Below are 72,089 nucleotides of genomic sequence, written 5' to 3' on the forward strand. Positions count from 1 at the left end.
ATCATCCCAATAATAGAACTTTACTTGTGAAAAGAATTGGTTCTTGTCTTGAGTTGACCAATCATCAGAAATTCGTCCTATGGCAAGGTAATTTACTATGTTTGCAAACCATGGCGTTTTTATTCTTTGTACCTCAAATAATTGTTCATCTTGAAAAGAATCGTGTAAGGGTGAGGTATTTTTAGAGGGCTCAAGAAGAATCCTAGATAAGTGATCTGCTACGACATTTGCAGTTCCTTTCTTATCATGAATTTCTAGGTCAAATTCTTGTAGTAAAAGAATCCATCGAATCAGACGGGGTTTGGTGTCTTTCTTCGCAAGAAGGTGTCGAAGGGCAGCATGATCAGTGAATACGGTAACCTTGGATCCTAAAAGGTAAGATCGAAACTTGTCTAGCGCGAATACTACAGCTAGCAATTCTTTCTCAGTGGTAGTGTAGTTCAATTGTGCGTCTTAGAGTGTTTTACTAGCGTAGTAGATGACATGAGGTACCTTCTCTAGCCGTTGCCCTAAAACTGCCCTAATGGCATAGTCGGATGCGTCACATATCAGTTCAAATGGAAGGGTCCAATTTGGGGGCCGTATTATAGGTGCATTGGTTAATTTCAAGCGAAGATTTTCAAATGCCTCCTCGCATGCTTTATCAAAGGCAAAGGGAGTGTCCTTGGCAAGAAGATTGCACAAGGGTTTGGAAATCTTACTGAAGTCCTGAATGAAGCGACGGAAGAAACCAGCATGGCCAAGGAATGATCGGATTTGTTTCACAGTTTTGGGTGGAGGGAGATTGGAAATAAGATCGACTTTGGCTTTATCTACTTCAATGCCCCTCTTGGACATGACGTGTCCCAAAACTATGCCTTCTTGAACCATGAAATGGCTCTTTTCCCAACTTAACACTAGGTTGGCCTTCTTACATCTTTTCAAAACTAAGGTCAAATTATCCAGACAATCGTCAAAAGATAGGCCAAAAATTGAGAAATCATCAATGAACACTTCTAGAAAGTTTTCCACCATATCTGAAAAAATGGCCATCATGCATCGTTGAAAAGTTGCGGGTGCATTGCATAGTCCAAAAGGTATCCTCCTATATGCAAATGTCCCAAATGGGCAAGTAAAAGTGGTTTTCTCTTGATCGTCCAGGTAAACAGGTACTTGATTATATCCAGAATAACCATCTAAGAAGCAGTAGAAACCTTGACCAGCCAACCGTTCCAAAATTTGATCTATAAAAGGTAGAGAAAAATGGTCCTTCCTAGTCATTGAATTAAGTTTCCTATAGTCAATGCACACGCGCCAACCCGTGGTTGTGCGTGTTTGTATCAATTCTCCTTCCGTATTTTCAACCACAGTGATACCTTATTTCTTGGGTACCACTTGTGTCGGACTCACCCACTTACTATCAGAAATTGAATAAATGATTCCGGCATCTAATAACTTCACCACTTCTTTCTTGACTACCTCCTTCATGTTAGGATTGAGTCTTCTTTGCATTTCTCGGGTGGGCTTTGCATCATCTTCGAGATGAATTCGATGCATGCAAACAGAGGGGTCAACCCCTTTCAAATCGGCTACAGACCATCCTATGGCATGTTTATTCTCTTCTAGCACCCTTAAAAGTTTACCCTCCTGTTCAGTAGATAAGTTGGCTGCGATGATTACAGGGAGGCTATCTTCTGGTCCTAAAAAGGCATACTTAAGATTTGTTGGAAGTGGCTTCAACTCAAGTTTAGGTGGAGAATCAATGGAAGGACAAAGTGGTGTGCTAGCAATGGAGGGAAGATGTTCAGGTCGGATCTTCCAAGGAAGGAAACTCATGGGAGATTGATTGTCGAGTAAGTGATAAGTGCTAAATAATGCATAAATTAATATCTTATTCATAGCACTTATCATTATTTTAATTCACATATTTTATAAATTTAACCAAAAAAAAATGTGTTACCTTCATAATTGCATTTTAATAAATTATTAAAAATAATTCGAGTTTGCCTGATTTTATTGGTCGAGTCTAATGTGTGCAGGTCGCGTTTGCAGATGAACCCATGTCCACGTCATTTTTTTTAGTGCTTAGAGATCAAGCTTCCATGTCCTTCCCTGCTCCGTGTCCTAGCCAGAACCAAGCCGTTCCCCATATCCAATTTCCTCCCAGCATCCCACCTTTCATGATTCCTCCCGAGCTTCCCAGCCGCATGAACCTCTTCCCAGCCAAATTGTCTCGAATGGATATGTTCCCAGTCGAGTGGACATGTTCCCAGCCAACCGCAAATCAGAGCCTCTCTTATCCCTTCTTCGGAACAAATCCCAGCATTCCATCATCCGTGATTCATCTTCACCTCATGTCAAAGCTCCTCCCAAATCTCTTGCATTCCACGACATTCACCCAGCACAAAGTCGAGATCAACTTCTAAACAAATCCCCTGTTTCACGCGTCTTCATCTCAACCAAATCCAACATCCCAAACCTCCCAGCCATCAAATCTTATCTCCCAGATTAGATCACCTCCCAAGGATTGCATCTCAAACCTTATCCCATCCTGTTTCTTCCACGCCGAATCTCCCAACGTCTTCCTTCTTTCGATCAAATCCCCTATTCTGCATCCAAAAAAATCCTCTGCTTCCTTTCTTAGTTCAGCCTCATTTCGGTCGTGATTCACCTTCATCCCGCATTGTTCTCGATTCGACTTTATCTTCCCAGGATTCACAGCATCCAAACTTCTTCCCTTCCGTATCTTCATTTCCAAAAACCTCCACGGATCACGTCCACAAATAGAATCCCCTGTTTCAAAATTCCATCCTCTTCCAGCTTTCCGTGAGCCAATCCACATCATCCCAGCTCCCGTATCATATTTCTTCCCAACCAAAACCAAATCGGAACAGAGTATCCCAACCTCCTTCCGGATTCGCCATCTCAGCGGTTCTCTGTGATTTATCCAAATCCCCTGCTTCCAGCTGCTTCATCCTCTCAAACGCCCGCGTCTTGCATCCGAATCCCCTATTTCACGGTCAGCCATCGTCCGGATTAATCCCAGCATATCCATGGATAAACTCCGAACTGATTTACCTCCCAGATTTCATCTGCATCACCCAAAGATCTCTTCCCATCCCGTGAGCATCAAAGGATCTCGTTTCAGCCGATTCCCAGACTTCATCCTCCCGAGTCCCGAGCTTCACGGCAACCAAATGTGTCTTCCCCTGTTTCGGAAACAGAACACGGGCATCTTTCCACTCCGTGGATCACTCCCTTCCAAGTTCATCGCAGCGTCCGTGAGTATCTCCTAGAGTCTTCGGATCCAGCTCTAACTTCTACCGCGTCCGGATCTTCCGCGGCCAACAAATCCCATCTCCATCCAGCCGCTTTCATCCTTATCCCCTGCTTCAAAGATAGAGTTCATCTTCCCGCATCCAGCTGTCCACCAAGGTTCCAGATTGATTCCAAAGGGGGGCGGGTGAAGGCTATAAAAGGGAAGCAATGCATGAAGATGAGGGCATTCGGAAGGAGGGAGCCGGCTGGTCCCAAGCTCTCACAGGCCAAATCCCACGGGAAGAAAGAAACAAAGAAGGGAGAGAAGATTTTTGGTTATTTTGGGAATGACTTCCCATAAGAGTTAAAAAGGAGCCGCAAGGGAATCGCAAGAGGGAGAGATGGGAGCCCGCTGCTGTGCTGCTGCTGCCGTCTCCAACTCCATGTAGGGCTGATCTCCTCACTAGGGCTGGATGTAGCCCTAACAAAGGGCCAAGGGTTTTATATTTTTGAAATCAAACAATCACCCCAACAAGATAAGAACTGGATTTCATCACCAGATTCTTGCCCAAATTAGGTGAATCAATTCTCACATAGTTTTCACCTTAATTAAAATCAATTAGACGTTGGCCCCTAGGGACATTCGAGCTCAATAGGACGAAGATCACCGAAAGTTGCACCAATTTCGCTCTGTGGCTCAGTTGATGTCTAGGCAAGCTTTGTCCCTTTAAGGGAGACAGTTCATCTGTTCGAGGCAAGTGGTTTTTAAGTAGGACCTTTGCAACGCATCATGACCCCCCCACTTACCTGGGAGCTTACCTGGTCAGCTCAGTCATTAGACCGGATTGGAGGCTTAGGTGCCCTCTTCAAACCAGTTAGGAGCTGTCTAGTGATTTTAGGGTAAACTTAAGGAATTGATGTGTTTTTCTTTTTAGTGCATGCTTGACTGTACTTGACTAATCAGAGGAGTCTTAGTGTATGCTAGGGTGTCGTTCTAAATCTCCCGAATTAGTACCTTTTGACTCTGAAATAGAGCGTTCTATTAGGGCCCTTCGAGCTAAAATCCGCACCTATATAACCATAGGATCTGCTCCACTTATAGAGATGGCTGAAGAACAACCCAAACTCCTAAAGGAGTACTTCACTCCTTCCATTTATACCTCTCCATCTTGTATTCGACTACCTGATACCACCGCTGCTGCACATTTTGAAATTAAGTCTAGTGTCATCCAAATGCTTCCCTCTTTTTATGGACTTAATAATGAAGACCCATATAAATATTTGGATGAGTTCCTTGAGATCTGCACTACTGTCAAAATTCAGAACTTCACTGATGATGCTCTGAAACTTAGGCTGTTTCCTTTTTCCCTTAAGGATAGAGCTAAACAATGGCTCCATTCATTAGAAGCCAATTCTATTCTCTCTTGGGCTCAAATGCAACATGAATTTCTAAAGAAATATTTTCCCATAGGAAGAACAAACCAATTTAGGCGTGCTATCACGAGCTTCTCCCAATCTGACGGGGAAGAATTTCATGAAATGTGGGAGAAATTTAGAGATTTACTCCGAAAATGCCCGCATCATCAAATATCCAAATGGCAATTAGTGCAATGTTTTTATGACGGATTGTCTGAACGAAACCGTCAAATGGTTGACGCCTCTTGTGGGGGTACTTTCATGCTTAAAAGTGAACATGAGGCATGGCAATTATTTGAGAACCTTAATGAAAATTCCCTCCACCATGCCTCTTCCGCTCGTCAAGCACCCCCGAGTTCTCAAAGAAAAGGAACCATATATGAAGTTAGCCAGTCCATAGGTCTATCCGAGAAAGTAGATGCACTGTCCCGCAAATTGGACCAGCTAATGTCTAGAGAACAGCTTCCAAACTTTCACCAAGCACAAGTATGTACTCTCTGTTCTAGTCCATCTCATACTGTCTTTGAGTGTCCTTCGGCAGCACAATTCTCCGAATTTGTGCAAGAACAAGTAAATGCTGCCCAAACACAATTCCAACCGGGTAATGACCCATTTTCCAATACTTATAATCCGGGGTGGCGCAACCATCCAAACTTCTCCTGGAAGCAGCAGACTCCCAATACTTCCCAACCTTATTCCCGAAACTTCCAACCATTCCAGAATGTTTATCCGAACCGCCCTCCTACTCACTATTCACAATTTCAACATGTCCCTCCTCCAGCACCCCCAAAAAACACAGCTTTTGAGGAAAAAGTGTTGAACTCCCTTCAAGGTTTGGAAACTATTACACAATTGGTGCACTCTCACACGCAATCCATCGCCAAGCTAGAATCCCAGATGGGGCAATTAGCTAATGCAGTGAACAAGCGAGAGGAAAGAAAGCTTCCAAGCCAACCAGTGAGTAATCCTAGGGGACAATACATGGCTCAAGAAAATCAACTAAATACAATTCATCATGAACAAGCCAATGCTTTGACTACCCTAAGGAGTGGACGTGTAGTAGACAATAAGATTGGGGAGGATAACAATAAGGAAAGTGAAGAAGATGATAGAAATGTGTCAAATAAAAATCTAAAACCTTCTTCTTCTTCTTCAGCTAGTCTACCTTCTGCCAAAACTCACATTCCAAAGGCCCCATTTCCTGAAGCACTTAATGCACCCACTCTCTTTGGCAAGAAAGAAACTTCACTAGAGGAGATGATGGAAATTTTCAAACAAGTAAAAATTAACCTTCCGCTTCTTGATGCTATTCGACAAGTTCCCTCCTATGCCAAATTTCTCAAAGATCTTTGTACCCAAAAGCGAAAATCTAGAACACATGTGCCTAAAAAGATCTTCCTAACTGAGCAAGTGAGTTCTATTCTCCAACACAACACCCCTCCGAAATTCAAAGATCCTGGTGCTCCCACCATCTCCTGTATCTTAGGAAATAATTTCATTGATCGAGCACTCTTAGATCTTAGGGCAAGTGTCAACCTTTTACCTTACTCAGTTTATGAGAAACTTGGGTTAGGTGAGTTAAAACCAACTTCGGTGTCCTTGCAATTGGCTAATCGATCTGTTAAAATACCACGAGGAACAATTGAAGACGTCCTAGTCAAGGTAGACAAATTCTATTTTCCAGTCGATTTTATCGTCCTTGATATGGAACCGGTGCCAAACTTTAAGAAACAGATCCCTATGATTCTAGGTCATCCCTTTCTAGCTACAGCCAATGCGAGTATAAATTGTAGAACTGGGGTGATGAATATATCTTTTGGAAATATGAAGGTCAGGTTAAATATATTTCGTGCCTCTGATCAACCTGCAAAGGAAGTTGAGTGCTTCCTAATAGACAAAATGGACGATCTTGTAGAAGAAACCCTTTCCCTATATTTTGGCAGATAATCCTCTGAAAATATACTTGGCCTATTTTGACTTTGATATAGACAATGCCATAAAAGCAGTCAACTTCCTGCCCAACAATCAGTCTTCCACAAATATTCTTCCTTGGAGAACCCCGCATGAACCCGGTATGATTTAATAAGGATGCACTGCGTCTGGCTGAAGACGTTAAACTTAGCGCTTGTTGGGAGGCAACCCAATTCTCGTAGGTTATTTTTGCATATTTTCTTGTCGCATTTTTTTAACAGGATCCCTCATATTACTGATGCAACTACGGTAAAATGCTTCTATCCTCCATATGCATCATATTTTCATCCAAAATAAAAAAATATATTAAACAATAAAAATAATAACATAATATTCAAAAAAAAACATTGAGGACAATGTCTGATCTAGGTTGGGGGGTATAGGATTCGAATTTTTAAAGGAATTTTTTGCATTTTCACATTTTTAAGTGAATTTCAAAAAAAAAGTGAATTTTAAAAAAAAAATCTAATTTCTATGCCTTAGTGCTGAAATGATAATCACACAAAGTATATAAAATCTAAAAAGCCCAATGATTAGTCAGGAATAAGTCAATTTGAGTTCTTTTCATTAAAAATTCTTTTAGCGAGTTGTAAGATAATTTTTACTTTGAAATTTCACAACACGTATGGCCTGCACTTCTAAGGGTTAGGTTTAACATGATGTTGTTAAGTCTGGTAGCAACCTTGAGTCCTGATGAATCATACCTATCTAATTCGCTATTTAAAAAAAAAAGAAGCGAATTTAGTCAGGTACATTGAAAAGGGCTACCTATTGTCAAAGGTCAGCGGGCTTGCAATGATAAATCCGAGCATAGGTCCGTAGGGGAGTCTTGATGCCTAACACCTTATGCCATCTGGTGTGGGAGTGTTGTCTGAATGCTCGTTACATGGAGGAATCATTACAAGAGTAAAAGTGCGTAATAAATATAAAATAAAAAAAATAATAAAAAAATATAAAAAAAAGAGAAAAAGAGAAAATAATATTGACCTTGAAAAAGACGATAGTGTGAAAGCCGTCGTTGTAAAAATTCGAGTAAACTGGAATATTACAGATAAAGCCCATGAGGTATTAAAGTAAACATCCACAACTCTCGAAATCCTGCAAGGTAGGATGATTTTGAATCAGTGATTAGGTCTTATCTGACCAATTCTGGAAACTACTAGTTTTAGCAGTATTCTGGAGAATCTAAAGCCTTAGCTTGTGTATGGTCCAAATATCACCGAGCACCCAAGTATAAATTAGCCTTACAACTCTCTAACAGAAACTTAATGACTTCAACTTAAGTTGCATACTGACCTTGGATTTGGGCTGACTTAGTAATTAAAACTTTGTGTGCTTTTGAAATTCTTGGCCTTAATGCATTTGAAATTAGATTTTATAAAACAATAAAATAAATTCTTTCGACAGCAGTTTGTGGGTATCTGAACCGGAAACCCTCACGAGACAAAACTCGTCCACTAGGGCCACCTAGGGGTTTAAAGCCTTATTGCATACGGTAAATGCAATCGCGATTCCTGCGAAAGTGAGTTAGTTTTTTATTTTATTTTGCTTGAGGACTAGCAAAATGTAAGTTGGGGGGTGTGATAAGTGCTAAATAATGCATAAATTAATATCTTATTCATAGCACTTATCATTATTTTAATTCACATATTTTATAAATTTAACCAAAAAAAATGTGTTACCTTCATAATTGCATTTTAATAAATTATTAAAAATAATTCGAGTTTGCCTGATTTTATTGATCGAGTCTAATGTGTGCAGGTCGCGTTTGCAGATGAACCCATGTCCACGTCATTTTTTTTAGTGCTTAGAGATCAAGCTTCCATGTCCTTCCCTGCTCCGTGTCCTAGCCAGAACCAAGCCGTTCCCCATATCCAATTTCCTCCCAGCATCCCACCTTTCATGATTCCTCCCGAGCTTCCCAGCCGCATGAACCTCTTCCCAGCCAAATTGTCTCGAATGGATATGTTCCCAGTCGAGTGGACATGTTCCCAGCCAACCGCAAATCAGAGCCTCTCTTATCCCTTCTTCGGAACAAATCCCAGCATTCCATCATCCGTGATTCATCTTCACCTCATGTCAAAGCTCCTCCCAAATCTCTTGCATTCCACGACATTCACCCAGCACAAAGTCGAGATCAACTTCTAAACAAATCCCCTGTTTCACGCGTCTTCATCTCAACCAAATCCAACATCCCAAACCTCCCAGCCATCAAATCTTATCTCCCAGATTAGATCACCTCCCAAGGATTGCATCTCAAACCTTATCCCATCCTGTTTCTTCCACGCCGAATCTCCCAACGTCTTCCTTCTTTCGATCAAATCCCCTATTCTGCATCCAAAAAAATCCTCTGCTTCCTTTCTTAGTTCAGCCTCATTTCGGTCGTGATTCACCTTCATCCCGCATTGTTCTCGATTCGACTTTATCTTCCCAGGATTCACAGCATCCAAACTTCTTCCCTTCCGTATCTTCATTTCCAAAAACCTCCACGGATCACGTCCACAAATAGAATCCCCTGTTTCAAAATTCCATCCTCTTCCAGCTTTCCGTGAGCCAATCCACATCATCCCAGCTCCCGTATCATATTTCTTCCCAACCAAAACCAAATCGGAACAGAGTATCCCAACCTCCTTCCGGATTCGCCATCTCAGCGGTTCTCTGTGATTTATCCAAATCCCCTGCTTCCAGCTGCTTCATCCTCTCAAACGCCCGCGTCTTGCATCCGAATCCCCTATTTCACGGTCAGCCATCGTCCGGATTAATCCCAGCATATCCATGGATAAACTCCGAACTGATTTACCTCCCAGATTTCATCTGCATCACCCAAAGATCTCTTCCCATCCCGTGAGCATCAAAGGATCTCGTTTCAGCCGATTCCCAGACTTCATCCTCCCGAGTCCCGAGCTTCACGGCAACCAAATGTGTCTTCCCCTGTTTCGGAAACAGAACACGGGCATCTTTCCACTCCGTGGATCACTCCCTTCCAAGTTCATCGCAGCGTCCGTGAGTATCTCCTAGAGTCTTCGGATCCAGCTCTAACTTCTACCGCGTCCGGATCTTCCGCGGCCAACAAATCCCATCTCCATCCAGCCGCTTTCATCCTTATCCCCTGCTTCAAAGATAGAGTTCATCTTCCCGCATCCAGCTGTCCACCAAGGTTCCAGATTGATTCCAAAGCGGGGCGGGTGAAGGCTATAAAAGGGAAGCAATGCATGAAGATGAGGGCATTCGGAAGGAGGGAGCCGGCTGGTCCCAAGCTCTCACAGGCCAAATCCCACGGGAAGAAAGAAACAAAGAAGGGAGAGAAGATTTTTGGTTATTTTGGAAATGACTTCCCATAAGAGTTAAAAAGGAGCCGCAAGGGAATCGCAAGAGGGAGAGATGGGAGCCCACTGCTGTGCTGCTGCTGCCGTCTCCAACTCCATGCAGGGCTGATCTCCTCACTAGGGCTGGATGTAGCCCTAACAAAGGGCCAAGGGTTTTATATTTTTGATTTCTATTCTTGGAGTTGTATAAACTTTATTTTGTTCTTAATGAATATTTTATTTCATCTCATATTTAATTTCTGTGATTTTAAGTATGATGTCTATACAACTGCTTTTCATGATCACTAAGTAAATATAAGATAGTCCATGCTTAGGGAAGATGCGATGTGCTGCCACCTTAGATTAGGGTAGACATTTCATGCCTACTGAAGATGGATTATGCCCAAATTACTTTTGTGAATTTTTATTTAAATGCTTATTAGGCTTGTAGCCAATTTGCATGTTAATCCAAGAACGAAATAAAATATAAATAATCCTTGTTCCGATGTTAGTGGTGAATTCCTTGCCCTAGGTTCTCTTAAACTGATATCCTTTTAATTGCATTTTCTTTTATTAAATTGCTTAGTTTAATAGTCTTCACAAATTCATCCTTTTAAATATTTTTATTTTTAAGAAAAACAACTATACCCCAATCCCTGTGGATCGATACCCGTAATCACTATCCTACTAGATACGTGCTATTGCGTGGTCTTTAAAGTTGACTATCAGTAAGATGTTGACATCTTCTATGGCCTTGTCTATGTCAAAGTTGTCAATGTCAAAATGGGCCAAGCATGCCTCTATGGGGTCATCCGCCAAGATATAGGAAAGGGCTTCATCTACAAAATCATCCATTTCATCAATTAGGCAACACTCGTCTTCCCTCACATGTTGGTCAGCGACATGAAACACATTCAACTTAATTTTTATTTTTTCAAATAATATATCCATTGCCCCAGTTCTACAGTTGATACATGCATTGGCTGTCGCTAAAAAGGGACGACCAAGAATCACAGGGATTTGTTTTTTTAGGTTGGGCACATGTTCCATGTCAAGGACGATAAAATCTACTGGAAAATAGAATTTATCTACCTTGACAAGAACGTGGAGTGATTGATTATAACCCTATTTGATTTTGATGAGCTCAAAGCATTTGAGTATATCTTATGTTTACTAATAAATTCAATCTAGTGTTTCAGTGAAATTCTTGTAAATTTATGGTTAAGTGTCTCTAGATTTGGTTCAAGACATTTTGGATAAGTTAAGAAGTCAATTTGAACCAAAGTCTGAGACTCGAGTCGACTCCGGAAGATTACGAGTCGACTCCAAGCGTATCAGAAGCACTGGCACAGGCTCGAGTCGACTCCTGTACATTACGAGTCGACTCCGACTGAGAACAGACAGACGAACAGAAAGATCCAACTCAAAACCTGTCAACGAGTCGACTCCTGAAGAACGCGAGTCGACTCCAGGGTAGTACGAGTCGACTCCAGGGAGTTACAGATAGAAAGACAGAGAAGTTATTTTGGACCCTGAGAGCCGAGTCGACTCCTGAGGAACTCGAGTCGACTCTGATGGTTGGCAGGTCGACTCCAAAGGAAGCGAGAGTCGAATCCCAGTGTGATACAAGGCAAAAGTCAGAGAGCAACTTTCGGACACTGAGAGCCGAGTCGACTCCCGCAAAGTCCGAGTCGACTCCAAGACAGCGCGACCCCAAAAAGACAGAAGACAATATTTTCGTCTCTGAGAGGCGAGTCGACTCCAAGACAGTTCGAGTCGACTCCAAGACAGCGCTACCCCAAAAAGACAGAAGACTGTTTTTCGGATACTGAGAGCCGAGTCAACTCCAAAATAGTTCGAGTCGACTCTAGGACGGCACGAGTCAAAAGACAGAAGATCGGAAGTTCGGACTCTGAGCGCCGAGTCGACTCCCAGAATTTCCGAGTCGACTCGAGTGAGCAAAGTTGAAGAATACATCTATGGATTCCTTGGAATGAGTCGACTCCAAAAGTGCCAGGTCAGCTCCAGTCTTTGGGTAGTCGACTCCGGGTTAAGTCGAGTCGACTCCCAGTCGAGAAGAGCACTTTAATTCAAATCCGGAACAGTTGCCGAGCCGACTCCTGAAAAGCATGAGTCGACTCCTGCTGCAGCCGAGTCGACTCCAGATCGCGCGAGTCGACTCCGATCCCAACGGAAATATTGTCAGGATGTGCAGAATGTGCAGAACGGCTAGAAGATTGTGTCTAACGGCTAGTTTCCGTGGAGAATGGCTTAAATAGCCACAGAGAACTGTAGCAAGGTAGAAAAGCGACATTCCATTCAAAGAAAACAACAAATCTTCATCTACCAAAGGATTTCAAAGAAAAAGAAGGAAGAGGGCCATTAACTCCATCCAACCAACTCTTCCCAGCATTAAAGAAGTCTCCTTCAGTCTTCAAGTCTTCAAGACATTCAAGAGGAGACCCTGAGTTCGAGAAGCCCTCCTCTACATCTTCATAAATTTGTTTGAGGGCTCTTAACTTCTCTCTTATTTATATCGCTGAATATCTGCTTGTTTAGAAGCTGTATTTTTCTGTTTGTTTTTCAATTCATTTGTTCCTTACTTGATTCAATCAGGGGATTGAATCAAGGGTGTAAAGGTTTGTTGGTGAGCCTAGGTTGAAACCAACGTGTAAGGGTTTGATTGTGATTCCGGGAAAACAATCGGGTGGTTCTAGTCGGTGAGCCTGGGAAAACCGACCGAGTTCGTTGTGATCTCGTAAAACAACAAGTTAGGTTGTGAGCTTGTAAAACAACCGGCTGTAATCCGAGGGGTTATAGTGAATTCCCAAGTGAGGCTTGAGGAGTGGACGTAGGAGCAAGGGTTAGCTCCGAACCACTATAAATTTTCTTGTGTTTGTGATTGTCTTGTTGTCTCTTACTTTCATTTCATACACTGCACATAGCATCTAATTAATCCACTTGCAAAAAGCATTAATTAGTTATTCACAAACCTTTTAATTGCTATAATTATTTTAAGACCCAATTCACCCCCCTCTTGGGTTGTCTATCTGGGCAACAAGTGGTATCAGAGCCGGAACTCTATTACCCAAAGAGTAAAAGATCAAAATGACAACCCCATTTGGATCTTCTCACATTGAGGGCCAGTCCACCCATAGACCTCCATATTTTAATGGATCCGACTACTCATATTGGAAGGCTTGGATGAGAATATTTATCCAAGCCCAAGACTATGAGATGTGGACCACCATACTAAATAGACCATACATCCCATCCATTTATGTAGAGGGTGTCACTGTACCCAAGCTTGAAAAGGATTGGGATGATAATGACATAAGGAAGGCACAACTAAATGCCAAAGCCATTAATGTGCTTTATTGTGCTTTAGATAGAAATGAATTCAATAGAGTCTCTACTTGCATTTCTGCAAAAGAGATTTGGGATAGACTTGAAGTGACCCACGAGGGCACAAATCAAGTAAAAGAATCCAAAATAAATATATTAGTTCATAAGTATGAATTATTTAAAATGGATTCTAATGAAACAATCACTTGCATGTTCACTAGATTTACTGGCATTGTCAATGGCCTAAAAAGCCTTGGCAAAAATTATACTAACAGTGAGCTTGTCAGGAAGATTCTTCGTTGTCTACCATGGTCATGGGAAGCCAAGGTGATGGCAATCCAAGAAGCCAAGGACTTAAACAAGCTGCCACTCGAGGAGCTACTTGGATTCCTCATGACGCATGAGCTAATAATGAAACAACACAATGAAGAAGAGTCCTCTCACAAGAAAAAGGTAATAGCACTAAAATCTGTTTCCACGAACAAAGATTTGTCTTGCAGCAGTAGCAGTGAAGAGGAAGACAATGAGGGAGATGATGATGAGGCTCTCCTTGTAAGAAAATTCTGTAGATTCATCAACCGGAAGAAGTCCTCTCATCAAAGGAGAGGCCCCTCAAGCTCCTATCACAAGGATAAAGGTAAGGAAAAGGAAAATGAGGGGATCAGATGTTATGAGTGTAAGAAGCCGGGGCATTTCAGAGCTGAGTGTCCTTTGCTGAAGAAGGGGAGCAAGTACAAGAAAAAGAAAGTCCTCGTCTCCACCCTATCGGACTCCGATACATCATCATCATCATCGGATGAGGAACAAGAAGAAAAGGCCAACCTATGTTTTATGGCTAACGACAATGAGGTAACATCCGAAACACATTTAGACTTTACCTTTGATGAATTATATGATGCTTTCAATGAATTAATGGACGAGTATAAGATAATAAACCTTAAGAACAAAGAGTTGAAACTAACTAACCAAACTCACCTCCGTAAGTACGATACATTAATTAAGGATAAAGATGTTATCATTAAAGAAAATTCAGAACTTAAGACAAGCAACCAAATGTTAATTCAAAAGACTAATGCCTTAATTAAAGATAACGAAAGACTAACCAAAGAAATATTAGAACTTAAAAACAATAAACAAATCATAAAAGAGAGTCTCACAAAAGACCTAAATGGACTAAAAACAGAAAAACAAAAATTGGCACTAGAACTTGAAAAGTACAAGCCTTTTGTAGAAAAATTTACATATAGCTCAGAAAAATTAGAAATGATACTTAATAGTCAACGAGTTGTGTTCAATAGAGCTGGTTTAGGGTATAAACCTAAAAATAAGCAAAAGCTCCTTAGTAATTTTTTTGTAAAAGCAGGAAAAAGCAAAACTAAGAAAATAACATGTTTTTGCTGTGGAACATTAGGACATAAAGCAAATGTGTGTGATTATAGAAAAAAAAAACTAAGAGAAAAATTAAAAGGGTCTGGATTCCAAAAAGAACCAACATTACTAACCATGAAGGACCCAAGAAAACTTGGGTACCTAAAATTGTATGATTTGCTTGTGCAGGAGTGTCTTGCAGCCAAGGTCGACAAAAATTGTTGGTACTTGGATAGTGGCTGCTCAAGACACATAACGGGTGACAAAGACTAATTCTTCACCCTTGAGCCTAAGAAGGGAGGTGCTGTGACATTTGGAGACAATAACCAAGGTCACATCATTAGTATAGGTAAAGTACAAATCACCCCTTCAACCTTTATTGATAATGTTAGATATGTTGATGGTCTTAAGCATAATCTACTTAGCATTAGTCAATTGTGTGATAGAGGTTTTGATGTTTTGTTCAAACCATCTTTATGCATCATAACCAACTCAAATGACAACAGTTTAGTTTTTAAAGGAATAAGACGTGGGAATGTGTATGTAGTAGACCTTGAGGATCTTGCCAAACATAACCCATGTTTAGTTGTTAATGAAACTAAGGATAATGATGCTAGTTGGTTATGGCACCGTAAGTTGGGTCATGCAAGTATTGATAAGTGCTGAATAATTTATAATTTAGTTATCTTTTTATAGCACTTATCAATGTTCTTAAACTGATAAATACATATTTTACCATGAAATTGAATAAACAATGAAATAAATTTAAATTATGGTAAGAGATAAATAATACTTTTCTTAAAACAGACTCTGAATTTGCCTCTCTTCTGGTTGAGATCTTTCATAAAAATATATAAGGAGGAGATTGTGTTGACCCGATTTATTAACCTGATGGAGTTGTAATCAAGCTAAGGGTATAATTAAATGGGCTTTGGTCCTAGTTAGATTGAAAGTTATAATTGTATGGAAAATATTTGATTAACCCTTTTATTAAGTCACAGTCTGATCTGGTTGAGTTCAATCTGAAGCGGTTTAGTAAAAATTAAATGTCATTGGGCTCAAGAACAAGTTCAAGCAAATCAACAATCATGACCCACCTCAAACCCAAAGTCAATTCCCAACCAATGCCTTGCGTGCCTTCATATAAAATTTATAATTTTAAAACAAAATAATAATAATAATAAAATAATAAAATAAATAAAAATAATTTTGGGAAGAATTACTGGATTCACTGTTCATATGAACAGTATCCCGTGAAAACACTGTTCATATGAACAGTGTTTTTACAAATATATATTTATGTATATATAAATCAAATAATAAATAAATTAATTAATAAATAATATATATATAAGTTCATTGTTTATCTTCTTCTTCTTCCACTGTTTATCTTCTTTCCCCTCCCCGTTACCTATCCTTTCCAGCTTCCCAACCGCGTGCCACTGCATCCATGCTGTCTTCATCCAAATCCAAATCCCCAGCAGCGGAGATCAAGCTCCTCCGCCATCAACCGCGTGCGGCATCTCCTCTCCCGAACTTCCGACTCCACGCTGTGATCAACACCTCCCACGCATCGCGCCCCAGCCGCTCGTGAAACCTTCCGCATCAGCCCTCTTCCTCCTCTCCCGCAACTCCTTTCCGTTTACAGCCGCAGCATCCCGGACCGGTCGCTCGTCCCAGCACGTTCACAGATCTCCACTGTTCATCTTCTTCCTCTCGCAGCGGATCACGGCCGAGATTCGAGTCGCCACCCGTCGATTCCCCCATTCCAGCCACGAGTCCCACGTGGTGCAGCCAGCAACCAGATCCTTCGCCGCTTCTGCCGCCCGTGACGCCCTCGGATCAGCGCCTCCATCCCGCGGTCAGCTTCCGATCCCATGGATTCCGCCCAACAATCAAGCATGCGTTTTTCCTCCTCTTCGCACGAAATCAAGGATCCATCGCTGGCTAATCCTTAGTGGGGAGCTATAAAAGGAGGAAGAATCATGAGGCAGAGGGGGAGCTCGGTTCAACAGAAAAAAACAGGGGAGACCCCCTGTTTCAGTGAAAAGAAGAAGAAAGCCGAGAGGAAGATGAAGAAATAAAATAAAAAAAGAGAGAAGAGAGAGAGGCTGGGAGCGGAAGGGAGTGAAGAGCATTTTTTTATGAAGATGGGAGGACTTCCGGCCACCATGAGCAGCTAAGCCTCGGTTTAGGGGTTTGATGAAGCCATAGAGGAGTATTCGTTTCATTTTTATTGATTTGAGTTTGTATTGTAAGATGGTTGCATGATGAAGAATTTATCAATTGATTTTATGATTTACCCAATTTATGTGAATCATTTATCTTGCATAAAATATTTTACATAGATTGATCTATTTCATCGAATCCAACACCTGTGGTTTGGAGGAGATATTCATGTGACATCGATTTCATGTTTAATGACTTAATGATCAGATGCATCATGCTAGGTTAGACAGGTCATGCTTATCGTTAGAGTAGATGGTTTGTGCTAGACTTAGATGATTCATGCTGGGAATTAGTTATAATTTTCTTTTGTGATTGCTTTGGCTTGTAGTCGGAAGCAATCAAGTCTTACATACAACTCAATCATTGAAAAGCGTCACGGATATAAATCTATCGGTGGAATCTAGCCCTAAACACCTCTCTCCATAGATAATTCATGCTACTACACCCATATTAATTCTTAGTTTTTATCATTTACTCTAGCTTATCCCCTTTGAAGTAATTATTTAATTAGGAAAAATAACTTGTCTCCAATCCCTGTGGACCGACATCCGTAATCACTATCCTACAGGATACGTGCTATTGCATGGTTTATTTTTGAAATTGAAAAGAACCGATCAATTTTTGGCGCCGTTGCCGGGGATTGCTAGCATAGTTATTTTTCTTATTAAAAAAAATTATTTAAAAATTAAAAAAAAATTTAAAAAAAATTCTATTATTGTTACTTTTCTTATCTTCTTTTTCTCCCTTACTAATTTTTATTTATTTTTTTATATATATTATTTGATCAGGAATCGAGGAAAAAATCTGGGATGATCAAAAGGAGAACTGCTGGAAAAGAAATGCTGTAGAGGTTTAAAAAAAAAAATAAATTGCTGGGAAAATTTTCTTTGGTAACCTCTAAACTTTTTTTATTTAAATTAATTATTGGCTTAAAATTTTGTGGTGATTGTTTGATTTTAATTATAGCAAAATTGTGAATGCATGCCTGATACACATACACAAATCAATCTGCACATAGTAAGGGCAATCACCCCAACAAGATAAGAGCCGGATTTCATCACCGGACTTTTGCCCAACTTAGGTGAACTCAATCTCACATAGTGTCATCTTTAATTAAAATCAATTAGACGTTGGCTCCTAGGGACATTCGAGCTCAATAGGACGAAGATCACCGAAAGTTGCACCAATTTCGCTCTGTGGCTTAGTTGATGTCTAGGCAAGCTTTGTCCCTATAAGGGAGACAGTTCATCTGTTCGAGGCAAGTGGGTTTTAAGTGGGACATTTGCGAACGCATCGTGACCCCTCCACTTACCTGGGAGCTTACCTGGTCAACTCGGTTCATTAGACCGGATTGGAGACTTAGGTGCCCTCTTCAAACCAGTTAGGAGCTGTCTAGTGATTTTAGGACAAAGACTAGGATTGATATATTTTTCTCTTTTATTGCATGCTTAATTGATCGAGTACTAGTGTATGCACGGTAGTCGTTCTAGAGTACAAAACCTATTACCTTTTGACCCTGAAATAGAACGAACCCTTAGGAACATTCGAGCTAAGATCAAAACATTAGGATCATCCCCACCTCTTAAGATGGCTGAAGAACAACCCAAACTCCTGAGGGAATACTTTACTCCCACTATTTACACTTCCCCATCTTGCATTCGATTACCTGAGGTAGCAGCTGTACAATATGAAATAAAGTCTAGTGTGATCCAAATGCTTCCATCTTTTTATGAGCTCACCAATGAAGATCCATATAAACACCTAGATGAATTCTTTGAAATTTGCACCACTGTCAAGATTCAGAATTTCACTGATGATGCTCTGAAACTTAGATTATTCCCCTTCTCCCTTAAAGATAGAGCCAAACAATGGCTGAATTCTTTAGAAGCTAACTCAATTCGTTCTTGGGATCAAATGCAACAAAAATTTCTTAAAAAATACTTTCCCATAGGAAGAACGAACCAGTTTAGACGTGCCATTACAAGCTTCTCCCAAACTGAGGGAGAAGAATTTCATGAAACTTGGGAGAGATTTAGGGACCTAATCCGTAAATGCCCTCATCATCAAATACCTAAGTGGCAACTAGTGCAATATTTTTATGACGGATTGACAGAACGAAACCGTCAGATGATCGATGCTGCATGCGGGGGCACTTTTATGCTTCAAAATGAGCATGAAGCATGAAAATTATTTGAAAATCTTAATGAAAACTCCCTCCACCATGCTTCATGTTCTCGTCAAGCACCCCCGAGTTCTCAAAGAAAAGGGACAATTTGTGAAATAAGTCATTCTATGGACCTGTCTAGCAAGGTAGATGCATTGTCCCATAAGATTGACCAACTGATGATAGGTGGGCATTACATGAACTCTTCCCAAGCACAAGTGTGTACTATTTGTTCTAGCCCATCCCACCCTATTCATGAGTGCCCTTCAGCGCCCCAATTCCCCGAACTCGTGCAAGAACACATCAATGCTGCTCAAACACTGCCTAGACCGGGTAATGACCCATTTTCCAATACATATAATCCGGGATGGCAAAATCATCCAAACTTTTCTTGGAAGCAGCAAGCTTCGAATACTGCCCAACCTTATTTCCAAAACTTTCCAAACCCTCAGAATTTTCAAACCCCACAAAATATTCATCCCTACCGTCCCTCGACTCAATTTCAACACACTCCTCCTCCACCCCAAAGAAACACAGCCTTTGAGGAGAAAGTGTTGAACGCCCTTCAAGGTTTGGAAACCATTACACAATTGGTGCACTCTCACATGCAATCAATCGCCAAGCTAGAATCCCAGATGGGGCAACTAGCTAATGCACTGAACAAGCGAGAGGAAGGAAAGCTTCCAAGCCAACCACTAAGTAATCCTAGGGGACAATACATGGCTCAAGAAAATCAATTAAATACAATTCATCATGAACAAGCCAATGCTTTGACTACCCTAAGGAGTGGACGTATAATAGACAATAAGATTGGGGAGGATAACAATAAGGAAGGTGAAGAAGAGGATAGAAATGTGTCAAATAAAAATCTAAAACCTTCTTCTTCTTCTTCAGCTAGTCCATCTTCTGCCAAAACTCACATCCCAAAGGCCCCATTTTCTGAAGCTCTTACTTCACCCTCACCATTTGGCAAAAAGGGAACTTCATTAGAAGAGATGATAGAGGTCTTCAAACAAGTTAAAATCAACCTCCCACTCCTTGATGCCATCAGACAAGTTCCCTCCTATGCCAAATTTCTAAAAGACCTTTGTACACAAAAGCGAAAATCTAGGACACATGTGCCTAAGAAGGTCTTCCTGACTGAGCAAATGAGTTCTATTCTCCAACACAACACCCCTCCAAAATTCAAAGATCCTGGTGCTCCCACGATCTCCTGTGTCTTAGGAAATAATTTCATTGATCGAGCACTCTTAGATCTAGGGGCAAGTGTCAACCTTTTACCTTATTCAGTTTATGAGAAACTTGGGTTAGGTGAGTTAAAACCAACCTCGGTATCCCTTCAATCGGCTGATCGATCTGTAAAAACACCACGTGGGATAATTGAAGATGTTCTTGTCAAGGTAGACAAATTCTATTTTCCAGTAGATTTCATTGTCCTTGATATGGAACATGAACCTAATCCAAAGAAACAAATCCCCGTTATCCTTGGGCGGCCCTTTTTAGCAACAGCCAATGCGTGCATCAATTGTAGAACAGGGGTAATGAACATATCATTTGGGAATATGAAGGTAAAATTAAATGTGTTCAATACGGCCGACCAACCCGTAAGGGAAATTGAGTGTTTTATGATAGACAAAATAGATGACCTCATAGAAGGAGATGCAAAAACTATCTCACTATGTCTGGCTGAAGACAATAAACTTAGCGCTTGTTGGGAGGCAACCCAATTCTCTTAGATTATTTCTTAACATTGAGGACAATGTTAGGTTTAGGTTTGGGGGTATTCATCTTGATTTTCATCAAAAAAAAAGTTAAAAAAATTAATAAAAAAAAATCATCATCTTTTAAAAAATAAAAAATTAAAAATATTTTTTTTTAAAAAAATGTGTTTATTTTCATAAAATAATAATAAAAAAAAGTTATTAAAAAAAAGTTTTTGTTAAAAAAAAATCCCTAATTTATATACATTTATGCGAGAATGATAAACACACAAGGTATATAAAATCTAAAAAGCCCAATGACTAGTGGGAAGTAATACAAATTTAAGTTCTTTTTATTAAGTCTCTCTTAGGGAGTTGTAAGCTAATTAATACTTTGGAATTTCACTACACACTGGCCGACTCTTCTAAGGTCTAGGCTCGACATTATGTTGAGAGTATGGTAGCAACCTTGGACCCTGATGAATCATACTTATCTAATCCAAAAAAAAAAAAACATCAATAAAAATAGATTTAGTCAGGAACATCGAAAAGGGCTACCTATTGTCAAAGATCAAGTGGGCTTGTGATGAGGACTCCGAGCATAAGTCCGTAGGGGAGTCTTGATGCCCGACACCTTATACCAACTGGTGTGAGAGTTGTCGACTGATTGCTCGTTACACGGAGAAATCACCACAAGAGTAAAAGTGCACAATTTATATATCTTTCTTTAAAAAAAAAAGAAAAAAAAATTGTTGTATTGACCGAAAAGACAATAGTGTGAAAGCCGTCGTTGTAAAAATTCGAGTAAACTGGAATATTACAGATAAAGCCCGTGAGGTACTAAAGTAAACATCCACAACTCTCGAAATCCTGCAGATAAGATGATTTTGAATCAGTGAGTAGGTCTTTTCGACCAATCCTTAGAAACTACTAGTATTAACAATATTTTGGAGATCCGAACCCTTAGCTTGTGTATGGTCCAGATTTCACCGAGCACTCCAGTATAAATAAGTCTTACAACTCCCTAAACGGAAACTTAATGACTTTAACTTAGATTGCATACTAATCTAGAATTTGGGCTGACTTAGTAAATAAAACCGTGTGTGCTTTGAAATTCTTATCATTTATGTATCTTAAATTAGATTTTAATTTAAAAAAAAGTTTTTTTTTCTAGCTAGTATGCACTTGGACTTTGAAGTTTCATCAATCGAATTAAAAAAAAAAAAACAACAACAACAACAACAACAAATTAATCATAATAATAAATGATATTGAAGTTTGTGGGTATCTTTACTGGAAACCCTCACGAGACTATAACTCGTCCACTAGGGTAACCTAGGGGTTTAAAGCCTTGTTGCATATGGTAAATGCAATCGCGATGCCTGCGAAAGTGAGTTAGAGCTTTTCTTTAATTTCATTTTGCTCGAGGACTAGCAAAACATAGGTTTGGGGGTGTGATAAGTGCTGAATAATTTATAATTTAGTTATCTTTTCATAGCACTTATCAATGTTCTTAAACTGATAAACACATATTTTACCATGAAATTGAATAAACAATGAAATAAATTTAAATTATGGTAAGAGATAAATAATACTTTTCTTAAAACAGACTCTGAATTTGCCTCTCTTCTGGTTGAGATCTTTCATAAAAATATATAAGGAGGAGATTGTGTTGACCCGATTTATTAACCTGATGGAGTTGTAATCAAGCTAAGGGTATAATTAAATGGGCTTTGGTCCTGGTTAGATTGAAAGTTATAATTGTACGGAAAATATTTGATTAACCCTTTTATTAAGTCACAGTCTGATCTGGTTGAGTTCAATCTGAAGCGATTTAGTAAAAATTAAATGTCATTGGGCTCAAGAACAAGTTCAAGCAAATCAACAATCATGACCCACCTCAAATCCAAAGTCAATTCCCAACCAATGCCTTGCGTGCCTTCATATAAAATTTATAATTTTAAAACAAAAAAATAATAATAATAAAATAATAAAATAAATAAAAATAATTTTGGGAAGAATTACTGGATTCACTGTTCATATGAACAGTATCCCGTGAAAACACTGTTCATATGAACAGTGTTTTTACAAATATATATTTATGTATATATAAATCAAATAATAAATAAATTAATTAATAAATAATATATATATAAGTTCATTGTTTATCTTCTTCTTCTTCCACTGTTTATCTTCTTTCCCCTCCCCGTTACCTATCCTTTCCAGCTTCCCAACCGCATGCCACCGCATCCATGCTGTCTTCATCCAAATCCAAATCCCCAGCAGCGGAGATCAAGCTCCTCCGCCATCAACCGCGTGCGGCATCTCCTCTCCCGGACTTCCGACTCCACGCCGTGATCAACACCTCCCACGCATCGCGCCCTAGCCGCTCGTGAAACCTTCCGCATCAGCCCTCTTCCTCCTCTCCCGCAACTCCTTTCCGTTTACAGCCGCAGCATCCCGGACCGGCCGCTCGTCCCAGCACGTTCACAGATCTCCACTGTTCATCTTCTTCCTCTCGCAGCGGATCACGGCCGAGATTCGAGTCGCCACCCGTCGATTCCCCCGTTCCAGCCACGAGTCCCACGTGGTGCAGCCAGCAACCAGATCCTTCGCCGCTTCTGCCGCCCGTGACGCCCTCGGATCAGCGCCTCCATCCCGCGGTCAGCTTCCGATCCCATGGATTCCGCCCAACAATCAAGCATGCGTTTTTCCTCCTCTTCACACGAAATCAAGTATCCACCGCTGGCTAATCCTTAGTGGGGAGCTATAAAAGGAGGAAGAATCATGAGGCAGAGGGGGAGCTCGGTTCAACAGAAAAAAACAGGGGAGACCCCCTGTTTCAGTGAAAAGAAGAAGAAAGCCGAGAGGGAGATGAAGAAATAAAATAAAAAAAGAGAGAAGAGAGAGAGGCTGGGAGCGGAAGGGAGTGAAGAGCATTTTTTTATGAAGATGGGAGGACTTCCGGCCACCATGAGCAGCTAAGCCTCGGTTTAGGGGTTTGATGAAGCCATAGAGGAGTATTCGTTTCATTTTTATTGATTTGAGTTTGTATTGTAAGATGGTTGCATGATGAAGAATTTATCAATTGATTTTATGATTTACCCAATTTATGTGAATCATTTATCTTGCATAAAATATTTTACATAGATTGATCTATTTCATCGAATCCAACACCTGTGGTTTGGAGGAGATATTCATGTGACATCGATTTCATGTTTAATGACTTAATGATCAGATGCATCATGCTAGGTTAGACAGGTCATGCTTATCGTTAGAGTAGATGGTTTGTGCTAGACTTAGATGATTCATGCTGGGAATTAGTTATAATTTTTTTTTGTGATTGCTTTGGCTTGTAGTCGGAAGCAATCAAGTCTTACATACAACTCAATCATTGAAAAGCATCACGGATATAAATCTATCGGTGGAATCTAGCCCTACTCTCTCCATAGATAATTCATACTACTACACCCATATTAATTCTTAGTTTTTATCATTTACTCTAGCTTATCCCCTTTGAAGTAATTATTTAATTAGGAAAAATAACTTGTCTCCAATCCCTGTGGACCGACACCCGTAATCACTATCCTACAGGATACGTGCTATTGCGTGGTTTATTTTTGAAATTGAAATAACCGATCAAGTATGGACACAATATCAAAACTAGTTAAAAGAGATTCCGTGATAGGTTTGCCAAAACTAAAGTTTGAGAAGAATAAAATATGTGAAGCTTGTCAATATGGCAAACAATCAAGGAACTCATTTAAATCCATAAATTGTGTCTCTACCTCTAGACCTCTCGAACTACTACACATGGATCTATTCGGACCAACTAGAACCACAAGTCTAGGTGGAAATAAATATGGTCTAGTTATTGTAGATGATTTTTCTAGATATACTTGGGTCATGTTCTTAGCTCATAAAGATCAAGCATTTTCAGTATTTAAGAAATTTCATAAGGAAGTAACAAATGCTAGAGATACTTCAGTCATAGCTATTAGAAGTGATCATGGAACGGAATTTGAAAAATCATCTATTTGATGAATTTTACAATAAAAAGGGAATAACTCATAATTTTTCTGCACCTAGAACACCACAACAAAATAGAGTTGTAGAAAGGAAAAATAGAATTCTAGAGGAAATGGCTAGAACCATGCTATGTGAAAGTAACCTCCCTAAGTACTTTTGGGGAGAAGCCATTAATACCTCATGTCATATATTAAATAGAGTTTTATTGAGACCCATTATAAAGAAAACACCTTATGAACTTTGGAAAAATAGAAAACCAAAAGTAAACTATTTTCATGTCTTTGGATGTAGGTGTTTTGTTCATAATAATGGGAAAGATAATCTAGGTAAATTTGACTCTAAATCTGATGAGGGTATATTTTTGGGGTATTCTACAACTAGTAAAGCCTATAGAGTTTTTAATAAAAGAATCCTTGTTATTGAAGAATCTATACATGTTGTTTTTGATGATTCTAGTGATATCTCTTCTAGCAAGAGAGTTGATCTTGATGATGATGCTGAAATTCTTGAAGAAAAGATTGATGGGATGACATTACAAGAAGATGAACAAAAATTAATTGGAAATGCATCATCAAGCCAAGAGGCTATTGTGGATCATGGGCTGACTAAGGCTTGGAGGTATGCTCATGGGCATCCTAAGAAATTAATTTTAGATGATCCATCTCAACCTGTTAGGACTGAGCATCTCTTAGGAACTTAAATAATCATCTAGCTTTTGTCTCACATTTTGAACCCAAACACATAGAAGAAGCTGAAAAAGATGTAAATTGGATAAATGCAATGCAAGAAGAACTAAACCAATTTACTAGAAACAAGGTATGGAACCTAGTTGAACGACCCTCTGAATATTCAATTATAGGTACCAAATGGATATATAAAAATAAACTTGATGAAAATGGAATTATAATTAGGAATAAGGCTAGACTAGTAGCAAAGGGCTATAATCAAGAAGAAGGTATAGATTTTGATGAAACCTTTGCTCCTATAGCTAGACTTGAGGCAATTAGATTATTACTAGCATTCGCATGCTCTAAGGATTTCAAATTATTTCAAATGGATGTAAAAAGTGCATTTTTGAATGGGTATATTATAAGGAGGTGTATGTAGAACAACCTCCTGGTTTTGAAAATCATCAATACCCTAATCATGTGTATAAATTGAACAAAGCACTTTATGGTTTGAAACAAGCACCTAGAGCATGGTATGAAAGACTTAGCAAATTTCTACTAGATCATGAGTTCTCTAGGGAAAATGTAGATACAACACTGTTTTTAAAGAAGAAAAACAAAGAAATGTTAGTAGTGCAGATTTATGTTGATGATATTATTTTCGGTGCTACTAACAATCGCCTCTGCGAAGAATTTGCTGACTTGATGCAGAGTGAGTTTGAAATGAGCATGGTGGGAGAGCTGAACTATTTTCTCGGGCTTCAAATCAAACAATCTGAAGAAGGGATCTTCATCAATCAAGCTAAATACATCAAGGAGATGCTTAAGAAGTTTGATATGGAGGGAAACAAGTCAATCAGCACACCCATGAGCTCATCATGCAAACTAGACCAAGATGAATCAGGTAAATCTGTAGATCAAAAGATGTATAGAGGTATGATAGAATCTTTATTGTATCTCACTGCAAGTAGACCTGATATCATGTTTAGTGTATGCATGTGTGCTAGATATCAGTCTAATCCTAAGGAATCTCATCTAATTGCAGTCAAGAGAATCTTTAAATACCTAATAGGAACAAAAAATATAGGTTTATGGTATTCTAAAGAATCTAGCCTGAACTTAATAGGATACACAGATTCAGACTTTGTTGGTTGTAAACTTGATAGAAAAAGCACCAGCGGGTCATGTCAATTCTTAGGAAAAAATTTAATCTCATGGTTTAGCAAGAAACAAAACTCGGTTGCATTATCTACTGCTGAAGTTGAATATGTTGCTGCCGGGAGTTGTTGTGCTCAAATCATGTGGATCAAACAACAACTGGAAGATTATGGAATTAAACAAGATAAAATTCCCATTAATTGTGACAATACAAGTGCTATTAACTTAACTAAGAATCCAATTCAGCACTTAAGAACCAAACACATTGAAATAAGACATCACTTCATAAGAGATCATGTACTGAATGGTGATGTTACACTTCAATTTATTTGCACTGATGATCAACTAGCTGACATCTTTACAAAATCCTTGAGTGAAGAGAGATTTAGTGTGCTTAGGAGAGGATTAGGAGTGATTGATCCATCCTAGTGATGTTCTCTTCTAGTTTATTGATTTTGATGATTAGGTTGTGTTAAATATAGAGTCTCTCATCGATGATTATCAAATCAGATCATAAACTTAGTGATTATCCCTTGTTTGGCACAAAAATAGCATGATTTTTAGGTGCGTGCCAGAGTTCGAGTCGACTCGGATACATTTCAGAGTCGGCTCATGAGGGGGAGTCGACTCGCACACAGATGGGAGTCGACTCGAGGTCGATGGCAACATATGGGGAGTCGACTCACGCATATTTTGGAGTCGACTCGAGGTCGAGTCGACTCGCGACTTACTGGAGTCGACTCGCGGTCGGGAATCCGATGTTTTAACCCTAATCGAAGCGTTTAATCAACACTTCTATTCACCGCCTCCATTGTTCACAAACCCTAGAGCCGTCTCCGACCTCCATTAGGGCTTTTCCGTCGAGCTTCTTCCGACCATTAGGACTTTTCCCCCTCTCTAGGTCTACTATGCCTCGTAAGGTAGTTGTCCCGAGCCGGAAGAGGCCTCAATCCGCGAGCGGTGCCGAGCGACGGTCCAAGGCTTGAAATGAACCCGTGAGGCCACAACCTCCGGTTCCTTCCCCGCCGAGGCCGGTTCCCTCGCGTCCGTGCGCCGGGAAGGCGGTCTCCACCGGGAGATATGTCAACTTCGACTATCTCTCCCAGGAAGGCTTCACAATAGGGCATAGGTTGAGGGCCCAAGGATTAGAGTTGCTTTGCTCCCTGGATCTCCCTACTTACCCGAGGCTAGTTAGGAAGTTTTATGGGACAGTTTCTAGGGGTAATGGTGGGATACAGGGAACCGTAGCCGGTGTCCCTTTATTCATTTCAGAGGATTTTATAGCACAAATCCTACATCTTCTCCAAGTAGGGGTGTTTCCCACTCACCCGGCCGATAGGACTGAGGCCCTTACGGCCATATTAGGGAGTCCACCCCAGTCCCCACTAGATGAGGTGTCCGCTAGTCAGCTTTCAGTTGAAATGCGGCTCCTCCTGAGTATTATATCTAGGACCCTTTTTCCCAAGACCGGCCGCTTTGACTTTGTATCCGAGAGGGACCTAGCCCTAATGTACTATATTCTCCAAGATACCCCAATTAACTTCCCTAAGCTGATCTACAAATACCTATGTGAGCCACTAGACAAACCTAGGCTCACCCTTTCATATGGGATGTTGTATACCCTGATTTTTAGGGAGTCCGAGGTCCCCATTCCTGAGGGGGAACCCTCTCGCGCACTGCGATACACAGATCACATGGGTGAGGGAACCCTTCACAGGATGGGATTTGATAAGGTTGAGGGAGTTTGGGTCAGGAAATCATCCTCTTCCACACCTACTACTCGACACTCCCACAGCCCTGATCATGATTCTGACTTTTCCACCTATCCCTCCACCTCAGCACCATCCACTTCAGCCGGACCCTCCTCTTCAGCACCTCCTACTCAGCCACTAGAGGTCCGGATCTCTCCTGAGCAGCTCCGGGAGCTGCGGCAGGAGATCGTGCGGGATCTTCGGGACGACCTACTGAGGGAGCTCCGAGGTCCAGCCACTGCCCCCTCTTCTGCATTGGTTCCCTCATTGTCAGCCGTGACCGAGATGACGGCTCATCTGAGGGAAGAGATTTACAACGTCAGAAGCCTTATACAAGCCCAGTTCTCAAATATGAGTGATGTCACAAGCAACACAAGAAAGATGCGAGATGACATCCGACACGACTTGGGCAGCCAGAGTCAGGGGGCCGAGCGTCTGGCGAATGTGTTGATCTCCAAGTTGGATACCCTTCAGGAGAGTCTGACTGAGCTCTCCTCGATCCACAGTAGGGCCACCTCGGCGATCATCACGCAGCTAGGGAACGTCACAGATGGGGTCAGTCTACTTATGGAACAATCAAGACTGAGCAAGGGAGCCACATCCTCCTCAAAGAAGCCCTAGCTTGCTTTTTCATTTTGACATGTACTTACTGCTTTACTCTTTGTATCTACAAGTGTACCTACATATACAATCAATACAATGAGTAGACAATTTTCTTCAATACTGTGCAAATTTAATCTCTAATTGCTGGTGTGATGTGCTTTCTTCCTTTTTGCTATGATGATAAAAAGGGGGAGAAAATATATTGAATAGACATGTAAAGGGAACCAATGAAAATCAATAAAAAGCAAACTTTTAAAACACACAATAATTTGCTCTTAGTGGATTCGATACCTCGAGGCTCATTATCTCTCTGTTGGAGCTCCTAACGGAGTAATCTCCAGAATCTATTCAAGAAATATTCGGAGATTAGTTGAATCATACTCAAGAACAAATTGGCAGATTTTCCCTCTAAAAACCGAAAATTTAAGTTCAAAAGCTTCAATACACTAAAAGAAATTTCAGAGAATCAAAACAAAGTTGAATGCATGTGTTGAGGGGGAGAATCTGAATTTTTAAGAAAGCAAACTCATTAAATATATATAAGCCAAACAATTGATTGCATGACATGAAGGCTTATATAATTCCAAATGAAAGGGGGAGCTTTAACTTCAAAATTTACTGTTTCACACCTTTCAGTTTTGGATAAATTAAAATAACTAGACACTTGAATTCATTTTAAAATTTTACTATGAATCTCCTTGTTTGTTGAGCAATTCACTTTACATATACTCAATGTTTTGTCATCATCAAAAAGGGGAAGATTGTGGAGTGATTGATTATAACCCTATTTGATTTTGATGAGCTCAAAGCATTTGAGTATATCTTATGTTTACTAATGAATTCAATCTAGTGTTTCAGTGAAATTCTTGTAAATTTATGGTTAAGTGTCTCTAGATTTGGTTCAAGACATTTTGGATAAGTTAAGAAGTCAATTTGAACCAAAGTCTGAGATTCGAGTCGACTCCGGAAGATTACGAGTCGACTCCAAGCGTAACAGAAGCACTGGCACAGGCTCGAGTCGACTCCTGTACATTACGAGTCGACTCCGACTGAGAATAGATAGAGAAACAGAAAGATCCAACTCAAAACCTGTCAACGAGTCGACTCCTGAAGAACGCGAGTCGACTCCGATACTGCCGAGTCGACTCCAGGGTAGTACGAGTCGACTCCAGGGAGTTACAGACAGAAAGACAGAGAAGTTATTTTGGACCCTGAGAGCTGAGTCGACTCCTGAGGAACTCGAATCGACTCCGATGGTTGGCAGGTCAACTCCAAAGGAAGCGAGAGTCGACTCCCAGTGTGATACAAGGCAAAAGTCAGAGAGCAACTTTTGGACACTGAGAGCCGAGTCGACTCCCGCAAAGTTCGAGTCGACTCCAAGACAGCGCGACCCCAAAAAGACAGAAGACAGTATTTTCGTCTCTGAGAGGCGAGTCGACTCCAAGACAGTTCGAGTCGACTCCAAGACAGCGCTACCCTAAAAAGACAGAAGGCTGTTTTTCGGATACTGAGAGCCGAGTCGACTCCGAAACAGTTCGAGTCGACTCCAGGACGGCACGAGTCAAAAGACAGAAGATCGGGAGTTCAGACTCTGAGCGCCGAGTCGACTCCCAGAATTTTCGAGTCGACTCGAGTGAGCAAAGTTGAAGAATACATCTATGGATTCGTTGGAATGAGTCGACTCCAAAAGTACCAGGTCAGCTCCAAACTTTGGGGAGTCGACTCCGGGTTAAGTCGAGTCGACTCCCAGTCGAGAAGAGCACTTTAATTCAAATCTGGAACAGTTGCCGAGCCGACTCCTGAAAAGCATGAGTCGACTCCTGCTGCAGCCGAGTTGACTCCAGATTGCGCGAGTCGACTCCGATCCCAACGGAAATATTGTCAAGATGTGCAGAATGTGCAGAACGGCTAGAAGATTGTGTCTAACGGCTAGTTTCAGTGGGGAATGGCTTAAATAGCCACAGAGAACTGTAGTAAGATAGAAAAGCGACATTCCATTCAAAGAAAACAACAAATCTTCATCTACCAAAGGATTTCAAAGAAAAAGAAGGAAGAGGGCCATTAACTCCATCCAACCAACTCTTCCCAGCATTAAAGAAGTCTCCTTCAGTCTTCAAGTCTTCAAGACATTCAAGAGGAGACCCTGAATTCGAGAAGCCCTCCTCTACATCTTCATAAATTCGTTTGAGGGCTCTTAACTTCTCTCTTATTTATATCTCTGAATATCTGCTTGTTTAGAAGCTGTATTTTTCTGTTTGTTTTTCAATCCATTTGTTCCTTACTTGATTCAATCAGGAGATTGAATCAAGGGTGTAAAGGTTTGTTGGTGAGTCTAGGTTGAAACCAACGTGTAAGGGTTTGATTGTGATCCCGGAAAAATAATCGGGTGGTTCTAGTCGGTGAGCATGGGAAAACCGACCGAATTCGTTGTGATCTCGTAAAACAACAAGTTAGGTTGTGAGCTTGTAAAACAACCGGCTGTAATCCGAGGGGTTATAGTGAATTCCCAAGTGAGGCTTGGGGAGTGGACGTAGGAGCAAGGGTTAGCTCCGAACCACTATAAATTTCCTTGTGTTTGTGATTGTCTTGTTGTCTCTTACTTTCATTTCATACACTGCACATAGCATCTAATTAATCCACTTGCAAAAAGCATTAATTAGTTATTCACAAACCTTTTAATTGCTATAATTATTTTAAGACCCAATTCACCCCCCCCTCTTGGGTTGTCTATCTGGGCAACAAGAACATCTTCAATCATCCCCCGTGGTATCTTTACAGATCGATCAGCCAATTGTAAGGATACCGAGGTAGGTTTTAATTCACCTAACTCAAATTTTTCATAGACTGAATAGGGTAGAATATTCACACTTGCCCCTAGATCTAAGAGTGCTCGGTCGATGGAGTTATTTCCTATGACACAGGAAATAGTGGGAGCACCAGGATCTTTGAACTTTGGAGGGATGTTGTGTTGGAGAATGGAACTTACCTGCTCAGTTAGAAAGACCTTTTTAGGCACATGTGTCCTAGATTTCCGCTTTTGGGTGCAAAGGTCTTTGAGAAATTTGGCACAGGAGGGAACTTTTTTGATGGCATCAAGGAGTGGGAGGTTGATTTTAACTTGTTTGAAGACCTCCATCATCTTTTCTAATGAAGTTCCCTTCTTGCCAAAGGGAGAGGGTGCATTAAGTGCTTCAGGGAATGGAGCCTTTGGAATGTGGGTTGTGGCAGATGGTGGACTAGCTGAAGAAGGTTTTGGGTTTTCATGTGATACATTCCTCTCCTCTTCTTCACCTTCCTTATTGTTACCCTCCCCAACCTTATTATCTATTATACGTCCACTCCTTAGGGTAGTCAAAGCATTGGCTTGCTCATGATTCAGTCGAGTTTCTTGAGCCACGTATTGTCCCCTAGGATTACTCATTGGTTGACTTGAAAGCTTACCTTCCTCTCGCCTGTTTAATGCATTGGCTAGTTGACCTATTTGGGATTCTAGCTTAGCAATTGATTGCATGTGAGAGTGCAATAGTTGTGTGTTTGCCTCCAAACCTTGAAGGGCAGTCAACACTTTCTCCTCAAAAGCTGTATTTCTTTGGGTTGGAGGAGGAGGGTGTTAAAATTGAGTTGAGGGATGGTAGAGATGAAAATTTTGAGGGTTTTGAAAATTTTGGAAGTAGCGTTGGGCAGTATTCGAAGCTTGCTGCCTCCAGGAAAAATTTGGATGATTCCTCCATCCCGAGTTATATGTATTAGAAAATGGGTCATTACCCAGTCTGGGCTGTGTTTGGGCAGCATTGATGTGTTCTTGCATGAGTTCGGAAAATTGGGGTGCTGAGGGGCACTCATGAATAGGGTGCGATGGGCTAGAACAGATAGCACACACTTGTGCTTGGGAAGAGCTAACGATATGTCCTCCTATCATCAACTGATCAATCTTATGGGACAATGCATCTACCTTGCTGACAGGTCCATGGAATGACTTATTTCACAAATGGTCCCTTTTCTTTGAGAACTCAGGGGTGCTTGACGAGAACAGGAAGCATGGTGGAGGAAGTTTTTATTAAGATTTTCAAATAATTGCCATGCTTCATGCTCATTTTGAAGCATGAAAGACCCCCCGCATGCAGCATCAATCATCTGACGGTTTCATTCAGTCAATCCGTCATAGAAACATTGCACTAGCTGCTACTTAGGTATTTGATGATGAGGGCATTTACGGATTAGGTCCCGAAATCTCTCTCAAGTTTCATGAAATTCTTCTCCCTCAGTTTAGGAGAAGCTTGTAATGGCACGTCTAAACTGGTTCGTTCTTCCTATGGAAAAGTATTTTTTAAGAAATTCTTGTTGCATTTGATCCCAAGAACGAATCGAGTTGGCTTCTAAAGAATTCAGCCATTATTTGGCTCTATCTTTAAGGGAGAAGGAGAATAATCTAAGTTTCAGAGCATCATCAGTGAAGTTCTAAATCTTGACAGTGGTGCAAATCTTAAGAAATTCATCTAGGTGTTTATATGGGTCTTCATTGGTGAGCCCATAAAAAGATGGGAGCATTTGGATCACACTAGACTTTATTTCATATTGTACCGCTGCTAGCTCAGGTAATCGAATGCAAGATGGGAAAGTGTAAATGGTGGGAGCAAAGTACTCTCTCAGAAGTTTGGATTGTTCTTCAGCCATCTCAGGAGGTGGGGATGATTCTAATGTTCTGATCTTAGCTCGAATATTCTTAAGGGTCCGTTCTATTTCAGGGTCAAAAGGTAATAGGTCACGTACTCTAGAACGACTCCCTTGCATACACTAGTACTTGATCAGTCAAGCATGCAATAAAAGATAAACACATCAATCCTTGTATTTGTCCTAAAATCACTAGACAGCTCCTAACTGATTTGAAGAGGGCACCTAAGCCTCCAATCCGGTCTAATGAACCGAGTTGACCAGGTAAGCTCCCAGGTAAGTGGAGGGGTCACGATGCGTTCGCAAAGGTCCCACTTAAAACCCACTTGCCTTGAGCAGATGAACTGTCTTCCTTATAGAGACAAAGCTTGCCTAGACATCAACTAAGCCACAGAGCGAAATTGGTGCAACTTTCGGTGATCTTCGTCCTATTGAGCTCGAATATCCCTAGGAGCCAACATCTAATTGATTTTAATTAAAGTGACACTATGTGAGATTGAGTTCACTTAAGTTGGGCAAGAATCCGGTGATGAAATCCGGCTCTTATCTTGTTGGGATGATTGCCCTTACTATGTGCGGATTAATTTGTGTATGTGTATGCATTCACACTTTTGCTGAAATTAAAATCAAACAATCACCACAAAATTTCAAGCTAATAATTAATTTAAATTACAAAGGTTTAGAGGTTACCAAAGAAAATTTTTCCAGCAATTTAAATTTTTTTAGGCAAACCTTTACAGCATTCCTTTTCCAGCTATTCTCCTTTTGATCATCCCAAATTTTTTCTTCGATTCCTGATCAAATAGGACCAAAAGAAAAATTAAAAAAAATAGTAGAAGAGAAAAAGGAGATAAGAAAAGTAACAATAATAGAAAATAATTTTTTATTTTATTTTAGATATATATATATTTTTTTGAAAGTTTTTTTAATTAATTAATTTTTTTTAATGATGGGAAAAATAACTGTGCTAGCAATCTCCGGTAACGACGCCAAAAATTGATCGGTTCTTTCAATTTCAAAAATAAACCACGCAATAGTACGTATTCTGTAGGATAGTGATTACGGATGTCGGTCCACAGGGATTGAAGAATAAGTTATTTTTTTTTAAAAAAAATAAGTCAAGAAGAAGAATTTGCTAACTTGATTTAACTAAATTAAACTATGAGTGCGAATTGAAATTTATTAGAGTAGATAGTTCTAGGGTTTCGAATCCACCACATAGCATTGCATCAGGGACTGTGTTCTTACTTTTTGTCTTTTGGAGAGGCATGCAATTTGGCTACAAGCCTTTTAAAATAAAAATCTAAAGAGTTTTAGGAAGATCCATCTTCGGTATAGCATGAAGTGTCTACCTAAGTATGCTAATCTAGGGTGCAGCACACCTCATCTTCCTAGGCATGGATCATCTTAGACTACTTTAGCAAACATGAATAGTAAATGGCATGCTCAAGGTTTAAACATCATAAAAGAAATATTTTATTGAAGATAAGAATTTAAACAAGCTCCAAAATAATAAAGAAAATAAGAACTACAATGCCTTGATACATTGCTAGGGCTTCATCCAGCCCTAGACTAGACGTTTAGCCGAGCATGGCTTTCGGACAACCTCCCATCTTCAAATAAAATTGATCACCTCCCATTATTCCCAAAATATCCAAAACTATTCTCTTCCCCCTCCTTTCTCTCTCTTTTTTTTTTTTCTCTTCTTCCCTCTCGGCTTTCTTCTTCTTTTCACCGAAACAGGGGGTCTCCCCTGTTTTCTCCCCGAGCTCCCCCCTCCTCTCTTTGCTTGTCCTTCTTTTATAGATCGCCGAGGACCCAGCGATGGATCCCTAGCGAGGAGGAGGGCATGATGCTGGGAATGATCTCGGGCTTGATTCCTGTTGCACGCGAGATCGCTGGAGAAGGGCGTGATGCTGGGAATGATCTCGGGCTTGATTGCAGAGACTGGTGAATGCGGAAGGGAGAAGAGTCAGAGGCAGGGTCATCCGGGATTTGGGGATCTTGAATTCGGAGGAGATGCAGACGGTGAGATCGTCGGTGGATTTGGCTGCTGGTAATGTATCCGGATGAAGACGGAGGAGCTGGATGCGGTGGGCACGTGGTTGATGCGGCTGGAACGGGCTGATGGCGCTGGTGCACTGCATGGAGCACGGAGGAGATTGATCTTCTACTCGGTTGCTGGCTGCACGCATGGAGGATTCCGTGGGTCTCGTGGCTGGAACGGGCTGATCGGAGGAAGTGAGTCTCGGCGGTTGGAGCGGCTCGTTGATTGCAGCGAAGGAGTGGTCGCTGGCGGAACATCCGAGGATGAAGACGATGCCACAGTTGGATGCGGAAGACGCCCGGCTAATTTCCCTCTTGGGTTTAAAAAAGGCACGCGGCTGAGGGAGGATCGGGTTGCTTTGATGGGGGAAAATTCGAATCATCGACATGAGTTTTCCTGGTTCAGCGTTGTGAATAAAAAATTCTGTTGGATGGCTGTTGATATGGGAAGGATAGGGTAGTTGGCTTTGGATGGTTGTTGATTTATCCTCGAGTCCAATGTCATTTAATTCTTACTAAACCGCTTCAGATTGAACTCAACCAGATAAAATAAATAAGACCGTGACTTAATAAAAGGGTTAATCAAATTGATGACCCAAAGATTGATTCATAGATTGATTTTGATGATCACAAAACCTTGAAGTATAGATACTAATGTTTATGTTGCAAGGAGAAAGATATTTATTTTGCAAGGAACATAGCAAGTTGGAAGAACACAAGAAGGCCTCCAAAAGCTCTCAAGAAAAGTTAGAAGAAAGCTACAATTCATTGGCCCAAGTTTAAAGTTCAAAAGGTTCAAATTGGAGGAGTAAAATCAAAGGAAAAATTCAAAAGAATAGTCTTCGAGTCGACTCCTGAGGAATTCGAGTCGACTCCAATGTTTACCGAGTCGACTCCGGGGAAGTATGAGTCGACTCCTAGGAGTCACAGGCAGAAAAGTCAGAGAGCAGTTTTCGGGTCTGAGATTCGAGTCGACTCCAGTGGAACGCGAGTCGACTCCGATGGTTGGTAGGTCGACTCCAAAGAAAGCAAGAGTCGACTCTCAGCGGAACACAAAGAAAAAGTCAGAGAGCATTTTTGGGACTCTGAGATTCGAGTCGACTCCCGCATTGCACGAGTCGACTCCGAGACTCCGCGACCATCAACAGACAGAAAAACCAAGTTACTGCCTCTGAGATTCGAGTCGACTCCCAGACAGCTCGAGTCGACTCCAAGGCAGCGCTACACCAAGATGGCAGAAGGCTGTGTTTCGCAAACTGAGAGCCGAGTCGACTCCAAGGAGGTTCGAGTCGACTCCAAGACTGGATGAGCCAAACGACAGAGAATCGAGAGTTCGGGCTCTGAGATTCGAGTCGACTCCCAGGACAGTCGAGTCGACTCGAGAGGACAAAATTCAAAATTGGATCCACGGACTTCAGTGGATGAGCCGACTCCGAAATTGCCAAGTCAGCTCCAGAAGTTGGCGAGTCGACTCCAGGTTAAGACGAGTCGACTCCCAGTCGAGGCAAGCACATTAATTCAAATTTGGAACAGTGGGCGAGTCGTCTCCGGTAAAACACGAGCCGACTCCTGCAACAGGCGAGCCGACTCCTGATCGCGCGAGTCGACTCCGATCCCAACGGTCATATTGTCAGGAGGTGCAGACTGGTTCCAACGGCTCTATTTTTGTCTCTAACGGCTATATTCTTGTTTCCACGTTATCAAAAGCTATAAAAATAAGAAGAGAGCTAGGAGAGAACTTATGGAAGTGGGAGAGATCATCTAGGAAAGAGATCTCAAAGAGATTACAAAGGAAATCTCCCACAAGCACAAAAGGGCCATCCAAAACGAAATAGAGAGAAGAAGAGCATCCAAGTGAATCCGAAAGCTTCCTCTCCATCCGTGTGCTGCCTCGGGGATCCTCTACTTCATGCCAAATCAGAGGAGGATCAAGTAAAGAAGAAGCCGAGCTCCTCCATCTTCAAAACTCGTTTGAGGGTTTCTCTTTACTCTATTTGTTTATATTGTTATATTTGCTTGTTTAAGAAGCTTTGTTTTGTTTTATACTTTGTTTTAATATCTTGTAACTTGATTCAATCAAGGGATTGAATCAAGGGGTTAAGGTTTGTTGGTGAGCCAAAGGGAAAACCAACTGTGTAAGGGTTTGATTGTGAGCCCGGGAAAACAATCGGAGTGGTTCTAGTCGGTGAGCCTGGGAAAACCGACCGAGTTCGTTGTGCGCTCGTAAAACAACAAGTTGGGTTGTGAGCTTGTAAAACAACCGGCTGTAATCTGTAGGATTATAGTGAAATTCCCAAGAAGTCTTGGGAAGTGGATGTAGGTGCTGGGATGCACCGAACCACTATATTTTTGTTGTGTTTGTGATGCTCTTTGTTGACTGACCTCCTCACTCACTTACTTAGATATTAAGCTTGCTTAACTCTTCTTCGTGCATCCTTTAGTTGCAAGCATAATCAATTTACTCAATCATTAAATTGAATAGCATACTAGGGCAAAATTAGACTAATCTTTTATTGAACCCACTGCTTAATAGTTGATTAGATTAGAATCATACTCTTGCTAAGGTTAAGCTTCACTAAGCATCCATACAACTTAGCATAATTAATCTAAAAGATTAGAAGTAGTTTAAAAGTTTTTAAAAGACCCAATTCACCCCCCCCTCTTGGGTTGTCACCTTGGGCAACAAGTGGTATCAGAGCAGGTGCTCAAGATTAATTATTGATCTCACGATCAAGAGCCAAAGATCATGACAACTCAAATAGATAGTTTTCTAGGAGAGGGACAGTTAATTGATAGGCCTCCACTGTTTAATGGCATAGACTACACATATTGGAAAGCACGCATGCGCATTTTTATTCAATCACAAAACTATTATTTATGGAAAATCATAATAAATGACCTTCATACACTCTCTAAAACTATTAATGAAAAGGACTTAGCACAATTGAATGCTAATGCTATGAACATATTATATTGTGCTATTCATAAAACGAAGTTTAATGAAATTTCTGCATGCTTATCTGCTAAGGAGATCTGGGATACATTAGAAAATATTTATGATAAATCTCAGATTAGCTCACATGTGCTTCAATTACATACTAACAATGAGACTGCAGAAAAAGGTGTTGAATCCTCCACAGTAGCCGAGTCGACTCCCCGTTTGTCCGAGTCGACTCCTAGAGAAGAACAGTCTGAAAGGCAGAGACACAGTCTTGAAGACCCTGTGAACGAGTCGACTCCAAGTATTTCTGAGTCGACTCCCAAGTTAGCCGAGTCGACTCCAACAAGGCTTGAGTCGACTCTGAGGCAGATTAGTTCAAAAAACAAAGAGTCCGGTGATGGAAACAAGGATCCATTCGCAAACACCGAAAGATTCAAAAGCTTCCTAAAGACAAGGAAGAAGAGGAAGCAAGAAGAAAGGAGGAAAAAGATAAAAAGCAAGAAAGTCTTGACCAAGGAAGAGTCAAGCAAGAAATTGAAAGCTAGAAGCAACAATCAACTACAAGAGGTAACTAACTTATGTTTTATGGCACTAGAAGATAAAGTAGAATCTGAATCTAATGAACTTCATGAAGAATTTTCTTATGATGAACTCTTAAATGCTTTTCATGATTTGTATGGTGAATGTAGAAAATTAGCTATGAAAAATAAAAATCTTAAAAAGCTAAATTTGCAAATTTCAAAAGAAAGAAATTCTATTGCTGAAATACAAGACAAACTAAATTCTGAAAATAAAAGTTTAAGGTTAAATTCAGAACAATTGATTCAGAAAAACCAGTATTTAATTAAAGAAAATCAAAAGTTAAGTGAAGAAATTAACCAATCAAAATCTCTTATTAACAGATTCACTGTAAGTTCAGAGCGATTAAAAATGATGTTTGAAAGCCAATATGTTGCTTATGATAAATCAAAACTTGGCTTGACTCCTTTACTTAACAATAAATCTCTAGAGAAAAAGATTATCAATTCACCAAGCAAATCATTAAATAAGATAACATATTTCAAACATGAAAAGAATGGACATAACAATTTTACCTATCGTTCTAACATAATTAAATCAAGTGATAAAGTTATTACAATTAAACAAATTTGGGTTCCAAAAGGAACCATATGTCCTAACTCTCAAGGACCCAAGCAAGCTTGGGTACCCAAAATGAAAATATGAGGATGTAGACATAGGTGTGCCAAGATACCCATGGAATAAATAGAACTTTCATACAAATGGGTGTTCTAGACACACGTCAAAAATGAAACTTAAAACATACTTATGAAAAGTAATTTTAAATAATAAAATAATAATAATAATAATGAAATCAGTAAACCTTGCATTTCATCATTATTTTTGCTTTAGTATTTGATTAAAATATGAATTGCAAGTATTGACCAATTTTGTGATATAGAAAATACTTTTGGAAATATAATCAAATCATTTCATTTTATAGTATACTTTACTCACTATTGGATAAGTTGCTAAAAGATTAATCAATTTATTAAGAATAACTCTATGAATTCTCTATATGCTTGATTGAGAGTTTTTATCCATGGCATTATTGTTTATTGATCATAGATATGATAATGTGTACTTGGTGTGCTTTTGAATATATGGACTATGAATACCAAGATTAAAGAAACCATCTTTGGCATATAAAATCAACTCATGCTAGTATGTACTTAATCTCAAAAGATCTTGCCATTGGATTACTTAGATTATCTTCTGAAAGGTCAAAGTTTACTATGCATGCTAACTAAGGAAACAAACAAAAATCAATTTCTAAATCTAAAGATGTTGTTTCCATCACTAAGTTTTCAAAAGCTTACATTGGATGTGTTCTTGGCAAATAAAATTGAAATATTTTCTGTATTTGCTAAATCTTGTAAAAATATTTCAAATGATAAAGGTTTCCAAACTGTGAAGATAAAGAGTATCATGGCACAGTGTTGAAAACCAAAATCCTGATAAAGTTTATACAGAAATTAATTATTTCAGCACCAAGGACACCTTAAGTAAAATAGGATTAATAGAATTCTTGAAGAAATGAAAAAGACAATTGTGTATGATAGTCATCTACTTAAATGATTTTTTTTAGGCTATCATCACTGCTTGTCATATATATGACTTCTATTAGATCTATTTTTGATGAAAACTTCTTTTGATCTTCTGAAAAATAGAAAATGAACCATTGCATATCTCTCATATTTTTCAGTCGTACATACTATGCTTGATATGGTCTTATGAAAATAATGCCAAATCTGATAAAGATATTTCTATTCTTGGATATCATTCATCAAGCAATGCATATAGAACATTCAATGAAAAGATTCGAGTTGTAGAAATATTAATTCATTTTGTTCCTTATGAGATTAATGATTTATTATCAAGATACTAAAATTAAATTATATATGTATATGGCTAATCTTTTACATATAACAATCTGAAAACATGTTAATAATTATAACCAAATTGAGTTTTTCAGAAATGCACTTAATGAAGAAAAATTGTTTGCTTAGAAGATGAAATAGATCTTGATTCTTGCATGATTAGAAGTAAAGATCATCATTATCATTTGCTTGCTTTATGAGCTTTATATTCTATCAAATGAGTGTGTAGAATGGACTCCTATATGCTTATTTTATTAAAGAAGATATATGTTAAATAACCACCATATTTGAAAACACTCATTACAAATATGATAAAGCAATATATGATTTGAAACAAGCATCAAAAGCATGATATAAAAGCTTAAGCAACCTTTTTGATAGAAAGTAATAATAATAAATCTATGTATCAAAACGAAGAATTTGTGACATCATTTTTGGTTCTGCTAATGAAGATTTATATGTAGATTTTTACTAAGCTCATACAAGGTGAGTTTGAAATATGTATGATGAATGAATTAACATCTTCTCTCAAACTCCAAATTAAGACAAACAGGAAAGGGGATCTTCATTGACCAACGTTAGACCACAAGAAAACTCTTATAGAAAATTGGCATGAAGAAGGTATATCTATGACCCCATTTTGTAGAATTTGAAAAGAATGAGCAAAGTAGATATATTGTTTTAAAGCTGTATTGAAGCATGATAGAATAATTATTTTATCATATAGCTAGTAGACCAGAATGTATGCTTATTATGCGCCCTTATGCAAGACATCAATCTAACTTTAATGAATCATATTTTATTGATAAACAAATAAATCATAATCTGAATTGTGATAGAAACAACTGTTTAAGATAAGTTGATTAAAACTTAGCTAGCGTGCCTTATTGAATAAAATCTAAACTAAATTAATTTTGAAAATAAGAAATTGATTTGACCTTGATAAATCTACCTATTGCCTCACATGCTTGTCCTTGAACCATCTGATTTAATGAAACTATCTCTTTAGTTCAAGTGATATGTGCTTGCTTATATTTAGGGAATCTCTTGAGTAAAGTGACTCAACATGCAACTATTGTTATATCTTATATTGAGTCATCTAGTTAAAAAAAAATATATGTTGGATAAATGCTTTGTATCTTAAAGAAACTAATAACCTTCCTTCAAGAAAGAAAAATGAGAAATTTCAACTTGAAGGATATCTTCATGTAAGATACACTAAACATTCACATGCAAACAAGAGAGAGGACCTTCTTCAGCCAAAAGTTCATACATAAGAAATCTAGTAGGTATTTGACTGAAGAATGCAGAATGAATTGGTAATTCTAGATACTTCTCTCATAAATTCATTGAGCAAAGTCAATAACTTAAATCTTATTATGGCATGATTAAGGTCTTTAATTATTAATTTTTGATATCATGTCTATATATACATATATTGATTGACTTATACTTTTAGAAATTGTTTCATGGTTTGCCCAAACTATAATATATCTTTGCCTATGTCATAATCATGAAATACACAAGTTTATGCATAAAATTTTGATTTAAAATAACTTGTGAGAAGTTATGAATCCTTGAGCACAATGAAAATATTATTTGCATGATATACATCTATATGATACATAAGATTATTTCATTATTCTGCTCTTTCATGTAAATTACTTGAGAATAATGAAGAGAGAGAGAGATAAAGAAAAGAAAATAGATATTACTCAAGAGATGAAAAATCTAAGCAAAAGCAAGTACTCCAATCTTAAGGAAAAGCAAAACAAGCATAATATATTCGGCATATTTGGAAGTGATAAAATCCATAATTAATTACACTTAAACAGGGAGAGTTTGAAGTGAACATTTTAACCTTTCTATATTGCTCATCATAGGGATGGTGCCAATGGGGAGGCTAGTGGTAGTACCCGGCACTATTTGACCCAACTATTCGGTGTAGGGCATATTAGGGACGGCACAAGAGGGAGGCTAGTGGTAGTACCTCGTGCCCCTTCCCAACTCCACCGGATAGGGAGCAAATAGAGTATAGAGCATAAGAAAGTTATAAATGAAAAACAAAGAAAATGAAAGTAGAATTAAGTCAAATTTCTTAATCACTTGAAAACACACTTTAAGGATGAAATCATTGCAAGATTATATTTAAATAGGGGGAGTTTATTTGAAAAGAATTGATTTTGATCCTTGACATGCTTGTTCTTATTATTTTGCATGACTTAACACATAATATATTTTGCATGTGGCATGATGTTTTGAATTATGAGTTCTCAATATTTTGTAATGCCCCATGCTTGGATAAGTTGATTGAAATAGGCCTTAACTTGGAATATGTCTTAACATTGCTCACAAATCTTTGCTTCACCCTTGCCTCAAACTAACTTGTGTTCCAATGCTTGAATGTTTAAAATGCTACATAAAGTTTTTTTTAAAGTAATATTAAAAAGAAATTTCAGTTTTATCATTCACGATTAACTTTGAAAGTTAAATAGATTTACAAAAAGAAGAAGAGAAGAATATTTCTATTTAGGCAAAATGAATTGATCTTGATCTATCTTTCTACTTGCCTAACTTTGATACATTATGTCCTAATACTTGTTAAAATATCCTTTATTTTGTATCGAAACTCAATATTAAATACAAAGATTCTGAAAGTGCTTTAATGTTATTGAAATATGTATTTTTTCAATCTTAGTGATTTAAGATGAGCTACAATGTAGAAGATACATATCTCAAATTATAATTTTGAGAGCCTTCTTGAAAAATCTTTATGAAATTCAGAATCTGATTTTATATAAAAGCTTAAACTCAATATGATTTCTAAATAAAATCTTAATGAAAGAAAAACAGAATTAATTTTGATGCCTTGGTTGATTGCTCCGATACGCATCCGAAACATATCATTACTTATCTTTAGAGTGTACCAATATTGGTCCAAATGATGTGTCTTTCGATGATCTTAATTGTAAACAAATATTTTTAAATATATGATTTATTGTGCTTCATGTATACATTGCTGAAAAACTATGATTAAGAAATAGATATCTATAAATATATATACCTCAATGATCATCTATATATTTTTCTCTCCTACATTCTTAAAGACTTCCATCAGAATATATATAGAGTGAATGATTTTAAAGCTAGAAATATTTCAGCTCACTCAAATGATTCTAAAAGAAAGAAAATGTGAATGCGTTTGAAAGAAACTGAGCTTCAAATGAATCATTTTCTGATTAATATTTCTATACATTTTCTCTAAGATTAGGAGAAAGCATAACTTGTTCTTAAAGGATTAGAAAGAGTGATTACTAAAAATTTTGAATAATTCTAGATCACTCTACATTCTTGATATCATAAAGTTTCAGGTTTATTCACGTTTAACATTAAAATCTGAAATTCAACAAAAGAAAAGAATGATTAAAGAAGAATGCATCTTTTGAGGGGGAGCTTTAGATATTTAGTATCTTATCCTAAAGAAACTTTAATTTGATGCATACCTTGAATTTTATGGATTGATTTTGATGAACCTCCTTATATTGCAAGACATGCTTTAATTACCTTGAGATGAGTTCTATAAAGGCTGTCTTATCTCAAACCTTGAGTCTTATGAAAATGAGCTGAAACTTATAGAAAATATATTTTTGAGATTGACAATCTTATTGAACATTATCTTCAAATTCTAAACTCTTAAATGGAATGATCAATAGAGGGGGAGAAAGAACATTTCAGAAGGAGAGGTCTTATGGAACTTAATTACATGAATCTATAGGAGAGGGAAAGAATACTAAATGAAAAGTGATCCTAATACTCTCCAATATGTATCATCTGAAATTTAAATCTGAAAATCTTTATGATACACCTTGAGGCGTGTTATTTGGTTAGTATATCTTATGCATCACTCATGAACCAAATTACAAATCTTAAGAGCCTCTAATTTAATAAAACAGGGGGAGAACAATGTATTAAATTTTCTTGAGTATCTCTTAGAAATTTTTTTTTTAAACTTCACTAATGAGCTCTAATTGGCTTGCTTTTTGGAACTTCAATTTTGTGCAAATTCATTATTTTATGTATCAAATTGTGCTTATTTTCTAAAGAAATAAAAGAAAGTCTTTAAAAGAGCTCTAAGATGTATCAAAAATTGCATGAATGTATATTTTGATATTTGTGCCCCAATGCTCCTATTATCATAAAAGAACTTTGAAGTCATTAAGAGAATTAATTAATTTGCTCTCATGGTTGATAAAATACTTAATAGATTGGGCAAAAGGTCCTAAATGAACAAGCTTTCATACTTATTATTGAAGAGAGGTTAGATTTCCATTCGTGTGGTACTTCTTGAATTAACTTAAGAAAGATTCCACCTACACTTGCTTAGAAAACTATCTGTGGTATCACATTCGATGTGTTCTGCTCTGAAATTATCTTAATTGGCTCTGATCTATGCTCATTAATCTGATTCTAATATTATTGCCTTGAGTTATATGATTCATATCCTTGCAATAATTTGACTTGCAAATCAGAGTACAATAAGGAAAAGAAATATATGAGCATTCTGATCTTTGTGCTTAATGTTTCACTATCTTTTTGATGTTGTCAAAAAGGGGGAGAAATATCTAAGTATATGCTCATAATGCCTTTATGCTTTGAATTGAATACAAATCAGCTTAAATTGAAATATGTTGATTGTGTTAAGCTGATTAAATCTAAAGCATTATCATGAAGTATGTTTTTTTTTAAATATATATATTTTCTACTTCATGCAACTTAGCTATGTATTACTTCTAGAAAATAATATCTTTTATATTGCATATACTCCAAGTTTTATCATCATCAAAAAGGGGGAGATTGATGACCCAAAGATTGATTCATAGATTGATTTTGATGATCACAAAACCTTGAAGTATAGATACTAATGTTTATGTTGCAAGGAGAAAGATATTTATTTTGCAAGGAACATAGCAAGTTGGAAGAACACAAGAAGGCCTCCAAAAGCTCTCAAGAAAAGTTAGAAGAAAGCTACAATTCATTGGCCCAAGTTTAAAGTTCAAAAGGTTCAAATTGGAGGAGTAAAATCAAAGGAAAAATTCGAAAGAATAGTCTTCGAGTCGACTCCTGAGGAATTCGAGTCGACTCCAATGTTTACCGAGTCGACTCCGGGGAAGTATGAGTCGACTCCTAGGAGTCACAGGCAGAAAAGTCAGAGAGCAGTTTTCGGGTCTGAGATTCGAGTCGACTCCAGTGGAACGCGAGTCGACTCCGATGGTTGGTAGGTCGACTCCAAAGAAAGCAAGAGTCGACTCTCAGCGGAACACAAAGAAAAAGTCAGAGAGCATTTTTGGGACTCTGAGATTCGAGTCGACTCCCGCATTGCACGAGTCGACTCCGAGACTCCGCGACCATCAACAGACAGAAAAACCAAGTTACTGCCTCTGAGATTCGAGTCGACTCCCAGACAGCTCGAGTCGACTCCAAGGCAGCGCTACACCAAGATGGCAGAAGGCTGTGTTTCGCAAACTGAGAGCCGAGTCGACTCCAAGGAGGTTCGAGTCGACTCCAAGACTGGATGAGCCAAACGACAGAGAATCGAGAGTTCGGGCTCTGAGATTCGAGTCGACTCCCAGGACAGTCGAGTCGACTCGAGAGGACAAAATTCAAAATTGGATCCACGGACTTCAGTGGATGAGCCGACTCCGAAATTGCCAAGTCAGCTCCAGAAGTTGGCGAGTCGACTCCAGGTTAAGACGAGTCGACTCCCAGTCGAGGCAAGCACATTAATTCAAATTTGGAACAGTGGGCGAGTCGTCTCCGGTAAAACACGAGCCGACTCCTGCAACAGGCGAGCCGACTCCTGATCGCGCGAGTCGACTCCGATCCCAACGGTCATATTGTCAGGAGGTGCAGACTGGTTCCAACGGCTCTATTTTTGTCTCTAACGGCTATATTCTTGTTTCCACGTTATCAAAAGCTATAAAAACAAGAAGAGAGCTAGGAGAGAACTTATGGAAGTGGGAGAGATCATCTAGGAAAGAGATCTCAAAGAGATTACAAAGGAAATCTCCCACAAGCACAAAAGGGCCATCCAAAACGAAATAGAGAGAAGAAGAGCATCCAAGTGAATCCGAAAGCTTCCTCTCCATCCGTGTGCTGCCTCGGGGATCCTCTACTTCATGCCAAATCAGAGGAGGATCAAGTAAAGAAGAAGCCGAGCTCCTCCATCTTCAAAACTCGTTTGAGGGCTTCTCTTTACTCTATTTGTTTATATTGTTATATTTGCTTGTTTAAGAAGCTTTGTTTTGTTTTATACTTTGTTTTAATATCTTGTAACTTGATTCAATCAAGGGATTGAATCAAGGGGTTAAAGATTTGTTGGTGAGCCAAAGGGAAAACCAACTGTGTAAGGGTTTGATTGTGAGCCCGGGAAAACAATCGGAGTGGTTCTAGTCGGTGAGCCTGGGAAAACCGACCGAGTTCGTTGTGCGCTCGTAAAACAACAAGTTGGGTTGTGAGCTTGTAAAACAACCGGCTGTAATCTGTAGGATTATAGTGAAATTCCCAAGAGGTCTTGGGGAGTGGATGTAGGTGCTGGGATGCACCGAACCACTGTATTTTTGTTGTGTTTGTGATGCTCTTTGTTGACTGACCTCCTCACTCACTTACTTAGATATTAAGCTTGCTTAACTCTTCTTCGTGCATCCTTTAGTTGCAAGCATAATCAATTTACTCAATCATTAAATTGAATAGCATACTAGGGCAAAATTAGACTAATCTTTTATTGAACCCACTGCTTAATAGTTGATTAGATTAGAATCATACTCTTGCTAAGGTTAAGCTTCACTAAGCATCCATACAACTTAGCATAATTAATCTAAAAGATTAGAAGTAGTTTAAAAGTTTTTAAAAGACCCAATTCACCCCCCCCCCCCTCTTGGGTTGTCACCTTGGACAACACAAATATTTTTCCATACAATTATAACTTTCAATCTAATCAGGACTAAAGCCCATTTAATTATAACCTTAGCCGGGTCAACACAATCTCCTTATATGTTTTTCCTGTAGTTTTCATGAAAGATTGCAACCAAGAGAGAGACAAGTTCAGAATCTGGTTTAAGTAAAGAATTATTATTTTTTTTTTCACCATATTTTAAATTTATTTCAACGAGTATTCAATTTTATGGTAAAATATGTATTTATCAGTTTAAGTGCCATGGAAAGATAACTAGACTATAAATTATTAAGCACTTATTAGTGGACTCCTCCTAGAAATTAGGAGGAGCCACGCCATAGTTCAGCCAAACTGAGTCTCGCATCCCGGACACCCGAGACATGCGTCCCGGCCGTCTAGGATGCGGATCCCGGAAGAATCCAAAGAAAGGAGAGGCTCTTGCCCCTCCCTTCTAATCCTAATCAAATTAGGATTTAGGTGGCCCTTAAAAAGTTCATTGAATCCTAATCTAATTAGGACCCAATTAGTCTTTCTATTTGATTCACATGAATTTTAATCTAATTAGGAGTCATCTTTATTGATTGGACCAAAATTAATTAAGACTCTAGAAAGCCTAATCCAATTAGGACTCATATAATTTTAGTCCTAATCCAATTTGAACTTTAGGAATCCTACTCCATGTAGGACTCATATAATTTTAGTCCTAATCTAATTTGAACTTTAGGAATCCTACTCGAAGTAGGACTCTAATTTAATTTGAAGTCCTAATCCAATTAGAACTCTAGGAGTCCTACTCCAAGTAGGACTCTTGAATCTTATCATATAAGATCGAGCCTAATTAATTAAGTCCAATTGATTTAATCAAATTGCAATCTAATTACAATTAATTCCTTCTTCAATTTACTAACTCTTAGTGGGTTAAACCAATTATCAATCAAATTGATAATTATAAACTATTGTGATTCCAAATCACAATCCAACCATTAGATCGATCAGATCCTCTATTGTGTGTGACCCCATAGGTTCTATTCTGTATGGTAGTCAGATATATTGTGATCCCTATCATAATATCATTGAAACTTCTTTCAATAGGTTGGAACAATTCCAACTCTTCTCATTCGAGTTCACTGATCATTAAGTAAATACCTCTGAGTCTCATAATCCACCAGTGAGACCTAGCAGCATGTAATGGCAGCCCAGTAGAATGGAATAGATGAACCTCTTGGTGTAGTCAGTGTATAATACAATCTCTTTATCGTAGATCCCGACGGGATAGAGGTCATGGATAACTCGTCAAACACCATCATCTATCATATGTAAAATTATTCGACTCTAGTTCGAGATTGGAAACTCTTTTCCAAAAACTACCTTGGCCAAAGATTTACAAACTCAGTCTTATAAATCACATAGGATCTCTCCTAATCAATCAAGGTCGATAGATTCCATCTAGATGCACTCCTACTCCTACAATGAACCTACTACAGCCAATCTGCATCATAAGAACCCAAATGGATAGGGCCCATGTTTATGTGCTCGTCAAACTACAGCAACCTCACTGTGAGTAGCCGAGGCATCGCAGGTCAAAGGATCAGTCATACAACTGCAGCATCAAGTAAGTCACTGATGAGTGGATAGACATCCAAGTGACTACTTGCTTTGGTCACGCTCAGTACCCTTGTTCTTTAACAAGTACTTGCACAATTACTCCAGTGTCCTCATACTGTGGACTCAAGACTCATCCATCAAATAAAGTAATATGTGCACTAATCTCAGCGGATCGATCACCATCCTCGTGATGATCCAACGATTAGGAGCAATTCAAAAATTAATCACCAATGACACATGTCTCAAATACTCAACTCTTGAAAATATGCGTCATCATCTTATTAATTCATTGGACGATTCATGGACACATAATAATATGAATGAAAAGAATGCCCAAACTAATAAACTCATAATTAGGTCAAGTACAATTTTATGTCCCAGAAACAAAATAATGCGTCAGACAAATTGGCTTCTAGGGCATATTTCTAACAATCTTCCACTTGCACTAAAGCCAATTAGCCATAAATCTAAGCCCCATCTTCTTAAGATGTGCTTCAGTTTTCTGCTGACTTAGCTACTTAGTGAATGGGTCCACCATATTTTCTGTAAAGTCCACTCTCTGTACCTCTACTTATTTCTTTTCGAGGTAGTCGCGTATCAGGTTAAACTGCCACTCTATGTGCTTAGACTTCTGGTGAGACCTTGGCTCCTTAGCAAGTGCTATGGTGCCATTGTTAACGCAGTAGAGTGTTATGGCATCTGATGACATTATACCTAACTCTGCAATAAACTTCTTAAACCAGAGAGTTTCCATTGCACCTTTAGAGGCGGTGATACATTCAACTTCCAAAGTAAAGTCTACAATGATCGGTCGTTTTTGAACTCTTCCAATTTACTGAACCATTATTGCACATATTTTGATGTAGACTTTCTATCATCAATATGTGTGTATCCTTCTACCTTTAACTTTGATCTTTCTCTAAAGATCAAGAACATGTCCTCAGTTCTTCTCAAATATTTAAGACTATTTTTCACAGCTATACAGTATTTCTTGCCTGGATTTGACTGATATATGCTCGTGACACTCGCAGCATGAGCTATATCAGGTCGTGTACATAGCATGGCATACATGAGGTTCCCTATAGCCGAAGCATAAGGGATCTTGCTCATCCCCTAAATCTCTTCACATGTGTTGGGGCATATCTTCTTGGAGAGATTTATCCCTGTGCCTAAAGGGTAATAATCCTTTTTTAGAGTTTTTCGTACTAAACTTCTTCAGCACTTTCTCATGTATATTTTCTGTGACAGGACAAGCATCCTCTTAGATCTATCTCTATAGATCTTAATTTCCAAAATATAGGATGCTTTTCCAAGGTCTTTCATGGAGAATTTCTTAGACAACCATACCTTGACCTAAGTTAGCATGAGAATATCATTCCCAATAAGAAGGATGTCATCCACGTACAATACGAGGAATACAATAACCCTCCCACTAACCTTCTTATAAATACATGGTTCCTCTTCATTCTTGATGAAATCAAACAATTTGATTATATCGTTGAAATGAGTGTTCCAACTCCGAGATGCTTGCTTTAGTCCATAGATGGACCTTTGTAGCTTACAGACCTTGTGATCACCATCACAATATCTTGTAATCATGATATGCTACAAGAGTAAGTAATATTCAAATGGACATCAGCATGGCTACAGGTGAAAAGGTATCCTGATAATCAGTGCCTTCGCACTGACTATAACCTTTCGCCTCTAGGCTTGCCTTATAGGTCTCTATCTAGCCATCCAAACTTTTTATCTTTTTGTAAATCCATTTACACCCAATAGGTACTATACCTTTTGGTAGATCTACTAAGGTCCATACTTGGTTGGAATGCATAGAGTCCATCTCTGACTTCATCGCTTCTAGCCATTGATAGTCAACTTTAAAGACCACGCAATAGCACATATCTGGTAGGATCGTGATTATAGGTATCGATCCACAGGGATTAGGGTACAGTTATTTTTTTTAAATAAAAAAATATTTAAAAGGAAGAGTTTGTGAAGACTATTAAACTAAGGAATTTAATAAAAAATATAATTAAAATGATATCAGTTTGGGGAACCTAGGGCAAGGAATTGACCACTAACATCGAAACAAGGATTAATTGTATTTTTAATTCATTCTTGGATTAACATGCAAATTGGCTACAAGCCTATTAAGTATTCAGATAAAAATTCACAAAAGTAATTTAGGCATAGTCCATCTTTAGTTAGCATGAAATGTCTACCCTAATCTAAGGTGGCAGCACATCGCATCTTCCTTAAGCATGAACTATCTTATTTTTACTTCAATGATCATGAAGAGCAGTTGTATAAACTTCATATTTAAAATCACAGAAATTAAACATGAAATAAAAGAAGATATTTATTAAAAACAATAGGTTCATACAACTCCAAGAATATAAAATTAAAAATATAAAATCCTTATCCCTTTGTTAGGGCTGCATCCAGCCCCAGTGAAGAGATTAGCCCTGCATGGAGAATTGAACAGCCGCAGTAGTAGAGAAGGCTTTCATCGTGACCTGCTCTTCTTTCTTTCTTCCTCTAGCGACTTCCATCGAAGAACTCCCTCTCAGCACTTCATTTTTTATATAGGGGAAATCATTCCTGAAATGCCCCAAAGTCTTCTCTCTCTCCTTCTATTATTTTTTTCTTTTGTGTGGAACTCCCCTCCTCCGAAGAGATATATCCCCGAAGAGAAGAACTCTTCTCTTTATATAGGCTGCCTACCTCCTGTTGCTGTGAAGAAGTTTGGATGGAGATAAGGATGGATCAAGCTGATGAAGCTGAGATTTGTTCGGGATGCTCATCTGGCTGGCCGCAGGAGATCCGGACGTGGGAGAAGTTGAGCTGGGAGCTGATGTGTTGATTGCTGGATCCTTGAATCGCGGATGCTGGTATTAATCCGGAAGGTGAGATGGGATAATGATGGAACAGGGGAAGTGGAATGGCTGGGAGATACTTCGGAAGGAGAAGACGTGGCTTTGTTCGTGGACGAGAGCGGAATGATCTTGGATGAAGCTCACGGCTAGGGGAGACTTGATCCTTTGATGCGGATGCTGAGGTTTGCTGGAAGTTGATCTTGCGATTGGATATTATGCATTTGGTTGGGATCACGTGTGGAAGTTTGGGATGTTGGGAAGGAAATGGAATGAAGGAAAGAGATCACAGAATGCTTGATTCACGGAGAGGATGAATCTGTTCCGACGGGAAGAACGCGGAGAAGACCTCAGCTGGATGGCTGAACCTCTGTTCTGAAACAAGAGATAAAGATGCAAGCTGGAACAGGGGAGTTAGAACGAATTGGAGTAATCCGGAAGCAGGGTATAAGGATGTAATCCATGATAGAGTTAATCCGAATGGGATGTGAGCAAGAAACTCGGATTGACCGTGGGACACTGGGAGGAAGTTGGATACGGGATACGGATGATGTTGTTTTGTGAGCTACTCTGTTTTGTTTCCGTGAAGTCTGAGATGCTCATCTGGCTGGCCACGAGATAGGGATGGGAAGACTCGTGGTAGAAGCTCATGGCTAACCGTGGGATGCTAAGTTTATCCGTGGGAGAATGGAGCTGGATCCTATGCGAACAGTGGAGTGATGCTGTTGAAGCTCTTGCGGATGAGGTTGATCCGTGAAGCTCGGGTTGCTGGGATGAACTCACGGAAAAGGATGTACGTGAAACAGGGAATGGAAGCTAAGATCTCGAAAAGATGAAGCTGGCCGTTGGAGATTTGTGTGAGCTTCGTCCGTGGAGCGGGATGGCCGAGAGTTGATCCGGAAGGGGCCTTGAATCATGGATAGTTATTTCCTTTGTTTCGGAACAGGGGAAAAGGATGCAAGGGATTTGTTTCGAAGACGAGATAAGGATGGAATGCTGGATTTGTGATGGGATAAGAGCATGCTTCATTTGGCTGGGAACCGAAAGAGGCCAATGCTAGAATTCTTTAGGATCCGTGCGGCTAGAAATGATATATTTTGAGATCTGAGAGACAAATGATTGAAGGGATTATATTATTTTTAATGTTAAAACAGGAGAATTGGAATGAGTGGGAAGAATTTTAGGTGATCTTGTGAAGAGTCAGGAATTAATGGGAATCACTGAATTTTGGAGAAGAGTTCTTGGAATCGACTCCGAAGAAAGTGAAATTGTAAAATGATGCAGTGTAGTTTAGGCTTTACCTAATTAAGCGTGACTTGACCTGCATACATTAAGCTTAATCAGTAAATAAGTAAAACTCGAATTACCTTTAATAATTTATTAAAATGCAATGATGAAGGTAACACAATTTTTTAATTGAATTTACAATATATGTGAATTAGAATAATGATAAGTGCTATAAATAGAAAGTTAATTTATGCATTATTTAGCAATTATCACACCCCCCAACCTGCATTTTGCTAGTCCTCAAGCAAACTAAAAACTAACTCACTTTCGCAGGAATCGCGATTGCATTTACCGTATGCAATAAGGCTTTAAACCCCTAGGTGGCCCTAGTGGACGAGTTTTGTCTCGTGAGGGTTTCCGGCTCAGATACCCATAAACTGCTGTCTCCACTTAAAGAATTTGTTTTATTGCTTTATAAAATCTAATTTCAAATGCATAAGTGCTAAAAATTTCAAAAGCACACAAAGTTTAAATTACTAAGTCAGCCCAAATCCTAGGTCAGTATGTAACTTAAGTTGAAATCATTAAGTTTCCGTTAGAGAGTTGTAAGATTTATTTATACTTGGGTGCTTGGTGATATCTGAACCGTACACAAGCTAAGGCTATAGATTTCCCAAAATACTGCTAAAGCTAGTAGTAGAGTTGGGCACTAGGCCGGGCCGCCCACGGCCCGGCACGGCCCGGCACGAAGCGGGCCGTGCCTGGCACGGCCCGATAGCTACAGTGCCGGGCCGTGCCTGGCACGGCCCATTTAAGGGGTCGTGCTGGGTTACAGGTTACTGGCCCTCGGGCCGAGCCCGGCACGGCCCGCTTCGGGCCTGGGCCGGCACGGCCCGCTCTAGGCCCGCGGGCCAAGCACGGCACGGCCTGCGGGCCAGCCCGGCACGGCCCATAAGGGCCTGGGCCGGGCTGGCCCGCGGGCCTGGCACGGTCCGGGCCTGGGCCCGGCCTGGCACGGTCCGGGCCTGGGCCCGGCCCGGCTCGATAAAAATTAATGCTTCATAAATTTTTTTAATAAATTAATAAATATTGAAAACTAAGGATTTATGAATATAAAGCCACCTTAATGGTGGGGGGTTTGGCATAGACCCCTACCAGTTTATTAATTTAAATCAAAATAGTACATGAAGGGAGGTTTGGACCTTGGTCTGACCTCCAGAATACAATAAGAAAGGGCCGAGGTTTGGACCTTAGTCTGACCTCCAGAATACAATAAAAATGTACAATTATAAAAAATTAAGAAATCTTACTAATCATCAGTGATTCAGTGAATCAGTATTCACTCTTCAGTCTTCAGTAGTGTTTGTATCATCATTATCAGAGGATGTTGTATTATGTCCACCTTTATCTTGAAGTCTTGCCTCAACATCCAACCAATCTTTGAAGCAGAGAAGCATCTCCACCGTTTCGCCCGTCATCCTACTTCTCTTTTCGTCAAGAACACGCCGACCTGCACTAAAAGCGGATTCCGATGCTACCGTGGACATCGGCACAGCTAAAATATCGCGTGCAATTGCAGACATAACAGGATATTGATTTCTAACACTCTTCCACCAAGATAATACATCTAGATTCTCTATTTGATTTTCATCATATGCAGACTGAAGATCATTTCGTAAATAAAATTCTAGTTCACTACTTAAAGATGAAGAAGATGAAGATAAACTTGAAGCATGTGTGTGTCTTCTCTGTGCAATGAATGAAAAAATAGATGACGAACGAGAACTACTAGAAGAAGAAATAGAGGTTTGTATTTGTATTCTAGATCCACGAATTTTTTCATCATATATAGCATAAATATCATAAAGAAGTTGTTTTACCTTATTTTTAGCAGATTCAGAATCTTGATTCATATTTTCACAGTATGCATCAAGTAAAATTAGCACGCCATTTAATTTAACTCTAGGATCAAATACAGCAGCTAAGTTATGCATAGGACATATCTTGTCCCAATACTCATTCCATTTAGATTCCATTAGGTCAATAATAGGCATTAAAACATCATCATATCTATGTTCTGCAAATTTTTGACTAATTATATATGCTTGTTGTAAAAATGAACATGAAGTTGGATAATAAATACTAGAAAGAACATTGGTAGCATTATAAAAACTAAGCAAAAAATCTTCCAAAATTTTTTCTTTATTCCAATTAGTTTCAGTCAATGTAAAGCCTAATCCACGATCATTAATATATGCACTTAATAAGTTTTTATATGGGTATGCATCATGTATCATGCTATATGTTGAGTTCCAACGAGTAATTACATCAAGTTTAAATTTTTTAAAATGTTTACCATGATTTATACATAGTTCCTTAAATTTTTGAAGTCTTGATCTTGAAGCATGAATAAAAGAAACTGCATTTCTAATTTTACCAATCACATCTTGAATCATACCCATGCCAGCTTGAACAGAAAGATTTAAGATATGACATGCACATCTAATATGCAATAAATTTCCATCTAACATGGGATGCAATGAGTCTTTTAATAATGCAACAGCAGAATTATTATTAGATGCATTATCAAAAGTAATAGACATAATTTTATCATTAATATTATATGAACATGCAGTTTGATAAATGATATTTAAAATTTGTTGCCCAAAATGTGAAAAATCAAAAGCACGAAAAGCAAGAATACGTCTATTTAATTGCCAATCATTATCAATATAATGAGCAGTAATGGCAATAAAACAATTACTGCCTACAGATGCTGACCAAATATCAGAAGTTAATGAAATTTTTACATTTAAAGTAGAAAGTGTTTCAATTAAACTTTGTTTCATTGCTAAAAAGTTAGTCATAGCTACTCTTCTAAATGTACGCCTACTAGTTCTTTTGTAAGCAGGTTGTAGGTTTAATTGAATATATTCTTCAAAATTAAAAGATTCACATAAACTAAAAGGTAATTCATCCTTAACTATCCATTTTACAAGTGCTTTTCTTTGATTTTCATGATTATATGCAAAATTACCTACAAGTAATCCCCCTTGTATATTAAGGGTACTTTGAGTTTGAGCATGAGAATCATGCATCCTATGACTTTCTTGATGTCTTTTTAAATGCTCTGTTCCCCCACTACTACTACAACTATAAAGTTTGGCACATTTTTTACATTTAGCTTTCCAGACTCCATCAACCATAACTCTATCAAATTCATTCCATACAGCACTAGTCCTCTTACGAGAAGAGGTTTGATCTTCACTTGGTTCACTAGTTCTAGAGGAACTAGGAACATGGGGTTGGGGATTAGTTTCTTCTCCCTCATAAACAGAAGGAATGCCAAACTGACTTTCCTCAAAAGATGACATATCTAAATTGATGAATTCAAAAAATAAAAACTAACCACAAGGAGAAATTGAGTAGAGGGTCGGAGGGCAGAGGCAGAGCCGAGATTCTGAGCTTCCTCTTGTGCTCTCAACAGGAGTGACCTTCTCTTCTCAACAGGAACCTCCTCTTGTGTAGCACTTGAACACTTGCTAAATGCAAACTAAAAATTAAATTGCTAGAAGAGCACTTTAGAAGAGAGAAATAATAGCAGTAGAGAAGGAGAGAATAGTTGGTTTGGTGTGGTGAGAATGAGGGAGGAAAGGGCTATTTATAGAAGCCCAAAAATTTTTTTTCCCAAAATACCCCTCAATTTAGCCGTTTTTGAACTGTTGGGAGGGGCAAAATTGAAAATTTTCCAAAATAGCCGTTGGAAACGGCTATTTTTCTCCCCCCCTCTCCAGACGGGCCGTGCCAGGCACGGCCCGTTTGGAACCGTTGCGGGCCGTGCCTGGCACGGCCCGTTTCGTGGCCGTGCCCGGCCCGGCCCGCCAATAGACGGGCCTGGGGCCGGGCCGGGCTTCCTTTTGCGCCCGAGATGGGCCGTGCCGGCACGGCCCGCTTCATAAGCGGGCCGGTCCCGGCACGGCCCGTTTAGACCTTGGGCCCGGTGGGCCTGGGCTGGGCCGGCCCGGCACGGCCCGATGCCCAACTCTAGCTAGTAGTTTTCAAGAATTGATCAGATAAGACCTACTCACTGATTCAAAATCATCCTATCTTGCAGGATTTCGAGAGTTGTGGATGTTTACTTTAATACCTCAAGGGCTTTATCTGTAATATTCCAGTTTACTCGAATTTTTACAACGATGGCTTTCACACTATCGTCTTTTTCAAGATCAATATTATTTTCTCTTTTTCTTTTTTTCTTTTTTCTTTTTTTTAATTTATTTATTTTGTATTTATAAATAAATTATGCACTTTTACTCTTGTAATGATTCCTCCGTGTAGCGAGCATTCAGTCAACACTCCCACACCAGATGGCATAGGGTGTTGGACATTAAGACTTCTCTACGGACCTATGCTCGGGTTCATCATCACAAGCCCGCTGACCTTTGACAATAGGTAGCCCTTTTCGATGTACCTGGCTAAATTCACTCCTTTTTTTTTCTTTTTTTTAATAATAGTGAATTAGATAGGTATGATTCATCAGGACTTAAGGTTGCTACCAGACTTAACAACATAATGTTGAACCTAACCCTTAGAAGTGCAGGCCATGTGTGTGTGAAATTCCAAAGTAAAAATTATCTTACAACTCACTAAAAGAACTTTTAACGAAAAGAACTCAAGTTGTCTTACTCCTGACTAGTCATTGGGTTTTTTTTAGATTTTATATACTTCATGTGTTTATCATTTCAGCACTAAGGCATAGAAATTAGGTTTTTTCTTTTTTCTTTTTTTCTTTTTTTTCGAAAAATTTATTCAAAAATACGAAAATGCAAAAAATTTCTTCAAAAATTCGAATCCTATACCCCCCAACCTAGATCAGACATTGTCCTCAATTTTTTTTTGAGATATTATATTATGATTTTTATTTTTTTATATATTTTTTTATTTGGGATGAAAATGTGATGCATATGGAGTATAGAAGCATGTTACCTTAGCTGCATCAGTAATATGAGGACTCCTGCTAAGAAATTAAAAAAATACAATAAGAAAAAATGCAAAAATGACCTACGAAAATTTGGTTGCCTCCCAACAAGTGCTAAGTTTAACGTCTTCAGCCAGACGCAGCGCATCCTTATCAAATCATACCGGGTTCATGTCGAGTTCTCCAAGAAAGAAAATTTGTGGGAGACTGATTGTCGAGTAAGAAGTTGACTGCTTCTATGGCCTTGTCTATATCAAAGTCAAAATGGGCCAAGCATGTTTTCAGAAGGTCATCTGCTAAAATATAGGAAAGATTTTCTTCTACAAGATCGTCCATTTTATCTATTAGGAAGCACTCAACTTTCTTTGCGGGTTGATCAGAGGCACGAAATATATTTAACTTGACCTTCATATTCCCAAAGGATATATTCATCACCCTAGTTCTACAATTTATACTCGCATTGGCTGTAGCTAAAAAGGGGCGCCCAAGGATCACGGGGATTTGTTTCTTAGGATTAAGCTCATGTTCCATATCAAGGATGATAAAATCTACTGGAAAATAGAATTTGTCTACCTTGACAAGAACATCTTCAATTATCCCACGTGGTGTTTTTACAGATCGATCAGCCAATTGAAGGGATACCGAGGTTGGTTTTAACTCACCTAACCCAAGTTTCTCATAAATTGAGTAAGGTAAAAGGTTGACACTTGCCCCTAGATCTAAGAATGCTCGATCAATGAAATTATTTCCTAAGACACAGGAGATGGTGGGAGCACCAGAATCTTTGAATTTCGGAGAGATGTTGTGTTGGAGAATAGAACCCACTTGCTCAGTTAGGATGACCTTTTTAGGCACATGTGTCCTAGATTTTCGCTTTTGGGTGCAAAGATCTTTGAGAAATTTGACATAGGAGGGAACTTGTCTAATAGCATCAAGAAGCGGAAGGTTGATTTTGACTTATTTGAAAACCTCCATCATCTCCTCTAGTGAAGTTTCCTTTTTGCCAAAGGGAGAGGGTGAATTAAGAGCTTCAGAAAATGGGACTTTTGGAATGTGAAAAGGTGGACTAACTGAGGAAGAAGAAGGTTTTGGATTTTCATGTGATATATTTCTCTCCTCCTCTTTACCTTCCTTATTGTTACCCTTCCCAATCTTATTGTCTACTACACGTCCACTCCTTAGGGTAGTCAGAGCATTGGCTTGTTCATGATGAATTGTATTTAGCTGATTTTCTTGAGCAATGTATTGTCCCCTAGGATTACTCACTGATTGGCTTGGAAGCTTTCCTTCCTCTCGCTTATTCAGTGCATTAGCTAGTTGCCCCATTTGGGATTCTAGCTTGGCGATGGATTGTGTGTGAGAGTGCACCAATTGTGTAATGATTTCCAAACCTTGAAGGGCGGTCAACACTTTCTCCTCAAAGGCTGTGTTTCTATGGGGTGGAGGAGGAGTGTGTTGAAATTGAGTCGAAGGACGGTAGGGATTAACATTCTGGAATGGTTGAAAGTTTTGGGAATAAGGTTGGAAAGTATTAGGAGTCTGCTGCTTCCAAGAGAAATTCAGATGGTTGCGCCATCCTAGGTTGTAAGTGGTAGAATATGGATCATTACCGAGTCGGGATTGCGTTTGGGCAGCATTTACTTGTTCTTGCACAAATTCAGGGAATTATGCTGCCGAAGGGCACTCAAAAACAGTATGAGACGAACTAGAATAGAGAGCACAAACTTGTGCTTGGGAAAAGTTTGGAAGCGGTTCTCTAGATATTAACTGGTCCAATTTGCGAGACAATGCATCTACTTTGTCGGATAGACCTATGAGCTGGCTAACTTCATATATGGTCCCTTTTTTTTTGAGAACTAGGGGGTGCTTGACAAGCGGAGGAGGCATGGTGGAGAGAATTTTCATTAAGGTTTTCAAACATCTGCCACGCCTCCTGCTCACTTTTAAGCATGAAAGTTCCCCCACATGAAGCATCAACCATCTGGGATTTGATGATGCGGGCATTTGCGAAATAAATCTCTAAATTTCTTCCAGGTTTCATGAAATTCTTCCCCATCAGATTGGGAGAAGCTCGTGATCGCTCGTCTAAATCGGTTCGTTCTTCCTATGGAAAAATATTTTTTTAGAAATTCATGTTGCATTTGGGCCCATGAAAGAATGGAATTGGCTTCTAATGAATGGAGCCACTGCTTAGCTCTATCCTTAAGAGAAAAAGGGAATAGCCTAAGTTTCAGAGCATCAACAGTGAAGTTCTGAATTTTGACAGTAGTGCAGATCTCAAGGAACTCATCCAAATATTTATATGGGTCTTCATTGTTAAGTCCATAAAAAGAGGGAAGCATTTAGATGACACTAGACTTAATTTCAAACTGTACAGCAGCAGTGGAATCAGGTAGTCGAATACAAGATGGAGAGGTATAAATGGAAGGAGTAAAGTACTCCTTCAATAGCTTGGGGTGTTCTTCAGCCATCTCGACAGGTGGGGCAGATCCTATGGTTCTATAGGTACGGATTTCGGCTCGAAGGGTCCTAATAGAATGCTCTATTTCAGGGTCAAAAGGTACTAATTCCGGAGATCTGGAATGACACCCTAGCATGCACTAAAACCTTTCTGATCAGTCAAGTACAGTCAAGCATGCACTAGAAGAAAAACACATCAAGTCCTTGTATTCGCCCTAAAATCACTAGACAGCTCCTAACTGGTTTGAAGAGGGCATATAAGCCTCCAATCCGGTCTAATGAACTGAGTTGACCAGGTAAGCTCCCAAGTAAGTGGGGGGGTTACGATGCATTGCAAAGGTTCCACTTAAAAACTACTTGCCTCGAACAGATGAACTGTCTCCCTTGGGACAAAGCTTGCCTAGACATCAACTGAGCCACAGAGTGAAATTGGTGCAACTTTCGGTGATATTCGTCCTATTGAGCTCGAATGTCCCTAGGGGCCAACATCTAATTAATTTTAATTAACGTGATAGCTATGTGAGAATTGTTTCACCTAATTTGGGCAAGAATCTGGTGATGAAATCCAGTTCTTATCTTATTGGGGTGATTGCCCTTACTATGTGCGGATTAATTGGTGTATGTGTATCAAGCATGCATTCACACTTTTACTGAAATTAAAATCAAACAATCACCACAAAATTTCAAGCAAACTGGGAATCAATTTAAATAAGAAAGGTTTAGAGATTACCAAAGAAAATTTTTCCAGCATTTTTTTTTAATTTTTAAAGCAAACCTCTACAGCATTCTTTTTTCAATAGTTCCCTTTTTGATCGCCCCAGATTTTCTCTTCGATTCCTGATCAAATAATACCAAAATAAAAATCAAGAATTAGTAAGAAAGAAGAAAGGGAATAATTAAAGTAACAAAAATAGAAAATATTTTTATTTTATTTTAGAGAGATATATATATATATTTATTTTTTTTAATTTTTTTTAAATATATAAAAAGAAAAACAACTATACTAACAATCTCCGGCAACGACACCAAAAATTGATAGTCAACTTTAAAGACCACGCAATAGCACGTATCTGGTAGGATAGTGATTACGGGTATCGATCCACAGGGATTAGGGTACAGTTATTTTTCTTAAAAAAAAATATTTAAAAGGAAGAGTTTGTGAAGACTATTAAACTAAGGAATTTAATAAAAAATATAATTAAAATGATATCAGTTTGGAAGAACCTAGGGCAAGTAATTGACCACTAACATCGGAACAAGGATTAATTGTATTTTTAATTCATTCTTGGATTAACATGCAAATTGGCTACAAGCCTAATAAGCATTCAGATAAAAATTCACAAAAGTAATTTAGGCATAGTCCATCTTTAGTTAGCATGAAATGTCTATCCTAATCTAAGGTGGCAGCACATCGCATCTTCCTTAAGCATGAACTATCTTATTTTTACTTCAATGATCATGAAGAGCAGTTGTATAAACTTCATATTTAAAATCACAGAAATTAAACATGAAATAAAAGAAGATATTTATTAAAAACAATAGGTTCATATAACTCCAAGAATATAAAATTAAAAATATAAAATCCTTATCCCTATGTTAGGGCTGCATCCAGCCCCAGTGAAGAGATTAGCCCTGCATGGAGAATTGAACAGCCGCAGTAGTAGAGAAGGCTTTCATCGTGACCTGCTCTTCTTTCTTTCTTCCTCTGGCGACTTCCATCGAAGAACTTCCTCTCAGCACTTCATTTTTTATATAGGGGAAATTATTCCTGAAATGCCCCAAAGTCTTCTCTCTCTCCTTCTATTATTTTTTTCTTTTGTGTGGAACTCCCCTCCTCCGAAGAGATATATCCCCGAAGAGAAGAACTCTTCTCTTTATATAGGCTGCCTACCTCCTGTTGCTGCGAAGAAGTTTGGATGGAGATAAGGATGGATCAAGCTGATGAAGCTGAGATTTGTTCAGGATGCTCATCTGGCTGGCCGCGGGAGATCCGGACGTGGGAGAAGTTGAGCTGGGAGCTGATGTGTTGATTGCTGGATCCTTGAATCGCGGATGCTGGTATTAATCCGGAAGGTGAGATGGGATAATGATGGAACAGGGGAAGTGGAACGGCTGGGAGATACTTCGGAAGGAGAAGACGTGGCTTTGTTCGTGGACGAGAGCGGAATGATCTTGGATGAAGCTCACGGCTAGGGGAGACTTGATCCTTTGATGCGGATGCTGAGGTTTGCTGGAAGTTGATCTTGCGATTGGATATTATGCATTTGGTTGGGATCACGTGTGGAAGTTTGGGATGTTGGGAAGGAAATGGAATGAAGAAAAGAGATCACGGAATGCTTGATTCATGGAGAGGATGAATCTGTTCCGATGGGAAGAACGCGGAGAAGACCTCAGCTGGATGGCTGAACCTCTGTTCCGAAACAAGAGATAAAGATGCAAGCTGGAACAGGGGAGTTGGAATGAATGGGAGTAATCCGGAAGCAGGGGATAAGGATGTAATCCATGAGTTAATCCGATTGGGATATGAGCAAGAAACTCGGATTGAGCGTGGGACACTGGGAGGAAGTTGGATACGGGATACGGATGATGTTGTTTTGTGAGCTGCTCTGTTTTTGTTTTCGTGAAGTCTGGGATGCTCATCTGGCTGGCCACGAGATAGGGATGGGAAGACTCGTGGTAGAAGCTCATGGCTAACTGTGGGATGCTAAGTTTATCCGTGGGAGAATGGAGCTGGATCCTATGCGAACAGTGGAGTGATGCTGTTGAAGCTCTTGCGGATGAGGTTGATCCGTGAAGCTCGGGTTGCTGGGATGAACTCACGGAAAAGGATGTACGTGAAACAGGGAATGGAAGCTAAGATCTCGGAAAGATGAAGCTGGCCGTTGGAAGATTTGTGTGAGCTTCGTCCGTGGAGCGGGATGGCCGAGAGTTGATTCGGAAGGGGCCTTGAATCACGGATAGTTATTTCCTTTGTTTCGGAACAGGGGAAAAGGATGCAAGGGATTTGTTTCGAAGACGAGATAAGGATGGAATGCTGGATTTGTGATGGGATAAGAGCATGCTTCATTTGGCTGGGAACCGAAAGAGGCCAATGCTAGAATTCTTTAGGATCCGTGCGGCTAGAAATGATATATTTTGAGATCTGAGAGACAAATGATTGAAGGGATTCTATTATTTTTAATGTTAAAACAAGAGAATTAGAATGAGTGGGAAGAATTTTAGGTGATCTTGTGAAGAGTCAGGAATTAATGGAAATCACTGGATTTTGGAGAAGAGTTCTTGGAATCGACTCCGGAGAATGTGAAATTGTAAAATGATGCAGTGTAGTTTAGACTTTACCTAATTAAGCGTGACTTGACCTGCATACATTAAGCTTAATCAGTAAATAAGTAAAACTCGAATTATCTTTAATAATTTATTAAAATACAATGATGAAGGTAACACAATTTTTTAATTGAATTTACAAAATATGTGAATTAGAATAATGATAAGTGCTATGAATAAAATGTTAATTTATGCATTATTTAGCACTTATCAGCCATCTCTTGGAATCGATGTCTAACATCGCCTCGTTGTAGCTATTGGGATCCTTACCTTGATCCCTATCTCCCATGAGGAACACTTCCTCTACATCCTCTATAAGCTTACCTAAGTACTTTTCAGGAGGATGGAAGATCCTAATAGATTTACGAGGTGGAAGAGGTACTACATGTACTAGCTCAATATGATTATGTTCTATAGTTACAATGGCTTGTTGCTCTTCAGAGACTTTCTCTTCGAGCTCAATTTTTCTCCCACTGTCTCTATCAAGGATAAAACTATTTTTCATAAAGATAGCATATCGGCTCACAAACACTTTGTGATCCTTTAGGATATAAAAATCGTATACTAATAACTCTTTAGAATATCCTATAAAACGAGTACTAATTGTCCTATCCTCTAACTTATCCGCCTGTTGTCGCTTGACGCATCTCTAAATCTCAAGATGACCAAGACTCGGTTTCTTACCATGCCATATCTCATATGGTGTGGTAGGAACAGATTTAGAGGGAACTCTATTTAATATATAAATTGCTGAAAGTAGGGCATCTCTCTAAAGAAACAAGAGTAAATCAGTGAAGCTCATCATGGATCTGACCATATCCAATAGGGTCTGATTCATCCTCTCCAACACTCCGTTGAGCTGAGGTGTACTAGGAGGGGTCCATTATAAAACTATACCATTTTTCTTGAGATAATCACGGAACTCTCCAATAAGGTGTTCACCTCCTCGATCCGATTGAAGAGCCTTAATGAGTTTTTCTGTTTATTTTTCTACTTCATATCTGAACTCTTTGAATTTTTCAAAAGTTTAGATTTGTGTCTCATACACATATCCATACCGTGAGTAATCATCGGTAAATGAAGTAAAATTACAACCCCTAGGCTATACATCAAATGGGCCACACACGTTAGTGTGTACTAGGATAAGTATTTCAGTGGACCTCTCCGTGTCCTACAAAATTCATCAAAATTCATCCTTTAGGGTTGACAATCTCTCCTTTTTGATGATGACAAAACCATTGAGTTAAAAAAAAAATTGCAATAAATTTCATAGCAATTATCAAAATTTTATAATGAAGTTCCGAGCAAATATGACATTCAGAGATATATGCATAATTTCAACAGATTAAGGAGAAAAGTCTCCTCCTATCAATTACAAACATTCGAATTATGCAGAGTGATGAGAGCACAAAAGTGCGATCTACACATCACTTAAATTAGTATTATTGCTAACACATAATGATAAAAGTGCTGTATTAATATTATATTTTTTGTAGGGTGCAGGTGATCGGAAATCAAAGTTAAAATGCACATTGGGTTCAAAAAGATGCATCATAGTAGGTGACTAGTCAACCACATGGGGTCAGTCCTAGTTGCACACTAGAAGGAGCATTAGCCGACTAGGTGCAGCCACATCCAACGATCAAGCTCAGCCATCCAGGTTCATCACCCGTGAAGCATCCTTCACGCGTCCCAGCTCCAGCTCCCATCCCGTGTTCGTGCGATGCATTCCTCCCAAGCTTCCATTCATCCGTTGCGCTTCTTCCACGAGTCCAAAGCCACGCGTCCCAGCGTCCGCATGCAACTCATCAACCCGCGATCCAGTCCCCGTCAGCCATCTCAGGATCCGTGTCCCCTCTTCTCAGCGATTTGCCATGAAGCTTCTTCCACGCGTCCCATGCATCCAGGCTTCCGAGTCCATTTGTTCAGCCGAGATCCCAGCTCCGTGATCGTGATCCACCCGTGAAGCTTCCATGTCTGCACCCCATGATCTTCAGCTTCTCCCAGATCCCGCAAGCGTCCGCTCTCCACGCGTCCGATCCTTCCGGAGGGAGCATCCCGTGGGATCAGGGATTCATCTCAGCTGGTCTTCATCGCGTGCAAGAAAGGGGGGGAAGGGAGCTGGTTATTAGCTGGCTCCCATTCGAAAACAGGGGGGCTTGTCATCCCTCATTCGAAAAGAGAGTCCCCATTCAAAAAAAAACAGAGGAGGACCCTCTGTCAAAAGAAAAAAAAAAGAAAGGGAAACAGGGCCTCCCTGTTTCCAAAAAGAAAAGAAAGAAAGAAAAAGGGGAGAATGAAAGGGGGGACTCTTTTTTAAAATGAAGTAGCTGATTTCTTAGGGAGGGAGATGGAGAAACTTTTGATGTATTGCTCTTTGAAGTAAACTCTAAACTTTTGCCTTGAATGAATTATATTTACTGATATGTTTTTGATCCATGCATAGTTATTTCGTAGATAGCTCTTTAATGGATTATGATTATTAATATATGGATACTTTAGTATTTGATTCGTCGTAGACGTAGAAAGCACGACGAATGCTTAGAAATTGAGTTCATATGTTCATGAAACATATACCATGATTAGATCTATCCTACCATTCATTTTTAATCAAGAACCATAGAGTTTATTTCTTGGATGCAATATCGTCAAAGGGGATTCCAGATCCCTACACCATCTTAATCTATCCAAATTTCAATTCTCTATTTACTGATTTATTTTTTATTTGCAAAATATCATCTTAATCCACATATTTATTCAACTGAAAATTACATCTAAAAATTACGCTAATCTATAGATCGTTCCCTGAGGATTTGACCTCGGACTCCCGAGAATTTACTACTTGTGCGATTCTCCTGCACTTGGGAGAACAATTTTATTTTTGCACCAAGTTTTTGGCGCCGTTGCCGGAGAACGGCTGATTTATTAGTTTAATTTTAGAGTTAATTTTTAGTTGATTTGTTAGTATTTTTCTTTTGAAAAAAAAATCTTTATTACTATTTTTTTCCCTGCACAGTCTACATCAAACTCTGATATAAAAGAAATTTACCGTCTGATTGAACTCAAATTTGGTCGTCAGGTGCAGGCCCTGTGTTCTTTCATCGGGAACGGTCTGATTGACATTCGAAAACTTTTAAGACTATCAGATTAATACGAAAACTTGCTGCTGTCTGTTTTGAATTTTCTGCATCAGAATTTTATTGTTAACATATCTCATTGACCCTTGTTGCTAATTGAAAATTTTTTTAAAAAAAGAGAAAAACCTAAAATTTCAAATTTCAAAATTCAAAATTCAAATTTTAAACTTCAATTCATAAAATTTAAAAAAATAAATAATTGCTTGATCACCTATTCAATGAAATTTAATGTCATGTCATAAAATATTAAAAAAAAATCTCTTGATTGTTGCATATAGTATTATGGCATCAGCATAAATACTCTAAGGGCTGAACCCATTTAAAAAGATAAGGTCGGGATTTCATCACTCGTCCTTAGCCCAAAAATCACCCATTGCATAAATATCCTAAGCTTAATTAAAATCAATTAGACGTTGGGCCCCTAAGGACATTCGAGCTCAATAGGATGAAGACCACCGAAAGTTGCACCAATTTCGCTCTGTGGCTTAGTTGATGTCTAGGCAAGCTTTGTCCCTATAAGGAAAACAGTTCATCTGTTCGAGGCAAGTGGGTTTTAAGTGGGACCTTTGCGAACGCATCGTGACCCTCCACTTACCTGGGAGCTTACCTAGTCAACTCGGTTCATTAGACCGGATTGGAGCCTTAGGTGCCCTCTTCAAACCAGTTAGGAGCTGTCTAGAAATTTAAGAAAACATTAGAAATTGAGGTGTAATGTTTAGTTGCATGTTTGATTGTGAATAGATTTTTGTTTTAGGGTGTAGTTTTAGGGTATCTTTAGTTGATACTTATATTTATATTTATTTTTTTTTTAAAAAAAACATAAAAAATAATTAAATTTTGTATGCTAGGTTGGAATAGGGACGACACCGGTCGATTAAGTTGCACAACTTTAGATCATCCCTTAGGACACATCCTTGAAATTCCTTCGCAGTATCTCACACCTGTGAGATGGGCAAATTTTCCTGATGATATAGGAAGTCACCATGGTGATGAAGGTAGATCCCCAGTTATGACACTTCGACAATACTTACATCCCACTAGGACTAGTCAACCTTCATGCATGATTATTCCTGAAAATGTAGGACACTTTGAAATCAAACCAGGAGTAATTCAATTGCTGCCCAAGTATCATGGAATGGAATCCGAGAACCCTTATCTTCACCTTAAGAATTTTGAGGAAATTAGCATCACATTTAGAGTGCCAAATGTATCGAAAGATGTCCTTAATTAACCTTGTTTCCTTTTTCTTGAAGGATAAAGCCAAAACATGGCTGAACTCCTTGAGACCAAGATCGTTAGGAACATGCATGATATGCAAAGAGAATTCTTAAAAAAGTTCTTTCCTGCACAAAGGACTAATTTTTTGAAAAGGCACATTAGTAATTTCCAACAAAAAGACCATGAAACATTTTATGAATGCTAGGAGAGATTAAAGATTTGCTACTCTCTTGTCCTCATCATGGGTTTGAAACATGGAGAACTATTAGTTTCTTCTACGAGGGGTTGTCTCCACAGTTGAAACAATTTATAGAGCTATGTGCAATAGTCTATTTTGGGAAAAGCAACCCGATGAGGCATGGGACTATTTAGACTCTCTCGCAGAGACTGCACAATTATGGGATACAGGGGATAGAGGTGAATAAACCTTTGCCTAAGCCTACTAGCATTCCACACGAGGGCCTTTACAACCTTAATACTCAGGATGATATTCAGGCTAAAATGGCAGCCGCTTACTAGGAAGGTAGAGGAAATTGAACTTAGAAGGATTTGAACCCGTCAAGACCGTAGAACATAACTGTGGATTGATTGATTTAAAACCCCCATTTGATTTTGATGAGCTCAAAGCATTTGAGTATATCTTTTGATTACTAATGAATTCAATTGAGTGTTTCAGTGAAATCCTGTCTAATTGTCCCAAGACTTGGTTCATAATTTTGGATAAGTTAAGGAGTCTGTTTGAACCAATGTCTGAGACTCGAGTCAACTCCCGAGTATCACGAGTCGACTCCAAGCGTATCAAGTTCACTGGCACGAGCTCGAGTCGACTCCAGATAAGTACGAGTCGACTCCGACTGAGAACAGACAGAAGGACAGAAAGCTTCAACTCAGAACCTGTCAGCGAGTCGAGTCCCGAAGTGAGCGAGTCGACTCCCGAAGTGCGCGAGTCGATTCCGATGTTCACCGAGTCGACTCCAAGGAAGTAAGAGTCGACTCCAAGCAGTCACAGGCAGAAAAGTCAGAGAACAGTTTTCGGGTCTGAGATTCGAGTCGACTCCAGTGGAACGCGAGTCGACTCCGATAGGTGGCAAGTCGACTCCAGAGAAAGCAAGAGTCGACTCTCAGCGGTACACAAAGAAAAAGTCAGAGAGCATTTTATGGACTTTGAGATTCGAGTCGACTCCGCAATACCGCGAGTCGACTCCAAGACACCGCGACCCCAAGACAGACAGAAAACCAAGTTACTGCCTCTGAGATTCGAGTCGACTCCCAGACAGCTCGAGTCGACTCCAAGACAGCTTCACGTCAAAAGGCAGAAGACCATCTTTTGGAAACTGAGAGCCGAGTCGACTCCAAGGAAGTTCGAGTCGACTCCAAGACTGGACGAGCCAAAAGACAGAGGATCGAAAGTTCGGGCTCTGAGATTCGAGTCGACTCCCAGGACAGTCGAGTCGACTCGAGTGGACAAAATTCAAAATTGGATCCACGGACTTCAGTGGATGAGCCGACTCCAAAATTACCAAGTCAGCTCCAGAAGTTGACGAGTCGACTCCAGGGTCAAGACGAGTCGACTCCCAGTCGTGAAGGCAACTTTAATTCAAATTTGAACAGTTGCCGAGTCGACTCCGGAAAAGCTTGAGTCGACTCCCGCTACAGCCGAGTCGACTCCTGATCGCGCGAGTCGACTCCAACCCACCAACGGTCATATTGTCAGGCTGCGCAAGTGTTCAGAACGGGCAAAAAAGCACTCTAACGGCTAGTTTCCCGTGGGGGTTGGCTTTAAATAGCCACAAGAGGACTGTAGCAAGGCAGAGAACAACCCATTTCCACTGCCACTAATCAAAGCATTCAAGCTCAATGCAACGTGCTCTTCCAATGAAAAGAGGAAGGATCTGGCATTTACTGCTTCCAACTACATCTTCCCAGCAATTAAAGCCTCCTTCTCCTGCATTCAAGTCGACTACTCCTTTCAAGAGGAGACCAGAAGTGTAGAAGCCATTCCTCATTCTCCAGATCTAAAAGCGTTTTGAGGCTTCTTAACTTCATTTTATTGTTTCATATTGTTTTCATCTGCTTTTTGAGAGCTCCAGTTTTCTGTTTTCTTTCTTACAACTTGTATTTTACTTGGTCCTCAATTCGGGGATTTGGAAGCAAGGGGATTCGAGGTTGGTTTGGTGAGCCGAGTTAAAACCAAGTGGTGTAAGGGTTTGGATTGTGATTCCCGGCGAAAACAAATCGGGGCGGTTCTAGTCGGTTGAGCCTGGAAAAACCGACCGAGTTCGTTGTGAGCTCGTAAAACAACAAGTTTGGTTGTGAGCTAGGAAAACAACCGGCTGTAATCCAAGGGGGTTATAGTGAATTCCCAAGTGAGACTTGGGGAGTGGACGTAGGAGCAAGGGTTAGCTCCGAACCACTATAAAACTTGTGTTTGTGTTGGATTGTCTCTCTTCTTCTTCCCCTCACATCACTCACAGCACTTAGCATTAATTAAATAACTTGCAATAGTTTTTAATTAGTCAACCACATCGTTTTAAATTATTCAAATTATTTTAAAACCCAATTCACCCCCCCCTCTTGGGTTGTCTATCTGGGCAACAAGTGGTATCAGAGCCTAAACTCTTCCACCCAAGAGTTAAAAGATCAAAATGACAACCCCATTTGGATCTTCCCACATTGAGGGTCAGTCCACCCAAAGACCCCCTTTCTTTAATGGATCCGACTACTCATACTGGAGGCTAGGATGAGAATATTCATCCAAGCCCAAGACTATGAGATATGGACCATTGTAGTAATGGCCCATACATCCCATCCATATATGTAGAGGGTATCAAGGTACCCAAACTAAAAAGGATTGGGATGAACATGACATGAGGAAGGCACAACTAAACTCTAAAGCTATGAATGTGTTTTATTGTGCCTTGGATAGAAATAAATTCAATAGGGTCTCTACTTGCAACTCTGCAAAAGAGATTTGGGATAGACTTGAAGTGACCCATGAGGGCACGAATCAAGTTAAAGAATCCAAAATTAATATATTGGTTCATAATATGAACTATTTAAAATGATTCTAATGAGACAATCACTAGCATGTTCACTAGGTTTACTGACATTGTCAATGGCCTAAAAGCCTTGGCAAGAGCTATACTAACAGTGATCTTGTCAGAAAATACTTCGCTGCCTACCAAGGTCATGGGAAGCCAAGGTGACGGCAATCCAAGAAGCTAAGACTTGAACAAGCTTCCACTTGAAGAGCTCCTTGGATCCCTTAATGACTC

The 72,089-nt window shown here is 39.3% G+C and overlaps 2 non-coding genes across 2 annotated transcripts; one reads left to right on the forward strand and one right to left on the reverse strand.

Moving 5' to 3' along the window:
- Positions 1-18,834: 18,834 nt before the first annotated feature.
- On the reverse strand, positions 18,835-18,940 carry LOC120105001. The gene has a single exon (XR_005507398.1). It is a non-coding gene; the product is annotated as a small nucleolar RNA R71 (small nucleolar RNA).
- A 14,196-nt stretch (positions 18,941-33,136) lies between these two features.
- On the forward strand, positions 33,137-33,242 carry LOC120105002. The gene has a single exon (XR_005507399.1). It is a non-coding gene; the product is annotated as a small nucleolar RNA R71 (small nucleolar RNA).
- Positions 33,243-72,089: the final 38,847 nt, after the last annotated feature.

Source organism: Phoenix dactylifera, unplaced genomic scaffold (assembly GCF_009389715.1).
Source record: "Phoenix dactylifera cultivar Barhee BC4 unplaced genomic scaffold, palm_55x_up_171113_PBpolish2nd_filt_p 000162F, whole genome shotgun sequence".
Lineage (NCBI taxonomy): Eukaryota > Viridiplantae > Streptophyta > Magnoliopsida > Arecales > Arecaceae > Phoenix > Phoenix dactylifera.